At 41.0% G+C, this 72,089-nt stretch overlaps 1 protein-coding gene across 1 annotated transcript; it reads right to left on the bottom strand.

The window, feature by feature from the left end:
* Nucleotides 1-29,879: 29,879 nt before the first annotated feature.
* Nucleotides 29,880-55,558, bottom strand: LOC145415983 (inactive hydroxysteroid dehydrogenase-like protein 1). The gene is made up of 8 exons (XM_080285086.1): nt 55,455-55,558; nt 53,803-54,062; nt 48,993-49,112; nt 48,043-48,144; nt 47,203-47,402; nt 40,418-40,547; nt 36,645-36,751; nt 29,880-30,240 (listed from the first exon to the last, which is right to left on the bottom strand). Exons 2-8 carry the CDS (start codon nt 54,008-54,010, stop codon nt 30,118-30,120), a joined length of 990 nt encoding a protein of 329 aa, XP_080141212.1. The 5' UTR covers nt 54,011-54,062; nt 55,455-55,558; the 3' UTR covers nt 29,880-30,117.
* Nucleotides 55,559-72,089: the final 16,531 nt, after the last annotated feature.

The raw sequence follows: 72,089 nt of genomic DNA, 5'->3' as shown, positions 1-72,089 counted from the left end.
TAATACCAAGGATATCAAATGACATACTAAACTTAGAGGAATACAATATATGGAGAAGAGACAGATATTTAAAAAAAGGAGGAGGAATTATAATATTAACTAAGAAAAATATAAAAGTCAAGGAAATAAATCTAGATATACCATCACAAGTAGAACTGATTGCAGTAGAGATCGACACATCTGAAGGTAAAGTAATTGTAGCCAATTTATACATGCCACCCAGATCAAACACATGGGAAAGAGACAAATATGAGGACCTGGCAGAGAGTAGGGGTTTCTGGGTCGTGTACGGCCACGACCCAGAAACCCCTGCACTGTCATCCCATCGGAAGTATGTGTAAGATCATTGCTACATAAAATGGAAGAGAAATCGGAAAGAATTATGCTAACTGGGGACTTCAATACAAATATAAATTGGAATACTCTAGATATAAATAGCCAAGAAAGCTGTTGGGACCAAAAGCTCCTGGATCTCGTACAAGAGTTTTTCTTAACGCAACATGTGAGGGAAACCACCAGAAAAAGAGGACTTGATGTACCTTCAGTGCTAGATTTAATATTTACAAGGCAAGAAAATGATATTGACAGTTTAATATATCACCCTCCACTCGGTAAAAGAGATCATGCAGTACTAAACTATAACTTCAGGATAGCATATGACATAGTAAACAGCAATGATAGTTACAAAAAGAGCCTAAACTATAAAAAGGGAAATTATCAAGACCTAAAGAAGTATTTCTTAGAAGTTGATTGGGAAAATGAGCTTAGAGGACAAGATTTAAATGCTGTATATAAAAAATTGTGAATTTTATGAAATAGGAGTCCAGAAGTACATCCCACAGCACAAAGAAGCAGATAAGAAAATACAGAAATGGTTCAATACAGAATGTAAAAAATCAAAAGAAAGAAGAGATTTGTTGTGGAATAGATACAGAAGACACAATAGTGAAAGGGCGTACAATAATTACAAACAGGCAAGAAACGACTATACAAGAATAAGGAGGGAAGCCCAAAAACAGTTTGAGGAGGATATAATAAATAAAAGTAGTGATCAACCAAAGCTGTTTTACAGCTATATCAGAAGCAAAACCAAAGTAAAAGATATAATACAATCCATCACGGACGAGGGAATCACTTATACACAAGAGAAAGATATTTGTGAAGCACTAAATAAGAATTTCCAATTAGTTTTTACAGAAGAAAAAAATTTTGAGAGGGAGTATGTGGAACACGCATGTCCACACATACTACCAGATATACAAATAGCAGAAAAAGTAATACAGGAGGAGTTAAGTAGATTAGACAGAGGAAAAGCAAGTGGTCCTGATGAAATTTCATGTTGGGTATTACGAGAATGTGCAAAGGAGTTAAGTAAACCATTATTTTTAATTTTCAAGAAATCCTTGAGTCAAGGTAAACTACCAGATATTTGGAAAAAAGCAAATATTGTCCCCTTATTCAAGAAAGGAAATAGACAAAATCCACTCAACAACCGACCAGTATCACTGACCAGTGTTGTAAGCATGGTATTAGAAAAACTTATAAGAAAAGCTTGAGTAAATCATCTAGAAGAACACAGTATGATAACAGAAAGACAGTTTGGTTTCAGAAAAGGAAAATCATGTGTTACTAATCTGTTGAGCTACTATGACAGAGTAACAAACACAATACAGGAAAGGGAAGGATGGGTGGACAGTATCTATTTAGATTTCAAGAAAGCTTTTGACACAGTACCACATCAAAGACTTTTATGGAAACTGTACCATCAAGGAGGAATTCGAGGCAAACTGTTTTGTTGGATGCAAGACTTTCTCATAAAAAGAGAAATGAGGACAGTACTAAGAGGAAACTACTCGTCATGGAAAGAAGTGACTAGTGGAGTACCACAGGGTTCAGTGCTGGCACCAATCATGTTTTTAGTGTATATAAATGATATAAACAGTAACACTGGAAATGAGAGCTATCTGAATATGTTTGCAGATGATGCAAAAATACAAAGGAGAATTACTAACACACACTCTTGTAAAGAGCTACAAGAAGAATTAAATAAACTTCATGAATGGAGTAGTACATGGCAAATGGAATTCAATGTGGACAAGTGTCATGTAATCAAGTTTGGTAAAAGTGGAAAAAGACCTGATTGGGATTATAAGTTAGGAAACAAAACCCTATATACATCAGAAAGAGAGAAAGACCTAGGTGTGATTATCAATAACAGACTATCTCCGGCTGACCACATCAGCGAGAGGGTACGGAACATGTATACACTGCTTGCAAATATGAGAATAGCATTCACATACATAAATGAAGACATGCTAAGAAGGATAATAACATCATTCATTAGACCAACCCTGGAATATGCATCAGTAGTCTGGAGTCCTCATCTCAAAAAGCACATAGACAAGATTGAAAAAGTTCAAAGGGCCGCTACAAGATGGATACCAAGCTTAAGGGACCTAAGCTACGAAGAAAGACTAAATAAACTGAATCTACCAACACTACAGGAGAGAAGGAAAAGAGGTGACATGATAATGCTATATAAGTGCATATCAGGAAAGGAGAAAATAGACATAAATGATTACTTAACATATGGAGAAGCATCAGCAAGAGGACACTGCAAAAAACTGCATAAGAAGAGAGGTGATAAAGACGTAAGGAAATTCAGTTTCCCAAACAGAGCAATTGATCAATGGAATGCACTACCGAATGAAATAGTGTGTGCCAAAACAATTCACAAATTTAAGGATATGTACGATAAATATGGTTTAAGACACGGGACAGTACGAGCTTGACTCATTCCTGTAAAGATACAATTAGGTAAGAACAATTAGGTAAGAACACACACACACACACACACACACACACACACACACACACACACACACACACACACACACACAATTTCTCTCTCTCTGTGACAGTTGACCGGTATACACACACACACACACACACACACACACACACACACACACACACAATCTCTCTCTCTCTCTCTCTCTCTCTCTCAGGTGCCGCAGCCCTCACCCGTCCACCACCTCATCAGTCATTGTTTCACCTTAATTGACCTCTATTGTTCTCCTGACCCGGGTCGGCGCCGGGGCGGGGCCACAGACACTTCAAACCCCGCCTTAGAATGACCTTGGTTTGGTCAGAGAAAAGTGTGTTTGCTTTCCCGTACCAGTGAATGTATTGTACCGAGAATTTGTTCTAGTGCATATCCTTCTGTCTGTCTAGCTGTCCAACTATTTATATATTTGTTTTTGTCATATCCTTCTATATCTGTCTATCCAGCTATTTATATATTTGTTCCTTTGTCATGTCATTCTATATCTGTCTGTCTGTCTATCTGTCTAACTGTTTATATATTTGTTCCTTTGTCATGTCATTCTATATCTGTCTGTCTGTCTATCTGTCTAACTGTTTATATATTTGTTCCTTTGTCATGTCATTCTATATCTGTCTGTCTGTCTATCTGTCTAACTGTTTATATATTTGTTCCTTTGTCATGTCATTCTATATCTGTCTGTCTGTCTATCTGTCTAACTGTTTATATATTTGTTCCTTTGTCATGTCATTCTATATCTGTCTGTCTGTCTATCTGTCTAACTGTTTATATATTTGCTCCTTCGTCATGTCATTCTATATCTGTCTGTCTATATATCTGTCTAACATTTTATATATTTGTTTTTGTCACATCATTCTATATCTGTCTATCTAACTGTTTATATATTTGTTTCTTTGTCATATCCTTCTATATCTGTCTGTCTATCTATCTGTCTAACTGTTTATATATTTGTTCCTGTCATATCTCTCTATATCTGTCTGTCTATCTGTCTGTCTAATTGTTTATATATTGGTTCCTATGTCATATCTATCTATATCTGTCTGTCAATCTGTTTAACTGTTTATATATTCGTTCCTTTGTCATATCTATCTATATCTGTCTATCTATTTATCTATCTGTTTGTATTTATATATGTATGCGTGTTCTTGCCTAATTGTTCTTACCTAATTGTATCTTTACAGGAATGAGTCAAGCTCGTACTGTCTCGTGTTTTAAACCATTTTCATCGTACATGTCCTTAAATTTGTGAGTAGTTTTGACACACTACTTCATTCGGTAGTGCATTTTGCTGATCAATTGCTCTGTTTGGGAAACTGAATTTCCTTACGTCTTTATTGCCTCTCTTTATGTAGTTTTTTTTTGCAGTGTCCTCTTGCTGATGCTTCCCCATAGGTTATATATTCATTTATGTCTATTTTCTCTTTCCCTGAGATGCATTTATATAGCGTAATCATGTCTCCTCGTTTCCTTCTCTCTTGTAATGTTCGTAGGTTCAGTTTTTCCAGTCTTTCTTCATAGTTTTGATCCTTGAAGCTTGGTACCCTGATTGTAGCTGCCCTTTGTACTTTTTCAGTCTTATCTATGTGTTTTTTGAGATGAGGATTCCACACCACCGATGCATGTTCCAGAGTTGGTCTGATGAATGATGTTATCTTTCCCAACATGTCTTCACTTATGTATGTGCGTATATATATATGTATGTATGTATGTATGCAATTTCCCACTAAACTGGGTCTGCGTATGGCATAAAAAAAATTAGTTGCCCTCCTTTACGGGTAAATGTAGAGTACTTAGCGGCGGTTTAGTGATATATTTACACACACACACACACACACACACACTACGCTTCACACCCAGCTTAGACGGGACCTACGTTTGCTGAGAAAAATTTGCTTCTAAGTAAATCTGTTTCTGTCTGTCTGTCTGTCTGTCTGTCTCTCTCCTCGTCCTTCTCTGCCCTACCCTTCTCTTAGAGGGTTGATTTGACTAATAACCAAGAAGACTCATTTCTACCTCATAACTACGTCTGATGACTTTCACGTCCTGAACCATATTTTTGTGCCTGGTAAGTTAGGTCTACGTAGAAGAGAGAGAGAGAAAAAACATAAGACGATAACTGCAGTGGGCCGGTTGGCCCATGCTAGCCAGCTCCTAGAAGAGTAACTGAACTACTAGAATGAGATTAGGATAACAAAGAAGAAGGCTCTCCCCCGCCCTCCAAACCCTCCAGCCGAAGCCGGCAGGAAAAAGTCAGAAAAAACACCACACAGTTTAGAAAAACTGGCGTGGACATTTTTATAGGGAAGTGTGAAAGGAGAAAAAGAGAGTATCATTGTGTAACCTGAAAAGGAGAAAGAATGAATTAGTATTGGTTATTAGATTTTATTATTTTTTTTCTATATCCATTCCTTATTTGTCATATGTTTATCTAGTCTATGCCTGAAACTCTCAATGGAAGAGGCAGCAACTACTTTTCTTGGTAGCTTATTCCATTCGTCTATTACTCTATTACCAAACCAATTTCTACTTATTTCCGTACCGAAACGGAATTTTTCTAGTTTGAAACCATTACTTCTAGTTCTATCCTGTATGTTCACTGTAAGTACCTTGCTAATATCTCTTTTATTTATACCCTTCATTCACGTAAACACCTCAATTAAGTCTCCTCTTACTCTACGCCTCCCTAGTAAGTGCAGACAGTCTTTTTTGTCTGTCTTCATGTGACAGGTTCCGAACATCATGTATCATTTTTGTCACTCTTTGCGCATTTTCTAACGAGTTAATATCCATTCTATAGTAAGGACACCAAAATTGTTCTGCGTAGTCTAAATGTGGCCTTACTAATGCTAGATGAAGTTGCAGTATTACTTTTGATGACCTGTTGCTGACGCTTCACGAAATAAATCCTTGGACCCTATTTGCTTATTTCTCGCATTAATGCACTGTTGCCTTGGTTTAAGGTCGTTACTAACCATAATTCCTAGAGCTCTCTCGCATTCCGATTTGCTAATTTCTTTGTTATCTAAGCTGTATTTAGTGTCTCCAATGGTCTTGCCTACGTTAAGTACTTTACATTTTTCAACGTTAAATTCCATTTGCCAAGTTTTAGACCAGTTGGACAATATATCAAGGTCCTTTTGTAAGTTACGTCAATCGTCAGTCGAATTATTATTGTCAATGGCAAATTTGCTAATACTGCTAGTGATTCCTAGGTCAAGATTATATATATATATATATATATATATATATATATATATATATATATATATATATATATATATATATATGTAGTCTGTCAACCAAGTGGAATCGGCCAGCGCAAGCCGACTGGGTGCACGCATACTTTACAAGTATGCGACACTGGTTCAACCACAGCACCCCTTGTGTCCGCAAATCCAGTACGTGTCTGGGTGAACACTCCCAAAGTTTATTACCCTGGCGGGGCGCGAACCCTGGTTCACCCGTGTACGAAACGCACACTTTACCACAGAGGCTCCATATATATATATATATATATATATATATATATATATATATATATATATATATATATATATATATATATTTAGGCAGAATGTTTTCTTTTATACAAAAATCATTAAAGACCAAGGCGTAGCCATTGTTCACTATTTTTCTGTTGATCTTTTCGAGTTTTCTTACACATTGTTTTACACTATGATTCAGGTTGTAGATAATATGTCCAAGATCCATGTCGTAACTATATTTTATTAATTATTTATTTTCATTTTTCGTAGGACGTTTCGTGTATCCTTACACATCATCAGCGACTGTAATATAGATACAATACACTATAAAACATGACATATACAACATAAACCTATACAATATATATACTGAAATGTACAACAACGACTAATAAAAGTGTAGAGTTACAAGAGTATGGATAAAAGAGACAAACCCTTTAGGTGAAGTCAAGTATGAGCTACAGTTAAAAGTGTACGGATAAAAGAGACAAACCTTATAGGTGTAGTCAGCTATGAGCTACGTGGTTGACTGCGAAGGTTGTATTGGTGAGTGGGTGTTTGTGGCTGTGTAGTGTTGCCAGTTGTGTTATTGTGTGTGTAATGTTCATTTGTAATTGTCGCTGCTTGTGGTCGGGCCTTTGTGTATTTAAACAGTTTGAGGGTACGATCTAGTCCGGTAGTTTGGTTGTTTATGGCCGGCGTGTTTTCACGTATGAGAAGTGCTTCTGCCAGTTGTAGTCTAATGTGGTCATGACATTTTTTTATTATATTAGTATTTTCTATTAGAACTTGTCTGTTTATTGATGTGTGATGTTGAGTCATATGATCTTTTATAGAACCTGATTGTAGGTGCATGGTTAAACGTCTGCTTAGTGTGGTTGTGGTCATACCAATATATTTCATGTGACGAAGTTTACAACCTTCGTGTGGGCAAGTGATTTCATAAACTACATTGGTATGTTGAAGTTTGTTGGTTTGTTGAGCTGTGTTGTTTTTCATAATCATGTTGCTAACTTTCCTGTTTTTATAGTAAATAATTAAACTGAGCTTGTCTGAGGGGATAACACATGATGTGTTACGTGTCACAATCTCTCTAAGTACACGTTCATCCGTTTTATAAGCAGGGGACATCTGATTACCATAATACACATTGTGGGTAACAGTATGGGGAAGCGGTTGGACATTTGTGGTTGAGACTTGTTTTGAAATAAATTGACATATTTCTCTGTCAACTATTTGATTGGAATAACCATTGTTAATTAAGAACTGCTTTAATTTAGTTACTTCTGAGTGGAAGAGTTCCCACGATGAGCAGTTCCTATGAGCACGACGTAAGTATGACCTGATAACTGACAATTGGTACCGCTGCGGACACTCACTCACAGCATTAAGGCATCTACCCAAGTCCGTAGCTTTACGATATACGGAGATATGAGATAAGTGCAAACAACAAAATCCCTTTTCTTGATGTATTAATAGAAGAGGAGAATGGTAACTATAAAACCTCCGTAGGCTATATCGTAAAGCTACGGACTTGGGTAGATGCCTTAATGCTGTGAGTGAGTGTCCGCAGCGGTACCAATTGTCAGTTATCAGGTCATACTTACGTCGTGCTCATATCAACTGCTCATCGTGGGAACTCTTCCACTCAGAAGTAACTAAATTAAAGCAGTTCTTAATTAACAATGGTTATTCCAATCAAATAGTTGACAGAGAAATATGTCAATTTATTTCAAAACAAGTCTCAACCACAAATGTCCAACCGCTTCCCCATACTGTTACCCACAATGTGTATTATGGTAATCAGATGTCCCCTGCTTATAAAACGGATGAACGTGTACTTAGAGAGATTGTGACACGTAACACATCATGTGTAATCCCCTCAGACAAGCTCAGTTTAATTATTTACTATAAAAACAGGAAAGTTAGCAACATGATTATGAAAAACAACACAGCTCAACAAACCAACAAACTTCAACATACCAATGTAGTTTATGAAATCACTTGCCCACACGAAGGTTGTAAACTTCGTCACATGAAATATATTGGTATGACCACAACCACACTAAGCAGACGTTTAACCATGCACCTACAATCAGGTTCTATAAAAGATCATATGACTCAACATCACACATCAATAAACAGACAAGTTCTAATAGAAAATACTAATATAATAAAAAAATGTCATGACCACATTAGACTACAACTGGCAGAAGCACTTCTCATACGTGAAAACACGCCGGCCATAAACAACCAAACTACCGGACTAGATCGTACCCTCAAACTGTTTAAATACACAAAGGCCCGACCACAAGCAGCGACAATTACAAATGAACATTACACACACAATAACACAACTGGCAACACTACACAGCCACAAACACCCACTCACCAATACAACCTTCGCAGTCAACCACGTAGCTCATAGCTGACTACACCTATAAGGTTTGTCTCTTTTATCCGTACACTTTTAACTGTAGCTCATACTTGACTTCACCTAAAGGGTTTGTCTCTTTTATCCATACTCTTGTAACTCTACACTTTTATTAGTCGTTGTTGTACATTTCAGTATATATATTGTATAGGTTTATGTTGTATATGTCATGTTTTATAGTGTATTGTATCTATATTACAGTCGCTGATGATGTGTAAGGATACACGAAACGTCCTACGAAAAATGAAAATAAATAATTAATAAAATATAGTTACGACATGGATCTTGGACATATTATCTACAACCTGAATCATAGTGTAAAACAATGTGTAAGAAAACTCGAAAAGATCAACAGAAAAATAGTGAACAATGGCTACGCCTTGGTCTTTAATGATTTTTGTATATATATATATATATATATATATATATATATATATATATATATATATATATATATATATATATATATATATATATATATATATAAGGGAACGAGTACTGAACCCAGTGGTACACCGCTAGTTACTAATCCCCAATCTGACAATGTTCCACTTATTAATACTCTCTGATTTCATCCTTTCAGCCAGGATTCTATCCATTTTAAGATATTGCCGTCTATACCATGTGTTCGAACCTTTCTAACTAACCTTTCGTGTGGGACCCTATCAAAAGCTCTACTAAAGCCCAGATAAATACTGTAATATCGTAAGCTTTATGGCTATCTACTGCCTCATAGACCTCCGAGAAGAATGACAACGAGTTTGTGAGGCAGGATCGTCCTTGCCTGAATCCGTGCTGACTTTCATTTACAAGATTAAATCTTTCTAAGTACTCTCTAATCTTATTTGCTACAATTGACTCTAACATTTTTCCTACTATTGACGTTAGACTTATCGGACGATAATTCGACGCAGCTGATTTATCACTCTTTTTAAAAATGGGCACTACGTTTGCGGTCTTCCAGGCCTCTGGAACTTCTGAAATTAAAGTCATTAAATAATGTTAAAAGTGGCTGACATAATTCCTGTTTGGTTTCTTTTATAATTTTTGCATATACTGTATATCGTCCGGACCTGGCGATTTTTGAGGTTGTAACCTATTAATTTCTTTCAATACGTCCTCCTTACTAATGGTTATTTTACTAAGAATATTTTCCGTATTATCATCATAAAGACTTGCTGCTTGAGGGACCAGGTCTAGATTTTCCTTGGTAAATACTGATGTGAAATAATTATTTAGGATAGAGCACATTTCTTCATCTTCACTGGTAATGTCACCTGATTCTGTTGGGAGTGGTCCTATCCTATCTTTATTTTTCGTACGGTACATTTGATAAAAACCCTTGGGGTTTTCTTTTGATTCACTAACTTGTCTTTGCTTTTCATATCTCCCTCTTTACTTCTTTATTCAGAATCGCGTATCGGTTACGTAAGTGTTCCTCTCCACATTTTATTTTTCCATATATTCCTTTCCTTTGGCCTATGAGAGATTTTAATCTGTTGTTTAACCATCTTGGTTCTGAATTATTCGTTCTAAATGGTTTTGAAGGGGTATATCTATCTTGGCCTCGTGTATTATATTTACTAACTCGTTATATTTCTCACTGCCCGAACGTCTGCTTGGTACTGGACCGGAGTTAATCCCCGTCACCTGATCTACCCTCTTACCTCTGACCTCATCTTCTCCAGACACCTGGCGCACATTCCCACCTGTTTCCTGCCACTCACCTGTGACCTGGGGTTCCCCACTGACCTGGCACTCCCTAAAATAGCTAGTCTCCCTATGGAAGAGAGAGAGAGAGAGAGAGAGAGAGAGAGAGAGAGAGAGAGAGAGAGAGAGAGAACATAAGAACATAAGAACATTAGAAGAGAGGATAACTGCAGTAGGCCGGTTGGCCCATGCTAGGCAGCTCCTAGAAGAGTAACTGAACTACTGGAATGAGATAAGGATAGCAAAGAAGAAGGCTCTCCCCCGCCCTCCAAACCCTCCAGCCGAGCCGGCAGGAAAAAGTCAGAAAGAACACCACGCAGTATAGAAAAACTGGCGTGGACATTTTATAGGAAAGTGTGAAAGGAGAATAGAGACTATCATAGTGTGACCTGAAAAGGAAAAATTATGAATTAGTATTGGTTATAAGATAAGAGAGAGAGAGAGAGAGAGAGAGAGAGAGAGAGAGAGAGAGAGAGAGAGAGAGTGAAACATACATTACATTCATTAACGAGATAAGGGCGGGTATTCTCGTCGGGTAAGGAAGCTCCCTAATATCTCTTCTTAAGCGATTTGTTTTGGTTATTACTCCTTATTATCCTGCCCTGCGTCATTTAAACCATCCCAGTACCACCATCTTCAGCCTAAATAAGATACAAATCAATATCCACCATCCAGTAAAAAAAAAAAAAAAAAAAAAAAAAATAGGGAAAGGTGTTAGGGAGAATATCGGCTAAGCGCGGAATCGCAAAGGAAAAGGTAACATTGAAATTCTGCCTCTCGCTTCACTTTACTCCATCTCTCCGTCTTGAATACTCAGCTGTTACAAGGGATTAACACTAAAATATGGTTCGAGTCACCAAGATGTGTTATGGAATGGATGCAGAACCATTGCCACTGTACTCCTGGAAATAAGCCGTAAGAAGACGAAAATGTATAGGGAAAAGTAAACGAACTGCAAGAATACGACTCGTTTCAAATACTAGCTTGGATGAGACCCGTGTGAGCAAGAAAGATAGATCATTTTAAGAAGAGATCTTTGTTTGCTGGAGTGAGTTTATGTGAGCTGAATATAACTGTCCATATTAAATAAAAAGAAAGAAACAAAGGAAAAGTGAACAGAGAAAGAAAGTAAACGAAATTTTGGTGATTTCGAAATCTCGATCCTGAGCATGGTAAAATAGCCTGACGATAGCCGAAAATAAAACGCAAAGTTATCCGCAGTTTAGTCGTTAAAACTCACTGTTTTAGTTTTCTGTTTTGTTTTTGTAACAGTTTACAGGCGTAATTATATATTTTTCCTAATTGCTGTACTTGTAAAGATTTCGCGGGAGCTTGTTGTGTCAGGAAACAAAATAACTTAGTTAGTTGTGATCCTGTTTTAAGCACACTTGGGGATCGGGGTGGCTCAGTGGTAACGCGTATGACTCGAGATCGCGAGGTCAAGAGTTTGCGCCGCGCCAGGGTAGCTTTCTTTGCTGGGAGGGGTAGCGCTCTCCTGTAATCCTAGCAGGGCTATATGATCTATCCAGGTCTACCTCGGGGGAATAATCCCTTAACCAGACTTGGTGAGTGGGTTGAGGGTCAGCCAGAAAGCTGTTTTTTTAGAACAGTAGGCCAAAGATCAAGGTTACATGCCAAGGTCAACTGAAACTGTTGATCCGAGTTAGATCGAACCTGTAGAAACTTGTGGTAAGGTAAGGAAGAAGTGTTTCGATTTTAAGAACAATCAAAGGTCAAAGCCATGTTTGACGCTATTACTCAATTTTCACCAAACGTGGTAGAGCAATAGGTCAAAGGTCACGGTCACGAGACAAGGGTCAGATCAATTTTACTTCGATCTGAACCAAATTGGGTGTAGGGTTTGAGTCAGTCAAGGATGAAGTAATTCATTTTGAAAACAATCGTTCAAAGATCAAGGTTATAGGACAGAGATGTTCGACCCATTGTAGGTTGCGAGTATTGCATCCCCAGTGCTCCTAGTTGTTTATTTTTGTAGCGTATCCAAAAGACAGTTAGATAGTTTAGATTCGTTCACCTGTGGTGAACAGCATGGACACGGGCAGAACAAAGCCCGTCAGGGTGGAATGAGAGCTGGGTTAGCCCCGGTCAGGAGGGGGGTGGGCGTGGCTATCGAGGGGGAGGATAAGTGGATACAGCATCAAGGAGGGCTGAGGTTGGGGATAAGGCGACAATCTCGGCGGCTGTATTCAAGGCGGGCATTCTTCTTATGAGTCTGCCTCGTAGGGCAGAGCTAAGGGCTGCTGTGGCGGGGCAGTCAAGCAAGTAGTGATGTAGAGGTCACTCCTCGAGTTGGTGGCAGTGGGGGCAGGGTTCGGGATTTAGGGAGAAGCAGGGATAACCCATCCTCAAGCGACATAGGAGCACGATGAGTGAGTTGAGTGTGCAATGTGGGGCGGAGAGGGACTCATGGTTGGTAGCTCTTGCGTACCAGGTTGCAGATCGTGAGCCCTCCAAAAGACTATCTGATTTCAGTTTTTGTTTTCCAGTGTATTTACAATGCTGGCTGATTTGTTTGTTTTCCTTAGACTACAAGCAGGTTTACACTTATCGTTTGTAATGTTTTGTTTGCCTTTCTTGCCTGTTTACAAATCTAGATAATTATTTTAATTAACATACCTAGCTTAGAAATATTTGCATGAAGTTTTAAAGGAAGATACTTTCGTTCCTAGTACGTGTAATAGTAGTGTCATATATTTCATGCCAACTGACGGCTGTAACGATCACAATCATACTGTGTTACGTGTGATTTCACTGCGTATGGGGGGGTGTTGTTATGTCTGTACTCCTTTCTTTGTATTATCCGTCACTCATTTATAAATTTGGCTAAGTTTCGGAGAGTGTATGGAATAAAATAAAGTGAGATTAGTGAGCCAGAGGACATTACAGCGGTTACAAAGCGGTCACTGTATGAAATAATTTTGAATTCTTGACGGTTCTTGGGTTCATAAGTTGTTTATGGTTCACGTGCTTTGATGATTTGTGTTTAATTTTGAATTCGTCCTTAATGGGTTTTATGCCTACTCGTGTATGTATATTGATATTTACCCACGAACACATAAATGTACGGGTAGCCTACACATGGTATTGTGCGAACACACACACACACACACACACACACACACACACCGCTCGCTGGTGCAGTTGTAACGTTCTCGCTTGCCAACTGGTGGACGGGAGTTCGCGCCTCGCTCAGGTTGCGAAAAGTTTCACTGACGAAGTGGGTGGTTACTGTCCCCCTTGAGCAAGGGGACGGGTGTGTGGGTGTGTGAAGGTCACAGCCTTGCCCTTAGATCGGACTATATGAGCTCTCAGCTCCCTTCCGGGAGGGTAAAAGCTGACGATCACGACCATCAAGTGATCCTGACCGACCCGGTGAATTACCGCTCGCTGGCTCAGTGGTAACGTTCTCGCTTGCCATCTGGTAGACGGGAGTTCGGGCCTTGCTCAGGTTGCGAAAAGTTTCACTGACGAAGTGGGTGGTTACTGTCCTCCTTGAGCAAGTGGATGAGTGTGTGCGTGTGTGAAGGTCACAGCCTTGCCCTTAGATCGAACTGTATGAGCTTTCAGCTTCGTTCCGGGAGGGTAACAGCTGACGATCACAACCATCAAGTGATCCTGACCGACCCAGTGAATTACACACACACACACACACACTGAGGAACTGGGAGGAATGGGACTCAGGAGGCAGCGAAGATTCATGGGGTACTACATTATTAAATATAATAATGAACAATGTGATGACGCAGTGGGTCAAAGAAGAGACACGGTTCCGAGGTAAGGACACACCAACAAGACTAAACTTACTGTTTACCAAAGAACCCGATGTAATAGAATCCTTGGAGTATCTGTGTCCTATTGGAAAAAGTGATCATGTGGTCATTGAGTTCCAGATGATAACAGGGAACGTGGAGCCAAGAGACAAGCTTTATAGGCAGGGAAGATACAACTCTGGGAAAGCAAACTTTACAGGATTGAGAAAATTTATCGAAAATGCAGATTGGAGGAAATTCAGAGAAACAAGAGAGATACAGAGGAAGTGGGATATTTTTCTAGCCTTCTATAATTCGGGAGTGGAAAAATTTGTGCCAAGAGTAAGGGAGAAAGAAAACAGAAAAAAAAGAGTGGTTTAATAGAAGGTGTATGATAGCAAAAAAAGAGAGAGACACGGCATGGAACAATTGGGGAAAGAGAGGTAACAACAGAACAAAGGAAGAATATAAAAGAACTAGAAATTATTATACAAGAATGCGTAGAGAGGAAGAAAGGAATTTTGAAAAAGGTATAATAGACAAATGTAAGGATGAACCCAAACTGTTTTATAGATTTGTCAATGGCAAACTGAAACAAAAGGAAGGAATCACCAAACTGAAAGTAGAAGGAGAGGTCTATAAAGATGCAGCAATGCAAGCAGAAATAATGAACAAACGTTTCCAGTTAGTTTTCACTAATGAAAGTGAGTTTGTGGAAGGGGAGGGAGTGACTAGAAATGTAGTGATAAAAGATATAAAAGTGGAAGTACAGGAAGTGTATAAATTACTGGAAACTCAAGATGTGAGGAAAGCCCCAATACCAGATGGAATCTCTAATTGGGTACTGAAGGAATGCAGAAAACAACTGGCGGTTAAGATTCACGGTTTAATTGTGTGTTCTCTGGAAGAGGGGAAATTGCCTCAAGAATGGAAGATGGCAATTGTGGTACCAATTTATAAGGGAGGGAACAGGGAAGAACCCCTGAATTATAGACCAGTGTCCCTAACCAGCATGGTCGCAAAATTGTGTGAGAGAATTCTGAAAGATAGATGGATAAAATATCTGGAAGAGATGAATATTTTGGCTGGAAGTCAGTTTGGATTTAGAAGTGTAAGGTCATGTGTTTCCAACTTACTGAGTTTTTACTCAACAGCGATTGGCGTGCTACAGGAGAGAGATGGTTGGGTGGATTGTGTGTATTTAGATTTGGAGAAGGCCTTTGACAAGGTACCGCATAAGAGACTAATGTGGAAACTAGAGCATATAGGAGGACTTAAGGGGAACCTCCTGGAATGGATGAGAGACTTTTTGAGAGACAGACAAATGAGGACAATAATAAAGGATAGGATGTCTGGATGGCGGGAAGTAACAAGTGGAGTCCCACAGGGCTCGGTGTTGGCGCCAGTAATGTTCCTGATTTATGTAAATGATATGGTAGATGGAGTGAACAGTTATGCAAGTCTGTTTGCTGATGATGCAAAGATCTTGAGGAAGGTAGAGGTTGAGGGGGATTGTAAAATACTGCAGGAGGATTTGGATAGGATGCACAATTGGAGCCGGATGTGGGAAATGAAATTTAATGCAAAGAAATGTAAAATATTGGAAATGGGTAAAAGTACCAAAAGGCCATCACTGAATTATTTGATGGGTAATGAACCAATTACAAAAGCGAGAGAAGAGAAAGATTTGGAAGTGCTGGTCCAGGACAGTTTGTCACCTGAAAAACACATTAACAAGGCAGTTAGAGACATATAAACTCCTGACTAATATAAGAGTAGTTTTTCATTATATGGATGAGGAGATGATGAAAAAATTGATAGTGGCCATGATTCGCCCCAAGTTAGAATATGCAGCGGTAGTGTGGTCCCCACACAAAAAGAAAGATATAAACAAGATTGAGAGAATACAAAGAACAGCAACCAAAATGGTCCCCAGTCTGACAGACCTGTCATACAGAGAGAGGCTGGAAAAGCTGGATTTGCCTTCCCTAGAAGAAAGGAGAAAGAAAGGAGACATGATTGCAGTGTTCAGGACCATGGTGGGAGTAGATAAAATTGACAAAGAAGATCTGTTTTTATGGGATAAGAGAGTAACAAGAGGACACGGAATGAAACTGAAGAAACCAAGTTGCTTGAAGGATATCAAGAAATATAGTTTTCCTTATAGATGCATAGACCTATGGAATAGCCTGGACAAAGAGATCTTCCAGTCTAAAAACTTAAACGAGTTTAAAGCTAAATTTGACTTATTGAGAAACAGAGACGGGACCCCACGAGCGTAGCTCATTTCCTGTATATCACAATTAGGTAAATACAATTAGGTAAATACACAGAGATGCATGCATGCGCACACATTACTATAGTCATCATCATCTCATCTCATCTAATCCTGTGTTGCACCATGAGGAGCGTAGAAGTCCAGGGGTAGGCAAGTCGGTCCTAATATAAGATGAGAATGACCAACCTCACTCATCCCTGAGTGGCATTACGTGAGCAGTAAACCCCATCCACCCCTTATATATAAACCCACACTGGCTCAGTCCGATTGGAGCGCCCTGATCATCCACTAATCCACCAGGCGCCATAAGTTGGTTATATGGTTACCACCCAGCGTAGTAAATGGTTTCTTGGTGTACATGAAACCATTTGACTTGTCACTCAGAGTAAAGTCGCCCGTAGAAAGAAGGAAAAGGAAAGAAAGACAGACGAGGAAGGAAAGAAAGAAGGAACGAAGAGAGGAAAGGGCAGTCACCCGAAAGCGGCACTACATCGAGTGAGTGGATGGTGAGCGCCCCCACCTACCATCCAAATCTAGTACAAACTTAAAATACTGGTGTATATATATATATATATATATATATATATATATATATATATATATATATATATATATATATATATATATATATATATATATATATATATATATATATATATATATATATATATATATATATATATATATATATATATATATATATATATATATATGTGTGTGTCTGTGTGTGTGTGTGTAATCACTTCAGCCCGATAACTTTTTTTCCATTTTCTTCTAGCTAAAATCAAACTATTTTATTCAGCGCAGTAGACCACATCGTCGTACCGGGATTAATGAAGGCGTTATCTCACTTGTCATGTAGAAAAGTTTGTCTTTAGCATAAATTAATCATATGTGGATAGCGAGAAGAAAATACAAAACGCCTCATTAAATGGAGAGACTTCATGGATATTGATTCTTTTATACCATGACTGAGAAATAATAATAATAATAATAATAATAATAAATGATAATAATGATAATAATAATGTGGGGGTAGGAATAATGAAATGAAAACAACTCACGTTCTGGAGAAGGAGAAGCAGACCAAGAATGAGATGGAGCACGGTTTAGAACTACGCTAGGCAATAAAATGTGGGTGGGTGGCTTGGGTTTGCATTAAGAAATGCTGTAGTGTATGGGAAAGGGCAAAGGAGCAGACCAAGGACGAGGTGGAGGGATAGAGCTTTTTTTTTTTTTCTTTTTTTTTTTGTGAGGAAGAAGGAACCAAAGGCAATGAGCCCGCAAAACTATTCCTTCCAAGAGAGAAACAAAATACAAGAGAGAGCCAAATTCAAGATCGGATCATTTTGAGATGCCTGGATGCACTGCGTTTGAAAGACTGGAGATCATAGGAAGCAGGAAATACAGATAGAGGGAGACAGTTCCAGAGTTGACCTGTTGCATAAATGAAGGACTGGGAGTAACGGTTAATTCTTGCATTAGAGAGTTGGACAGAAAAGGGATGAGAGTTTGCTGATAGACGGGTGCTACGTGCCCATTGTAGAGGTGGAGGAATACATGCAGACAGTTCAGAGGAGCAGTGACCATTGAAGTGGCAATAGAAATGAGATAAAGATGCAACAGTGCAGTGAAGAAACAGAGGTTGAAGGGAGTCAGTAAGAGGAGGAGAGTTAATGAGGCGAAAAGCCTTTGACTCCACCCTATTGAGAAGAGCTGTATGTGGAGAGCCCCCCCACACATGAGAGTTGTACTCCACACACGGGTGGATAAAACCCCTGTATAGAGTCAACAGTTGTGCAGGGGTAAAGAAAGAGCGGAGTCGGCTTAGCACACCCAATCTCTTGGAAGCAGATTTTACAAGAGATGTAATATGATCTTTCCAAGATAAGTCCCGAGTAAATGAAACCCCAAGCATGTTCAAGGATGATGCAGGATTAAGCTGAATATTATTAAACATTAGTGGGTAATAACTGTCGGGTTGATAGGTGCAAAAAACTGAGTCTTTGATGCATTAAAAACAACCAGATTATTTTTACCCCAGTTAGAGATACGAGCCAAGTCAGACATTGGGTGTGCCATAGCCTCATCCCTTGTTTGTTGAAGTAACTGCTGAGATGGACATTGCAGGAACCGAATGGAAAGGTGAAGGGTGGAGTCATCAGTGTATGAGTGGATAGGGTTAGATGTACAGTTTAGAAGGTCATTGATGAATAAAAGGAAGAGAGTTGGTGATAGGACAGAGCCCTGAGGAACACCACTGTTAATAGATCTAGGAGAAGAACAATGGCCGTCTACAACAGAGGCTATAGAATGACCAGAAAGGAAGCTAGAGATGAAGGCACAGATAGAATGATAGAAACCGTAAGAGAGCAGTTTGGAAATTAAAGATTTATGCCAGACTTGATCGAAAGCCTTTGAGATGTCAAGTGCAATGGCAAAGCTTTCGCCAAAGTCCCAAAAGGAGGATGACCAGGAGTCTGAAAGGTAGGAGAGAAGATCGCCTGTGGAGCGTCCCTGACGGAACCCATACTGATGAACAGAAAGAAGGTTATGAAAGGAAATATGCTTTAAAATTTTTCTGTTAAGAACAGACTCAGAAACTTTTGAGATACAGGATGTTAAAGCAATTGGACGATAGTTAGAGGGTTGGGAAAGGTCACCCTTCTTTGGGACTGGCTGAATGAGAGCAAACTTCCAGCAAGAAGGAAAGGTACAAGTTGATAGACAAAGGTGAAAGAGTTTGCCTAGGCAGGGTGTAAGCACAGAAGCACAGTTCTTGAGAACAACAGGAGGGACTCCATCAGGCCCATATGCCTTATTAGTATTGAGGCCTGTGCTGGCAGAAAATACATCAGCTGAAGACATTATGTCAGCAATGAGGAAGTCAGAGGGAGGAAGTGATGGAGGAACAGCACCGGAATCATCTAAGGTGGAATTGGAGGAGAAAGTCTGAACGAAGAGATCGCTTTATCAGTAGAAGAAATAGCTACAGTGCCATCTGGGTAGAAAAGGGGAGGGAAGGATGATGAGGTAAAGTTGTTGGAAAGGTTTTTGGCAAGGTGCCAGAAGGAGCGGGAAGAATTCGAGTTAGAGAGTTGAGAGCATTTAGTTTGGATGAAATTATTTTTAGCAGAGCGAAGAACAGACTTAGCACGATTCCGGGCAGAAACGTATAAAAGATGTGATTCAGGGGTGGGTTGGCTCCGGTACCTTTTATAGGCCCTCTCCTTGTTGCGGACAGCATTAGAACAAGCGTGATTAAACCAAGGCTTTCTTGCATTAGTCAAAGGATATGAGAAAGGAATGTATGCTTCCATGCCTGAGAGAATAACCTCCGTAATGTGCAAGGCACACCCAGATGGCTCCCTGCCATTGGTAGACGAAGGAGGGTGGTTTGGGATGGCATAAGAGTGTAATGGATGGGGTGGAGGGATAGAGAGAATCAGAGGGAGGATGCAGGGTGGTTTGAAGGAAAGGTGCAGTATATGGAAATTGGATTATGGTTGTTTTCATCCTTCCTTGCCCTATCATACTTTACCCTTCCCTGTCCTACCATAATTTGTAATATCCTATCCTTCCCTGCCCCACCATATTTTGCCCAGTCCTGTCCTTCCCTGCCCTACCACATTTATTTCCAGCCTGCCCTACCATAGTTTGTCCTGCCCTGCCAAACCATATTTTGTCCTACCCTGTCTTACTACATTTAATCAAAACTGAATGTGTGTGTCCATCGTTCAGCATTAATGAAGAACTGTATACAGTATTACAGTAATAATCTTCAGATGGATCCAAAGCCCAGGGCACAGGACGGCCTGAAGCTAAGCCACTGTAGCTGAAATCATTTAACCCTTTGTGGAGCTAATGTTAAACAGTTTTATTCAGCTGAAGGAGAACCCTGGTCAGTGAATAGTTAACCCTTTTATGTATTGTACTGTGTTAAAACCTCCATCTGCATCTTGGAGTGAAACAGTAGTACATTACATCAAACAGACTTCCCCAGTGTAGTACAGTATCTCTACTACCAGACCACGGGGTGTGTAGACAAAGCAATGAGGCATGAATATTATACAGCTACCCCAGTGGTAGTCTCTTGTAGTTCAGACACTCGCCTGTGATTTATTGTATGCATGAGGGGTCAGTCTTGAGTCCCTTGTTGTTTATCATGGTACTTGAAGCCCTTTCACGTGACTTTAGAAACGAACTCCCGTGGGAGTTGTTGTATGCTGATGATTTGGTGTTGATTGCAGAGAATGAAAGGGAGGCGGAGGAAAGGTTTAGGAAGTGGAGAGATGTTATGGGGCAAAAGGGTTTAAGGGTAAATGTAGATAAAACAAAAGTGATGATATCTAGGGTTGGTGGCGGTACTGTCAAAGACGAGGGAGAGTGGCCATGTGCAGTTTGCCACAAGGGCGTGGGAAGTAATTCCATCTTGTGCGGTGTGTGTGATAAATGGGTGCATAAGAGATGTAGTGGTATCAGAGGTAGACTGCGAGATAAATCTGATTTTATGTGTACGGCGTGCCGGGGTGAGCAGGTGGAGATCCTCAGACGTGAAAGGATTGAACTTGCTGGTGAGTCTCTTAAGTGTGTGGAAGAGTTTTGTTATTTGGAAGACATGTTGTGTGCTGGAGGTGGGACTGGAGCTAGCTCTGTGGCTAGGGTGAGAAGTGGTTGGAAGAAGTTCAGGGAGCTCTTGCCTCTCCTGACATTGAGAGGGCTCTCCCTACATGCTAAGGGGTCTTTGTATGCAGCATGTGTTAGGAGTGTAATGCTGTATGGCAGTGAGACCTGGGCAGTGAAGGAGGAAGACATTCGCCGGCTCAGACGTACGGAAATGACAATGATTAGGTGGATGTGCAGTGCGTCCCTGCGTCCAAGGCCTAGAGGGGCTGGGTTTACAATGGAAGAGTTGAGAGGTAGGATGGGACTGAAGTGTATTGGTGTTGTGATGAGGAGAGGTAGATTGAGGTGGTTTGGACATGTGGAGAGGATGGGGGATGATAATTGGGTGAGGAAGGTGAGAAGTGTTAATATTGGGGGTGGGGTTATGAGGGGTAGACCGAGAAAGACATGGGACGAGGTCATTAAGTGTGACCTTAGGGTTAAGGGACTGAACAGGGAGGCTGCAATGGATCGTGCAGCGTGGAGAGCCGCCATTAGGTGACCAAGGCCGACACATGCAAGCATGTTGGAGCCTTTAAAAACGAAACGAAACGAAACGAGTCAATCAAGAATGCATCGGGCATGAGGGGTCTGATGATATCTTAAATGATCAGTATAGCTCATGATGATACTGATTATAGTAATCTGTTATTAGCTGAATTACTGTATCATATTTTAATACTCTTGATTAGGATATGTCAATCAAGTGATAAACATATGGCACCATTAACAAACTGAGTTTATTGGTATCAAATCATCTGAGATTTTGCAAAAGCCATTGCTTGTATGTCAGACTGATCGCTTGTATGTCAGACTGTTTGATGTGAAGTGTCCACCGATACTTTTTTGATTGACTGTACACCATTTTAAATTATAAGCCTTTTGTATCATATGACCTCTGTATTCTGTGCAGTAAGTCCTCATTACATGTCAGTGTGTTTCAAAACATTACAACTTTTTTCATACATATGACATTGTAAATTAGAGGAAACTTGTACTGTACATTGGTTTTAGCTATATGTGGGAACTTGAACTGGCACTTTTTTTTCTTTTTACTTTGTTGGGATCTTAATTTAAAAAAGAACACTGAAAAATGCAACATATAACAGGACGTACTGCATTCGCTCGTGGCCACTTGCCATTCAACAATGCACAGTACTGTAATCAAAATCCTTTCATGCCCCACATTGAATTTTATTAAGTAAAGTGGCAGTTAAAGAGGATAACAGAAAATTTAAGTTGTAGCATGGAAAAAGACAGATAATAATTCTAACTCTATTACCCACCACAGTTTAACCATTTTAATCCAGATTTTATTTTGTGATGATGCATCATTGTATTAAACCCCTGAAAGTTCACTGGTAACATATTTTCACTCTATTAATCCAGTGACATGTGTTTTTAAAATCTATTCATGCTCTCACCACAGTACTTTATTCAGTTCAGGACAAACCTTTTTAGTTGATCTGTTTTCACTTGAATATTCCTAAACCATTTCAGCTGGGCTGATGGCCAAGTGTAGGATGAAGTTGCCTTGGCCTGTATGAGGGATGTAATGTACAAATCCACTAAAATCACCATATAAACAGTGATGCAAACAAAACCTGCAGCCGTGGCAGTGTTATATGAGTGCCGATCAGCTAACCATGCAGCGTGTCTACTTCCTGCAAGTTTTCTCTTGGTGGGGGCAAGGTCTTTGCTTCCCCTCCCCCCGATGTAATTTTTTGTCAATACAGTATATTAATATTCCTCGTCTTCAAAGTACTGTACTGTACTCTGTATCACGGTGGTGAATACCAATGATAAAACTCAAGAAAAATGAGTATAAAAGTTGTTGCATTGGTTATAATGTAGTGATGTAATTTACTTCCTACTCCACATGAGTCATGATCCATACAGTTCACCCATATCCAGTACATGACACTGACAATTTGAGTTCACGATTTTCTTTTAGTCATAAGAAGGTCCAAGGTTACATAGCTAATATTTAAATATAGGTAATATAGTGCTCTAAAACACCAGAATAATATGTACAGACAAAAGGAAGAAATCATGTGATTTGATACTGAACCTGAAAGAAAAAAAACTGGAAATGTATGTTGCATACATTAAATTTAAAGCAGCCGTAGTTTAAAGAGGGGCAATCACAACACTAGTTTCACTGATAGGTGGTATTTTTATTTCTAGTATTCTTCTGATTTTATAATGAATATTTTTCCACTATAACAGTAGTACAATCCAAGGCAACTCCATCCTCGTCAATTAGAGGGTTGATTTTATTAGTAACCAAAGACTCATTCCTACCTCATTAACTTAAGCTTATCAAAGTTTGTGCAACTATGACAAACAAAGCACCACAAAAGTAGGGAAACTACCAGCATATGGCCAGTGAAATGGGCCATATGTAAAGCTGCCTTCATAAAAACATTAGTTAGCCTCTTGCCCCAGTGGACCTATGGCACCTATGCAGCTGCATTTGTCAGCAATGACATTATACATTAAAGCTGGACCTATTTGTCCTGACAGACCAGGGAAGAACAATGATATAGAAGTATTGTATACTGATGTTAGTCACAGTGGTTAATAAAATGGTGAAAATGCTTTTTCTCCTTGTTACAGGACCAACAGCGTGAGCAGGATGGGGAATAATTCTTATGAAGGCAAATGTGCATTCACATATCATGCAGGCCTTCAAAATTCTAGGCTTCACCTCATGGACAAACACCTGCAGTAAGTGCTTCATTTGATTATACTGCTCTTGTATCACTCAAGGGTCACAACCATCATCATCAGCATCATCAATGAAACCCAACTTTGCATTATAATATAAATGGAGTGGGAAGGATCCAGGAAGAGGAATAGGAAAGTGTAAAGGTAAGAGAACTATTAACAGAGTGCCCAGTGAAACGAGCCATACATCCATTCATTCATTAATAATTTGTATATATGGTATATTGTTTAAATAGGAGACAAAGTTAGCAAATGTGAGTCAAAATGCAAGTACTGTACTGTAAATGCTGCCCTAATACCTATAAACATTAACTGGTTCAGTTTCTGAAGTACAGTACAACCTCCCAAATTCGAACATCTGATTTCCAAAAACCTCCATTTCCCATATTTTTTTATGCAATTAGAGGATGTTGTCATAATTATGCCCCCATACAATCAATACATCTCTGACAACAAAGTTTATTTGTGGACAAGTATAAGAACTGTTGATACATTACTAATGCAAGTTACTTCATTGCATTTACTGCTCAAAAGTGTTGACAGCATTGTAAACTAATTTTTTTTTTACATGATTTTCTCAGTTATCATTATGAATCTACTTTCTGTAAAGCCTTTGAAATCAAGCATTTCGGATGTGAGAGTTTACACTGTATCTGTATAATCAGAATTTACCAAACAGGTAGTTTATCCCTTCACTTTGGAGACATCTTTTGCTGGTTTATTCTTACAGTCTCCAGGCAATTTTACTCATGGTAGGAGAGCTGCCAAGTACAAACGGGGCTAATAAATGCCATATCAAACCATTTCCTTTCTAAAAGTCTCTCTTAATATAAAATTGTCTTAAAAAAAAAAAAAAAATCAAAGTGACTGGGTTATACTTACACAAGACTGCAAGTGATAATATTTACACTTTCCACAACATTACATTATGTGAATTTTCCACCCATCATCAAACACAACTGATATAGTCATTCCTACATATATGACAGGCTTAACATGAACAATTTTCTTACAACAATATTTCTTCTGTCAAGTAACAACCACTGGCCTCAGTGAAAACATTAACACATCATCATTTAACCTCATTTCCCACCAATCAATGAGGCATATAGGATCTAGAAACTGGCAATGGGTAGCACAAAAATAGTAGAATTAGCAAAAGTGCCCAGTGAAATGGATATACATTATCTTTTCACTCATCATCCAGTGCTGAAGACAAATGCCTTAACAAAATGGCACCAATATAACTGGGTGGCTCCACTACCTGGTTATGAAAATGTCCCTCAGCTCCCTCCCTGTCCCCCAAAGGAAGAAGGTGAGTTGCAGGAGACAGATAGCTTCTGCTTACAATCCACTAGGTTCATATCCAGATACGCTAAGAGCCACATCACTATCATTACCATCCTCATGTAAACCTTCAAAATGTTATATTACAAACTGCCCTAAAACATGTTACAAGATATGTCTAGCAGGCACAGTACGTTGTCTATAGTTTATCCACTTTAACCTGGCAGAGATTTTTGTTTTTCTGTACAGTAGTTTATTTCATGTAGTACAATGGCAAAATTAGACAATGCTGCTACTTTACATCTGCCACAGCGCTTCTTCATGACTAGCACCATATTCTATTGGTCATCTCATGCACCATTTCAGCACTGAAGATGGAGTGGTAACAATTTTTGGCCAAGCTAAAGTGGATATAATTTAGTACCACCTGGCAGTTTCAGCACATATGAGTATATGACCTACAAGACAGTATTACAAATCTTACGTGAGACTAACTTTGGTACAAAAACACTGTTAGGTAATAAATGGAATGCTTCAATTATTCTAAGGAATTTTAAGGCATATTCTTATGCTTTGGAATCACTGGTTGCCTAAGAATAACAAAATATTCTATATCAACACAAACTCATTAAAAACAGACATGGTAACATGGGATAATAGTGAACTTTGGGTTATTACAGAAATATGTTAACTGTGCTACCAAAACAGTGATTTTTTTTTTTTTTTTTTTTTTTTTTTTTTTTTTTACACAGGGAAAAGGTGTCATATTATTAGTGTAAGTGTACTAAAAATGAAACTTTATGTATACAGTACTGTAATGTTTTCAGTGATATTTGGTATTTCCCTAGTGTTAAATATTAATCTATGTTACCATAAATGTTTTCCTGAAAATGTATGAGGCCCTTGGAGTTGGAAGGGTAAATTAACAAACCTCTAACATAACTACTTCAGTAACATGGCCTTACTTCAAAAGCAGTTGACAAACCTACTGTATATATAACTCCTCTAGTAAAAAAATCTAACTACCTAAGCTGAATAAATCAAATGAATATAGCAATAATAATAATAATAATAATAATATAAAAAGAAAATAATAATACAGTAATAATAACTAGAACACCTTAAAAGTGTCCAAGGACAGTTTTGAAAAAGAAAAACTTTCCAAGGTTACTGCCTACCAGACGCCATGGTATTAAGGGACCTTGAGGTCAAGGTCACTGATCTTGTGCATGTCACCTTAGGTCATCACAGTCTATGTCCACCAAGTTTCGTGGCTGTAGCTTTAATCCTTCACGGCAAATTACATAACATCCAGAATATCTGGAAAAGTCCCAGTTTTTGACCCCATGCGATCTCAGAGAATAAACAACCATGGAACCATACTCCTTTCGACACTGTGTCTGCCTTAAGGCTATATTGTTGTAAAATTTCAGCTTCCTAACCTTAGCAGTTCTTGAGATCATGTGGCTGACTCACTTATTTGTGTTTCAGATAATATCTGGAGATTTGGCTGATGGTTTGCCACCATATTTGGCCAAAAGAAGTGGACAGCTGTCCAACTATGCTGACCAAATCTGAAGGGTCTAGGCCAAATAACCTTTGAAATATCACAATTTTAACATAAGTACTACTAATACTACAGGACTAATAATATTAATCATCATCATCATCTTGTCCTGTGTTGCCTCATGAGGTGTGTAGGAGCCCAGGGCTAGGCAGATTGGTCCTGACATTTAAGTTGAGAGTGACCAGCCTCACTCATCCCTGAGTGGCATTACGTAAGCAATAAACCCCAACCATCCCATGGATATAAACCTGCACCAGGTTAATCCGATTGGTGCGCCTTAATTTCCCACTAAACCACCAGGCGCCATAATTTGGTTATATGGGTGGTAGGTGGGGGCGCTCACCATTCACTCACTCAATGTAGTGCTGCTTTGGGTGGCTGCCCTTTCCTCCCTTCCTTCCTCTTCTGTCTTTCTTTCTTTCTTTCATTCTTTCCTCTTCCTTCTGCCTATGAGTGACTTTACACTCCCTCTTCTGTCTTTCTTTCCTTCATTCTTTCCTCTTCCTTCTGCCTGTGGGTGACTCTACACTGAGTGACAAGCCAAATGGTTTCCTGTACACCAGGAAACCATTTACTACGCTGGGTGGTAAGCATGTAACCTAATTATGGCGCCTGGTGGTTTAATGGGTAATTAAGGAGCTCCAGTCGGATTGAGCTGGTGAAGGTTTATATCCAAGGGATGGTTGGGGTTTACTGCTCACATAATGCCACTCAGGGATGAGAGAGGTTGGTCACTCTCATCTTAAATGTCAGGACCAACTTGCTCAGCCCTGGGCTCCTATGTTCCTCATGGGGCAACACAGGATTGGATGATGGATGGATGGTTACCACCCAGTGCAGTGAATGGTTTCCTGGTGTAACAGGAAACCATTTGGCTTGTCACTCAGTGCAGAGTCACCTGTAGACAGAAGGAAGAGAGGAATGGGTAGGCACCCGAGAGCAGCACTACACTGAGTGAGTGGATGGTGAGTGGCCCCATATTCAAAATAATATAATTATAATAATAATAATAATAATAATAATAGCAACAACAACAACAACAATAATAATAATAATAATAATAATAATAATAATAATAATAATAATATTGACTCTGATATGTTTATGTGATGCTACAGAATGTGGTGAAAGGTTTTGGCATATCATATAGAGCCAGGATTCTGGGGGCTTGAATGATGAGTGAATTGAAGCGTGGCCCATTGGAGTGGGCAAACATTGCTACTCTTCACCCTTCCCTAGGATGGGAAAGGAGGTCCAGATGATGATGAATGATAATGATAATCATCATCATCATCATCCAGACCTCCTTTCCCACACAAGGGCAGGGTGAGGAGTGGCAATGTCCAGACAGCACAAACTTGCCCAGTCCAATTAGGCCACACTTCCATTCACTCATCATTCAAGCCCCTGGAATCCTGGCTCTACCGGATACACCAAAAACATTCACCACATTCTGCAGCTTCACACAAAACGTATCCGAGAGTCAATCGGGATGCTGCCATGCTCACAAAGGGTGCCAAAATCGCTGATCATGCACTTCTCCTCACAATATTCATTCAGCCAGCTTGATCTCTTGTCAGTTCCCTAGCCTCACCGACTTCCAAACCTCTCTTCCTCAAACACTCATCCACCATATCTGTCCACCTTCTCCTTGGCCTACCTTGCCTCCTCCCTTCTTCAAATTTGCTCAGGTATACCTTTTTCACCACTCTATTGTTATCCATTCTTTCCACATGACCATACCATCTCAGGACAATAATAATAATAATAATAATAATAATAATAATATTATTATTATTTACATAAGCAAGAATACTTCCCACAGGGATGTGGGAAGTTTTACGGTTATTAAAAAAGGTTAGGGGAATGAAAGGGATAAGATTATATGTTGCAATAAGCTTGCCAGATGATATAATGCATGTATCTGAAAAAAGAATTTCCTTACTTTTAAAAATAAGTACTGTACATTAAAAAAATCTTAGTTGTTTAAAGGTATATATTGTATATTAAATCATGAGCATAACTTAGCCTTAATTATCTCATCAGACTACTCAGTTTTGGCTGATTTGCCCTTCAGACTCACAAACCTCCACTGTGGCCTTCATCTGCAACACTGCCCCTCACACCACAACACATGCATCTCTTTCTCACAACACACACTGCCCTCATTGCATCTTCACATCACAACACACTCATTTTGTGCATCTCACACACCCCTGCACACCACAACAGACTTACTCACCTCATGTAGGTCACTCTCATAACACATTTTATCCTCACTGTTACACTGTCTCTCATACCACAACACAATTATATACATGATGTGCTGACAGAGAGCCTATATGTGATGCCAGCATGCTCCCCAGTTGGAGCTAAGCAGCTGTTGGATCCAACTGGGAGCCAAACCTTCTCATATTTTCTTGCACCTCACTGTGAGGCTGGACCCTGGTTTGACTCTGGCAAGGCACTGCCCAGCACAGGATGTTTCCAGTCCCCTGCATGGTGTATGAGTATGTACTGTACTGTACCTGTAGGATGGCCCTATAGAAGCAGTTTCTTACCCTGGCCAACAGGTCTGCATGACCTGACAGATTGCAGTTATGCAACAGCAACATCACTCTGACCTGTTTAAGAACCATGTACAATTCACTCTCATGACATTCAAGTCATGACTCTTGCTCTTACAACAAAATATGCCTTCACTCTAATAATGTCCCTCACACCATAACATACTTACTCACCTAATATGCAGCTTACTCTACTCATACTGCAATACCAGCACCCACACCACAAAACATATACTCATCTCATGCACCTCACTCAACACACACTTCCCTTACTGTAATGCCAGCCCTCACACTATAACACATATCCATCCCATGCACCTCATTCACTCTCAGGGGAGCGCGGAAGCTCGGTGGTAGGGTGTCGGGCTCATAATCGTGAGGTTGCGAGTTGCGCCCCGCCCGGTGGCTGCTGTGCTGGGAGGGGTAGTGCTCTCCTGTAACCCTAGCAGGGCTATATGATCTGATGAGGTCTAGCTCGGGGATTAATCCCTTTGTTTTTCATTCACTCTCAACACTTTCTGTCCTGCTTGTACTGAGTCCCTTACATCACAACACACTTAGGGTACTCACCTCAAGCATGTCATTCTCACAATGCACAAACCTTTAACTCAGCTTCAGTAGCCAATCTCTGGGAGCATCCACCTGAAGTGACCAGATTTCCATAGTTTGTCTGGTTCATGCTGAATTGAACTCAGGGCGACAAAAACAACTCGAAGGGTCTCATATGGTCTCCAGTACCACATTCAAGATCAGCTTCTCATCACTTGGTGTGGGAAGAGCTAAATTGGAGAGAGGGAAACTCGTAAAAGTCGTAGCCACAGGTGTTTATTTCCCAGGATTTTTAGGAAGATGAAATACCCACTGATTGCTGTCCATCCAGGTACTTGTTCCATCACCCAGTTCTGAAAAAAAATAAATAAATAAATACATAAATAGGAGAAAATAAAATAAAAATGAATAAATAAAGGTACATTTTTGCTTATCATTATACAAACCTTACTTTCACAACATTATAAGGAGTGAAGGTGGGGAGGCTGTGATCCAGAAACAGGAAAGGTAAAACATATACCATAAGTAACAGAACTACCAAAACTGTGCAGTGAAATGGGCCAAAAACCCTTTTGGTCATCATTCACCATCAACATCATCTAAACCCTATTTTCACAAATTTATGGGTATGTAGGATCTAAAAATATGAAAAGGAAAAAAAAAAAAGTATAAGAACAATAAGAAATGTCCAGTGAAATGGGCTGACGATTTATTCAACATCGTCATCTTTATCATCATCTTCATCCAAATCCATTTCTACTGCTGTAATTTATGGGTACATGGCAGGCAGGATCAAGAAACAGGAAAAGAAATAAAAGTAAGTTAACCAATCAACAGAGTATCCAATAAATCATCGTTGTTTCGTATCGTTTATAAAGGCTTCAGCATGCTCGCAATCACTGGCCATTGTCATCTAATGGCAGCTCTCCATTCTCTTCGATCTCTGGCGGCTGCCCAAGGTCACACACTATGACTTCACCCCAGGTCTCTTTCGGTCTGCCTCTAGCAACCCTACCCCCGACATTCACACTTCTCACCTTCCGCACCCAATTGTTATCTCGCACTCAACATGTCCAAACCATCTCAATCTACTCCTCCTCATCACAACACCAATGCATTCCAGTCCCATCCTTCCTCTCAGCTCTTCATTTGTAATCCTAGCCCCCCCCCCCAACCTTGTATTCAAGGATGCATTACACATCCATCCAACCATTGTCATTTCTGTATGTTTGAGCCTATGAATAACCTCTTCCTTTGCTGCCCAGGTCTCACTACCATACAGCATTACACTTCTAACACATGCTGAATATAATGATCCCTTAGCATAGAGAGATTTACTCACCACTCTTCATGATAATTATCATCTTAATCCTATTCCCCACTAATGTAACTGGGTGGTTTGGCTCCAGGAGCAGGGAAGAATAAATGTGGACTTATCAACAGACATCTCAATAAAATAGGCCTTTAAATTTTCAGGGTCACTTTAATGGCAAACCATCCATATTTCTTTTTCTTTTTATACCAATGTACTTTGCATGTTGATTCAAAATCCTTGGCTCTACTCCACAGGCACAGGCCTATATCACCCAATTAAGAGCTGCAAGTTTTATATGGAATGTACTTCAGCCCCTGTTGATATGATGACCTTGATATGCATGTAGGTTTGATCCCAAAGAGGTGACTGAAGATCTTTCAGTCATGTAATGCCATCAAAGGTAGTAGGTTGGTTATACGTACCCTTAAATGTACTGGACTACAGTAAGCTAGTTCAGGCCCCTGTATCTCAAAGGCAGTGACATGGGATTAAGTGTTCATGTTAACCCGTACCATCCCAGGCATTTTTGCAATTTTATACCCACTCAAACCCAGACACTTTTTTTTGCAACATCCTGATGCTATGACAGACAGTGGCCAACTGATGTTACCCACCTACCCAGAACCAAACTCAGTGCTACAAGTGCTTGGGCACAGTGTTGCCAATACATTACGGTACTCCTTAGCAAAAAAATTGGCTAGACTGAAGCAATCTGAGATGCTACAGGGCTCGAATTTAGCTGTCGGCACCATCACGTCGGTGGAATTGAGACTTTTTTTTTTTACCATCAGCACCATGCCGACGGTGGGATTGTATGGGTTAAAGTTAATATAGCATCCTTTTAGTGTACTGAGGCAAACATGACCACAACAGACACTGCATGTACTGTACTAACTTACTTTAGCATGTCTGATAATCGCAGATGATCCATCATATCAAATATCGAGGCTCCAGCATACTTGCATACATCAGCCTTAGTCACCTAATTGCAACTCTCCACACTACTTGATCTCTGGCAGCCTCCCTTTTCAGTCCCTAAAGCTCCTGTCAAACATACACGACTCAAGGGCCAACCGCGGCACAACTCAAGGTTGTGTCCTAGTTGGCTCCCACGCTGCCCGACTGGCCCCAAGTCTGTTCTGCTCATGACTGCCTAATGACTGCGTCAGGACTGCCTCATGACCGGTCGTGACGTCCTCAAGAATGCAACAAGATTGCAAGGTGACTGTGAGGCGACAGAGTTATGAGTCTTCAAATTAAAAATTTAATGGATTTTTGTCAGCCACGACCGTGACACAATCGTCCATGAATGCAACACGACTGCGTGACGCATTTGGGGAATGCACCCTAACCCCCCCCACGACCCCCCCATGGGGCGGGGCGTCACACCTGGACCACAAAATGACACCCAGTGTGGGGCGGGGCATCACACCCGGACCACCAATGACACCCAGTGTGGGATGGGGCATCACACCTGGACCACCAGTGACACCCAGTGTGGGGCGGGGCATCACACCCGGACCACCAGTGACACCCAGTGTGGGATGGGGCATCACACCTGGACCACCAATGACACCCAGTGTGGGGCAGGGCATCACACCTGGACCACCAGTGACACCCAGTGTGGGGCGGGGCATCACACCCGGACCACCAGTGACACCCAGTGTGGGGCAGGGCATCACACCTGGACCACCAGTGACACCCAGTGTGGGGCGGGGCATCACACCCGGACCACCAATGACACCCAGTGTGGCAGGGCATCACACCTGGACCACCAGTGACACCCAGTGTGAGGCAGGGCATCACACCTGGACCACCAATGACACCCAGTGTGGGGCAGGGCATCACACCTGGACCACCAATGACACCCAGTGTGGGGCAGGGCATCACACCTGGACCACCAATGACACCCAGTGTGGGGCAGGGCATCACACCTGGACCACCAATGACACCCAGTGTGGGGCAGGGCATCACACCTGGACCACCAGCGACACCCAACCTGACCTTATATAACCATCCCAACCCCACAATATCCACACCAACTCCACATCAAATAGTTAACAGGTATAATGACAGAGGAAACTGATGTATGGTAATAAGTTTCCATATTTTATTAACCCCTTAACTGCGGGGCATCACTTTCGTGACGCTTGGGAGCAAGGGATCATACCTTGGGGTGTCACTTTTGTGATTCTGTGTTATTTTGAATTTGTCCGGGCTTTCAAGTGGGGGCTTGTATCATCTATCAGTACTGCCAATGTCCAACACTAGTCAGCACTCCTAATCTCATCTGTACTCCCATCCATTATTGACAATTTAGCCATTTCTTCCTGTTCTTGACTCCCCTCCCTACCTCCCCTCCATTACCCTCTCCTCTCGCCTGCCCGGCCGCGCTGTGGTAAGTAAATCTTCCCTGGAATTTTCCACTGATTTCATCCATTGAAATAAGCCCTATGCCCTATTCTTATACCAAATAATATATACAAAAAAGAAATAAGGTAAGTGATAGTGCCATACACCTGGAATTGGCTAATTATCACATGACAACACCTCACGTGCACTCGTTCACTAACTTTCCCTGTTTATTTCCCCTTGAAATATGCCATATAATCTGTTTTCGTAATAAACATATACATAAGAAAGGAAGGGAGAAGCCTAAGTGATATTTACATTCATCTGGAACTGCCTAATTTATTATGTATTGTCTAGATTTCCTGCCAATCATTTCATAACGTATATATTAGCAGCTGTCACCACGCTGACATTGGCAGCGTTGTTCTCCCCCTAGGCCACCACAGCACTCAGTTTACTGTTGTCTTTCAGGGTGAAACCATGTCGGATTCATGCCTGTCCAATTCCGCCGCTTTTTAGCCCCATGCAAAGGGCCCTGTGACCTCTACCCCTACTAAACCTCGTGTGGAAAGAGGTAAAGGGCAAAGGGACTGCTGTGGAACATGAACTGGCTAATTTTTCAATGAAAATGATGGACAGTGATTACGATCTTTCCGGTGACTAAAACAGTGCAAGTGGAAATGTAAATAATGTGTGAATAATGTGTAAACAGCAAGTGAAAGCAATGAATGTAAATATAAGTGAACAGTGGAAAATAGTTTTATAAGTTACTGCAAGTGACAGTGCATAACACAGTGTAAATAAAATAGGAATGTAAATAATGTAAATAAAATAAAGAATGTAAATAGTAATGTAAATGACTGGTATTATAAGAATATGAGTTTATACAGTATACTAGGAGTAATGAAGGTGAAAGTTTCATTCTAGCATGTATGAATACTATGAGTTATGAGAGTGAAAGTGAAAGTGACAGATTCGCTCTCAACGCGAGTATACAGGACGAGAAAGTGAATGCTACGTATTTTACTGAAAGAGAAATTGAATGCCTACAGTGACAATAAACTACTATTACTGAAGGAAACTTATGGATAAAGACTGCAGATATATATAAGTGTTATATAGAAATATAAATATAAAGTGTGAGTGTTTTTATGAATAATAAATGACAGAGTACCAGCGGCGAACGAATGCAAGTGGGAAGCTGGTATGCGCTTGTAATTTTCATTGCTTTCACAGTGTTTTTTTTTTGGAGTATGGATTCCAAACTATTTGAAAATCATAGAATAGTGTTTCTAGTGATAATATCAGGCTGTGGTAATCATACTACGGGTTGTCGGGAAGTGTAAAGTGGAGACTTTGTTACCCAACTTCAGAAGTCTCCACAAGTCCTACGGTACTCGATGAAGGCTCAACAAACACCCCAGGAGAAAGCTAAAGGTATGTGCCATATGCATATGTAATTATAATATTCTAGGACTAATAACTGATTTTTGGCAAATATTTTTACAAAGTCTGTTGGAGCACAAATATCACTGCGGGACACGCAAGGAGCGCCTAAACAACCCCGCGGTTTAGGGGTTAAACAAAAGTAAGTTTTATTTTGAGTTTGCTTCATCAGTAGGGTTGTTAGCGATCAGGAAGGCTCTGGTGGGTCAGTGGGTGGTTGGGTGGTAGGTACGTGATAGATGGGTGGTAGGTGGGTGGTTGGGTGGTAGGTGGGTGGTGAGTGGTAGGTGGATAATTGGTAGGTGTGTAAGTGGAAGGTGAGTAAGATGGTGGCAGGCAGGTAAGTGGGTGGTGGGTGGAGGCAGGTGGCAAGTTGGTGGAGGCAGGTGGGAGGTGGCAGGTGGCTGATCGGTGGTGGCAGGTGGCTGGTCAGTGGTGGCAGATGGCAGGTGGGTGGTGGCAGGAGAATGGAGACAGGTGGGTGGAAGGTAGGTGGGTGGAGACAGGTGTATGGAGGCAGGTGTGTGGAGGCAGGTGGGTGGTGGCAGGTGGGTGGTTTTTTTGTCGGCGACAGCATCACGACACGCAACGACTGCATCAAGACACATCTGACTGAGCTAATACTGCTTCATGACCAACATACAACACTCCTGACTGCGACGCAACTGTAACATGACTTTTGGCAAGTCGTGAGGCGGCCACGATTTTTTAACATGCGCATTAAAAAATCGTGAGGCGCGACGAGTCGTCCCAGCAGCTCACGAGCGCCCTAAAGAGTCCAGGCTTTGTCAGCAAATCAAGGGATGATCGATGAAAAAATGAGTTATGACCTTGAGTTGTGCCGCGGTCAGCCCTTCAGTTGCATATGTGTGACAGGGGCTTTATTCCTAAGGTCACACTCTATGACTTTGTCACAGGTCTTTTTCAGTCTGGCTCTTGCAACCTCACCCTCAACATTCACACTTCTCACCTTCCACACCTACCTGTCATCTTCCATCCTCTCAACATGCCCAACCTATCTCAATTTACCCTCCTCATCACAGTATTAATAAACTTCAGTCCCATCCTTCCTCTCAGCTCTTCAATAAACAGTCTGATGGAGAGACAGATAGACTGATGGGTAGCAAACAGAAAGACAGAAACTGGTGGATAAGTAGGTTTAATAATAGTAGACAGATACAGACAGACAGAATTGGTAGAGAGACAACCAAGAAGAAACAGATCATGGTTTATGGACTGCAAACAGATAGCAGGTACCAGTACTTGTACCTGCTGACAAATAGATAGATGAATAAAAGGAAGAGGTAGGGGCACATAAAGAGATATGGCTATTATGAAGACTGGCAGCACTGCAGCTGACAAGGTGATGGGAGAGCTATCTAATGATGTAACAGACAATAAGGTTGAAAAAGTTTTATTACCAGAAAGGTTGTTCAGTACGTCCTAATCATATGTTATTGATGTGTTCCAATCACAACTTTTCCATATATATGGTACTGTAAATTTGGGAAAACTGGCAAATGACCTTTAGGATTGAAATGATACTTCACAGGGTATTTTTCAAATTTCTGTGGTAGTAATAGCAAAAACTGAATGTAAAAAAGGCAACATAGGCTATAATGAAGACACTCTATTTAATATTACCAATATGGCATGTGTCCAGTGGCCGGAGGTGCAGTGGGTGTGGCCGAGAGTGGTCAGGGCAGCTGCTGCAAACTGGCTTGGGGTTGGGCCCAGTCGTGCTCTCACACCTGACACAAACATAATAGGGATCGTCATTACAGCATAGTCCAAATGAGAATTACACTAAGCCATGACTCTGACACTTCCACACCTGCCTACACTCACTCAAACTCCATCATCAGTCATATTTGGTACAGCCCATTACAAATCAGAATTACTGTACATAGTCATACTCCCTCACTCTAACTCACCCATGACAAAAATATTATGGGAGTCATCATAACTCTTTGACTGCTGGGATTTATCTCAACATAACCACCTGGTGTTACCCTAAACTGAATTCCTAGGTGTAACAACAGCAGAGAAAGGGTTAGTCCAGAAAGTTTTTAACCTCTTGAATCTGTGGATCAAATATATGCATTGAGACAGATAGTGGAGAAGATGTGTAAGAAAGACAATACGGTGTTTATGGCATTTATGGATCCAGAAAAAGCATGCGACACAGTAGACAGAGAAGTTCTTTGGGAGGTTCTGTGCATGTACGGTGTAGATGGTAAACTGCTAGGTGCGGTCAAGAGTTTTTATTATGGTAGGGAGGCATGTGTAAGGGTAAATGGGCATATACAGCTACTGCAAATTGACTTAGGACCTCCCCCACAAGATATTAAAAAACAAAAAATCATAGTATATCACAATGTTTGTTCATGAAATGCCATTCATTAATATGAAATCATGTTTCCCTTGTTTTTCAGGACAAGTTGGATGCATGTTGGGATGGAATTACTTAGATCTCTAAAGTAATCTAAGGACATTTCTTTGCACCAAACATTTGTCAGTTTAGTCTTAAGGTTGTCCAGATTGGATGTCTTCTTCTCTGCCATTATTTTCTTCATCTTTGCCCAGCAGTTTTCTACTGGATTTAGATCCGGACTGTTGCCAGGCTAGTCGAGGATCTCAATCCGATTGTCCTGAAACCATTTTGTCACCTTTCTTGACTTGTGACATGGAGTTGAATCGTGCATGAAAAAGCCGCACCAATGAATAGTAAAAAAGTTTAACAAATGATCTTTCAGAACTTGAATGTACTGGCCACCATTCATCATCAAGTTCTTAGGAAGAAAGTAGAGGCCTCCCCTTCCCATTTCACCTGAGAAACACCCCCATACCATTACTGATTGTGGGGGCTTAACAGTCAGCACCATGTAAGCAGGGTCATATTGACTATGGAAGGCAGGGCGATGAACCTTGGCAGAACGCGCCTGGAACACTTGAAATGTGCTTTTGTCAGAAAACATAACTTTTCTCCACTCATCTGATGTCCGGTGTGCATACTTCTTGGCAAACTGAACGCGCTGCTTCCTCATGTGGTCAGTGAGAAGCGGTTTCTTGGCTGTGGTGCGGCTTGGCAAACCCAGCTCCTTCTGCAGGCGGTGTTGGATAATTCAAATTGAGACGTCTTGTGACAGCTGGGGATGCATTCTCTTCAATATTGCTGCTGTCAGTCAAGGATTCTTGATCACTTCCCACTTCAGGAGCATATCTGTACCTCTGGAAGTCATCCTCTTCTTTCCACCACCTTGCTTGTGCTCTGGTACGACATCAGGTGGCAGGCTGTATGCTGCAGCAAGAATCTTCATGACCGTCGACTTTGCGCGTCCAGTACGTTCACAAATCATGGTGATAGGGACATTATCCTGCCTCCATGCAATGATATGGACCCTCTCATCCCTTGAGCAGTACTTTCCAGGCATGACATCTCAACTCTAGGAAAATAACAGGGCAAACAGTAATGCATACGAAAAAAGAGGGAGGCGCAAGCTCAGAGCAATGGGAACATATACTTCCACTCTTGCTTCTGGGCAAGCACTGGCATGCTGAGTGTTTCACCACCTCCTGCCAAAACCAGAGGAGTTGCCAGTTACTTCTCGCCCAAAAAATTCACTTGGTAGAGCTGGAAACACAAAGCAAAGACAGACAACTCTCCCACAGCAATTCTGTGTGTAGGTTAAGTCAATTTGTGGTGGGTGTAAGTGAATGGTTCACGATCAATGTAGGCGTGTGACAAGATTGCATGATGTCCCCATGGTTGTTCAGTACTGTATATACTGTATATATATGGATGGGATAATGAGTGAAGTAAAAACATGTGTAATGGAGAGAAGAATGGCGTTGGTAATGAATGGTGATGGATGGAATATCTCAAATTCATTGTATGCTGATGAAGCAGTGCTCCTTGCAAATACAGTACTGGTGTCGTATGCATGGAGTGACTTATACTAGAAGTTACCGTACTGTTCCCTTCTCAATTTAGCCTAAATTAACCTAACCTAACCAAACCTAAACTAAACCTAACCTAACCTAACCTTATCCTAAATCACCCTAACCTAAACTAACCTTAATTCATGAAATGAATTTTACTATCTGCCTGTAACATATATACTGTATATATATATATATATATATCATCCTATAGTTACCTACAGGTTGATATGACATCCATCTATCTTCCTGACACATGTATTTCATTCAATGTTGTTGATAAATGGCACAATACTTGAGATAACATGCAGATATTTTCAGCACAGCAGCTAGAAGGGCATAGTGCATGCGCACTGTGTGGAATGGCAACTTCCAGTATAAGGCATTCCGTGCACACGACACCGGACAAGAGGTTGGTAGACTAGTGCAGGGTTTTGTAGATGTCTGTGAGCGCCGTGCCTTGAAAAGTATTGTACTGTATCAAATCATTTATATAGGCTCCAACATGCTTGGATGTGTCGGCCTTGGTTACCTAATGGCAGCTCTCCACGCTGCTCAATCTCTGGCAGCCTCCCTCTTCCGTCCCTTATCCCTGATGTCACACTCTAAGACCTCATCCCAGGTCTTTTTTGGTTTGCCTCTCGCACCCCAACCCCCAAAGTTCACATTTCTCATGCACCCAACTGTCATCCTCCATCCTTTCAACATACCGTAGCCATACCACCTCAATCTACCCCTCCTTATCACAACACCAATACATTCAAGTCTCATACTTCCTCTCAACTCATCAATCGCAATACCAGTCCCCCCCAGGCTGCGTACTGAAGGATGCACTACACATCCATCTAATCACTGTCACTGTTGTTTGATTTTTTTAAAACACCCTTTTCCAGTTAATGATGCCCAGTTCTTATTTAATAATGGCCAGGAGTAGCAATGTACCAAAAAGGTAAACCCCTATAATTCAATGCTGTACTTTCTAATCCATCCCTGTTGCCTCCTGTTGAATTTAGTCATCTTATGAAAGACTTTCAAATTGGAGGGCCAAGAAACAGCCATCATAAACTCCTTCACTACTACAAATCATGTCAAAGTTTAATAAATATTTTCTGGTGCTACTCTCAATATAATGAAAAATACTTAATCTGAGTTAAGGAGTCAATAGAAAAAATTATAAAAGCTAATGGAGAATGTATCATGGTACTGAAAGTATTAAATAATTGTGAACCAGTGTCTTGGGCCTGTATCTCATCAGTTAAGTAGGCTCTCCAGCACTTCTTCCTAACTAATTTATTGATATTTATGGCATGTTAATATTTTCTGTTCTGTTATTCTTGCAATCTATGTTGATGATGAAATACCAGAAATAAAACACAAGAAGGTATTAAGATGTAGTCACAAAAATAAGTCGCTAAAGGAGAAGTGCTGGGAGCCTACTTAACTGATGAGAACATATACATAGGCTGACAACTCACGGTTAAGAAGTCTGGTTCCACAAACTTTGGTCAGCAGGCAGGGTGGGACGAAAGGCGTGACAGCTTGAACGGTGATGCCGGCTGAGTTACAATCCTCCTCCAGTGCCCTTGAGTACTCCTTCACAAAACTCTGATGTTGATACAGGGAGATTAGCACATAAATTATACAACACCCTTCAGTCCAGTGACATAAATAACACAACTCCCTTCAGTCTGGTTAAGACAAACTTTTAGAAGTAAGGGAGTTAATGAAGGCTACATCTAACGACTCCATTTGGAAGAGTCTCTTCAAAGCTCAATAAAATAATCTGCTGCCTGCAGTGGTGGAATAACTATAAAGTATGCTATGGTACTGGAGTAAAGAGGTTAAGAATGTGCATGTTAGGCATAAATTTTGGTTTCTACTGCATCTGTTTCTCTATCAATCCTAGAAATGCTTTTTAACATGTAAATCTACCTATCTATTCATTAATGAATGTTAATATCTAGATGTGCCTGAGTTTACAACACCACCAATAACAACACCTCTCACTGATATGAAAACAATTAATACTCCATCTGTCTATCATCTTTCTGTGATATGGTCACTTTATTTTATCTATGTGTTAGTGCCATGGGCAATTTTATGGTGATAATGATAATGATACAGACATTCTGAAAGGAAATGAACCATGGTCATGTAAGGCAGACTCATTCACATGATGGCTGCCTTCCCAGCTGCATGGTCTCCCACATCATTCAAAGTCCCCAAACTCTGTTGTCCCTTCTTGGTACATCATCCCACAGTTTCCCTGGGACTGTTCCATCCACACTGAGATTTGTACAGCATATCACCCACTTAATTTCACATTCTCTCCACATGTTCAAACCCTCTCAGGCTACCCATACACATCCCCTCACTAACAGTCAATGCCAAAATGTCCTCTTCAGTCCACACATGTTGTTTTGTCCCACATTCTTAAAACATACAGCCATCTGCCCATTGTCACTTCAGTCGATTCTGTTGACATGTTCATCATTTGATGGAAAGATTTTTGTGTTAGGTAGTGACAACCATCATCCACTTACTTGATGAAGTAGTGTCTACTTCTTCCCACTTCTTTTCCTATTTATCCCATCCTTCCTGTCACTTTACTACCATCAAGAGTGAGATCACTGGAGATGGGACTGCTGAGGAATGTATGTGGAGTAAAGAGAGTGGATAGGATACAAAATAATGTGATTCGTGAAAGATGTGGAGTGAGATCTCTGTGGACACCAGAATCGAAGAGAGTGTATTGAGATGGTATGGTCATGTGGAGAGAATGGATAACAATAGAGTAGTGACAAAGGTATATCTGAGCAAATTTGTAGGAGGGAGGAGGCGAGGTAGGCCAAGGAGAAGATGGAGGGATAAGGTGGATGAGTGTGTGAGGAGGAGAGGTTTGGAAGTTGGTAAGGCTAGGGGACTGACAAGAGATCATGTTGGCTGGATGAATATTGTGAGGAGAACTGCATGATCAGGGATCTGGCACCCTTTTTTAATGTGACAGCATCCAGATTTACTCTATCGGATACGTTTATGTGAAACTACAACGTGGTGAATATTTTTGGTGTATCAGATACAGCCAGGATTCTGGGGGCTTGAATGGTGAGCAAATGGAAGCATGGCCCATTGGACTGGGCAAATTTGGGCTGCTGGACAATGCTACTCCTCCCCCTGCCCTAAGGTGGGAAAGGAGGTCCAGATGATGATGATGATGTTTGCACTTCAGGTAGCTCTACACTGAGTGACACGTTAAATGGTTTCCTGTATCCCACAAAACCATTTACATCATTAGGTGGTAACCACATATGCAAATAATGGAGTGATGTTGAGCCTACTATGGCATCCCTAAGTGGATAGAGAGAAGCAAAATGCAGAATCCATCCAGAAACCAAACCTCCACACTCTTCCCTGTGCTTTGTCAGTTCACTGCATGGGATGGCCATGCAGGGGCAGTTGCTTGCCTGCAGTTGGTGGGTCTACTCAGCCAGAGAGTCTGAGGTTACTCAACAGCAACAGTAACTGGAAACTTTTCATAGCCACTAGGCACTGCTTTTCACACATGAAACACATAATTAGCCTTTCATACACAGAGTTTCTTCAGTGTCATCATGGGAAACATATCTCTCGACTTCTTGCAATCACTTCTGTGACTAAGCCAACTTTTCTTACTGAGCCATCTTTTTCATCACCTACATGCACAAGTCATATCCCCAATTATACACTGTTCACTTTAATTTGGCATAAAAATGCCATCTCTCCACCTTGTGACTGAACTTGCTTCTTTACCATCTTCCTGCATTAGCCATATCCCTCAATATGCTCTGTTCACTTGAACTAAACATAAAACTGCCACCCCCTCCATGCTGAATACTGAGCTATAACAAGAGATTAACACTAGAAAGTGGTGCTAGTCATGAAAAACAGTGCCGTGAAAAGGATGCTGGGTCACAGTACTGTATTGTCCTTTTCTGTCACTGAGTTACATGAATATGCTCCGAACAAAACGCAGGACCAAGTTGGGGTGAAAATAAAGTTGCAAACTCACCAGCACACTCAAGAGCCACATCCCCTACAGTGATCTACAGTCTCAGCAAAACCACACAATCTCCCTTACATATGGCACACCTGTAACTGCTTATGCCTTACAGTCTACCTTTTCATCAGCATCATCATCATCCAGACTTCCTTTGCCATCCCCAGATAAGGTGGTCCAGAGTGCCAAAAAATATATATATATATATATGACTTTGTGGTAGGTGGGGACGCTCACCATCCATTCACTCGATGTAGTGCTGCTCTCGGGTGTCTGCCCTTTCCTCTCCATCCGTCTTTCCTTCCATTCTCTCTGTCTTTCTTTCCTTCATTCTTTCCTTGTCCTTCTGCCTACGGGTGACTTTACACTCTCTCTTCAGTCTTTCTTTCCTTCATTCTTTCCACTTCCTTCAGCCTGAGGGTGACTCTACACTGAGTGACAAGCCAAATGGTTTCCTGTGCACCAGGAAACCATTTACTACGCTGGGTGGTAACCATATAACCAAATTTTGGCGCCTGGTGGTTTAGTGGGTAATTATTGCACTCCAGTCGGATTGAGCTGGTGAAGGTTTATATCCAAGGGGTGGTTGGGGTTGATTGCTCATGTAATGCCACTCAGGGATGAGTGAGGTTGGTCACTCTCATCTTAAATGTCGGGACCAACTGCCTAGCCCCGGGCTCCTACGCTCCTCATGGGGCAACGTAGGATTGGATGATGGATGGATGGATGGATATATATGACTGAGATACAAATCAAAGTCTGCCCAACTGAGTGAGCCACACTCCCATTCACTCACCATTCAAGCTCTTGGAATCCTAGCTCCCCCTCCACAAACACCGCACATGATTGTGCTACTATACTGCTAACTCCATTACTGCATATGGCACAAAAAGTCCTATTCTCACTGGTCAAGGAAGTTTCCTAGTACCTCTTCCTCAGTGATTTATTTTGTACATTACATCTAATTTTTCTGTTCTCAGTTACAGTATTTATCTCTCTTTAATAATGACATACTGTAAACATAACTTGCAAGGATATATTAATCGCTTCAGTGAAGTGATGCATTTTTCACTTTATTTTTGCTACTTACAATTATATTTCACTCATGGGAGTTTTAGAACTGAAGGAATTTGATATATAGGTGGGGTGCTCACCATCAACTCACTCAATATAGCACCACTGTCGGGTGGCTGCCCTTTCCTCTCTTCCTTCCTTCCTCTTATGTCCTTTCCATTCTTTCTTTCCTCTTCCTTCTGTCTATGGGTGACTCTGCACTGTGTGACATGCCAAATGGCTTCCTAACCAAATAACCAAACTATGGTGCTTGGAGATTTAGTGGGTAATTAAGGTGCTCCAACCGGATGGAGCCTGTGTCGGTTTATATCCAAGGGATGGTTGGGGTTTATTGCTCACGTAATGCCATTCAGGGAAAAGTGAGGCTGGTCACTCTCATCTTAAATGTCAGTACCAACTTGCCTAGCCCTGGGCTCCTATGTTCCTCATGGGGCAACACAGGATTAGATGATGTATGAATGTAGGATTATGTTATTAACTCTTCACTACTAGAGGTCTACCCTAAAAGGTAAATACAATTGTCTGGTGGCAGCAAGAAAAAAATACAATCTTATATTATTAGACTGAAGGAGTTAAACTACCAGATACAGACTTTCATGCTAAACAAGTGCTAGAAAATCTAAACTTACCACATTACAAGTCAACATCTCTTGAGTGTGTGGAAGAGTTTTGTTACTTGGGAGTTTAGATAGGAAAGGTATGTGGAAGGTATTAAGAATATATGGAGTGGAGGGGAAATTGTTGAGTGCTGTGAAGAGTATGTACGAGGGAGCTAGGGCTACGGTGCGAGTGGATGGTGAGCTGAGTGAGTTCTTTGATCTCAATGTGGGACTGAAACAGGGGTGTGTAATGTCTCCATGGCTGTTTAATATATATATGGATGGGGTCGTAAAGGAGGTACAAGGTAGGGCAGTGGATGTGGGGGTGGCCCTAATGAATGAGGGTGAGATTTGGAAGCTCCCGGTGTTGCTGTTTGCTGATGATACAGTATTGTTGAGTGAAGATGAATGGGAGTTGCAAGGTTTGGTGAATGAATTTGGGACAGTGTGTAGGAGGAGGAAGCTGAAAGTTAATGTAAACAAAAGTAAAGTTATGGTGTTTGAGAGGAATGAAGTCACAGAGTGTGAAGTGAGGTTGGATGGTGAGGATATGGAGAATGTGAGTGCATTCAAGTACTTGGGTAGTGTGATGAGTAAGGATGGAACTTTGGGGGATGAAGTACGTGAAAGGGTACAGCAGGGAAGGAAGGTTGTTGGCACACTGAAAGCAGTGATGAGAAATAGGGAGGTGAGTATGGAAGTTAAGAAGTCACTGCATGATGGTATTGTGATCCCTACCCTGACGTATGGAAGCGAGGCGTGGACCTTGCAAGAGGGGAACAAGTCAAGAGTGAGAGCAGTGGAAATGAGTTACTTGAGAGGAGCATGTGGAGTGACATGGAGGGACAGGTTGACGAATGAAGAAGTGAAGGAACGTTGTGGGGTAGATGTGGATGTGGTTGAAAAGATTAGGAGAAATACACTGAGGTGGTTTGGACATGTGGAGAGGATGGAGAATGAAAGACTGACTAAGAGGGTGTATGTAGGTGAGGTGGAGGGAGGGAGAGGGAGGGGTAGACCGAGGATGAGGTGGAGGGATGGAGTTGAGAGGTATATGAGGGAGGGGGGGGGTGAGTTGGGGGGAGGGGAGTCAAATGGTGGGTGACAGAGTGACTTGGAGGCGTTTTGTCTGCGGCCACCCTTTGCGGGATTAGGGCGTCGGGCTATAGATAGATAGATAGATAGAGACATGTTATGTGCTGGAGGTGGGGCAGGAGCTAGCTCTGTGGCTAGAGTGAGGAGTGGTTGGAAGAAGTTCAGGGAGCTGTTGCCTCTTCTGACACTGAGAGGGCTCGCCCTCCGTGCTAAGGAATCTTTGTATGTGGCATGTGTTAGAAGCGTAAAGCTGTATGGTCGTGAGACCAGGGCAGTAAAGGAAGATGATATTCACAGGCTCAAATGTATAAAAATAGCAATGATTAGGTGGATGTGCAGTGCGTCCCTGAGGGCGAGTCCTGGGGGAGCTAGGTTTTCATTGGAAGAGTTGAGAGATATGATGGGATTGAAGTGTACTGGTGTTGTGATGAGATGGTTTGGGCATATGGAGGCGATGGGGAATGACAATTGGGGGCAGAAAGTGAGGAGTGTCAATGTTAGGGGTAGGGTAGCATGAGGCAGACCGAAAAAGACCTGGGACGAGGTCATTGAATGTGATCTCAGGGATATGGGACTAAACGGGGAAGCTGCCAGAGATCAAGCAGCATGGAGAGCTGCCATTAGGTGACCAAGGCTGACACATGCAAGCATGTTGAAGCCTTCAAAAACGAAACGAAATGAGTCACTGACCACTCACCATCAACAAGCCCATGTCAACCCCAATGACAATACTCTGTCATCTCCACATTCAGTCCAAAACCCCAACACTGCATAACATTACCATCCTTTCATTTTCTAAATTTTCCTACATTACAGTCCTTGGTATCTGCATACAGCAACCAATATGTTACTGGGTAAGATGATAAAGATGATGATGATGATAATGATGATGATGATGATGACAGGGATTATAATGGTAGAGGAATTAATACTAATAAAAATCATGATCAAAATAAACCACTTAACCAACTAGTCACCTAGTGGTCTAGTGGGTTAAGGTACTTGAGGTGACAGTGATCCTTGTACGTAAGTGTGGTTGGAGATTATTGCTCATATTACTAAGGGACTGATTACTGGTGCCTTTGTTTCAAATGTCTGGACTGGACTGACCATCCTCACCCTGGGCTTCCATGTTCCTGGTGGGGCAACACAGGATTGGATGATGGATGAATGGAATGAAAAAAATAACATAAATTCTGACAATACTGTAATGACTGCAGCATAGGGATGGATAGCTTGTGTACTGCAGTGGTGGAGGGGTTGTGATAAGGGTGATGATGATGCTGGAGGTGATGATAATGAATGGTGATAATGATGATGACAACAATGATTATGATGCTGGAAATGATGATGATAATAGCAGGGATGATGATGATGATGATGATGAAAGACATACTGACAATGAAAATCTTAAAGCAGTATTTATAAAGATTTTAATGGCAATACTTTGCCTTACCAGCACAGCAGTGTAGAGGTGAATGGCTTGGGGAGTACGAAGGTGTAGCGGCTGTGTTGGTGTGATGATGATGATGATGGCGCCCCCTTGGCCCTGCCTCACCATGCCAGGCAGCAGTTGACGCACCACAGCCCCCAGCATCACCAGACACCCTATGGCTCCTTCCTCCCATACTCTCCCTCCTATGCCAGCACTCACCACTACAGCAAGAAAGTAAGCCTGAATTAACCTTTTTTCGAGTAGTAATCTTGCAGGAAGGGAAGAATTCAGCTGGAACTAACTATTATGCATTTAACTTTTTGAGGTGCTAAGTTTGCAGAAGGGAAGAAAACAGGTATGGATTAAACTTCTTGAGGTGCTAAGATCACAAGATGGGAAGAAAGTATGTCTGGATGAAACTTTTAGCATGATGGCAAGATGTAGGTCTGAATTTAAAATTTTGCTGGAAGACAGCATGTCTGATTAAATTTTTGGAAGCTTTAAAGAATGACATGAAATTTCAGTCATAGTACCAGATGAGTCTAATGCTTCACCATTTTTCAGTTAACTATCATTTACCTGACCCAGACATGCTTTATCAAGAGTACTGGCCATACTGGTTCAGACAGCATTAACAAGAATAAAATACGAAAAATGTCGCTATTGTAGTCTTTCCTGGTTCAGACACTCCTTCATGTGTTAATTCATTGATAACTTGATACAGAACCAGTAATGAACAACTGCAAAACAACTTGAAATAAGGAGTATCTACAACTTCTTAAGATAATGAGAATTGGATCCACTATGGCATTACAGTATATCACAGTCACTCTTGGTCAGCTCTGGGCTTAGGTGTCTTACCCACAACCCCAACATCTTTGTCTTGGAGGTGCCGCTTGAGAACTTCAGCTCCATCCTCAAAGTTTGTTTGCACGGTTTCAGTCACCACACCATATGCATCACCTGCACAAAATGGGAAAAGAAAGTTATGATGCTAAAACAAAGTGACAGTGTGATGAATACACTGAGATAATAAAAAACTTGTTCAGTGAATGCACACAGATAGAGTGCCAGAGGAAGTCAGTGAAAGTATGATTAAGCACACTGATAAAATAGCTGCAGAAAGTCTTTGACTATGGGACTGAGCAAACAGACAGAGTGCAGTGAAAGTATATGAAAATGACACTGAGGGTACCGTTAGATGAGGAAGAAAATAATGGAACTGTATAGTGGAGAGAGTGATGAATGAAGAAACAGAGAGTATGGGAAGCATGTATAAAAAAAGAAGTCTTCAGAAGTTTTGTCACAGCCAGAAAGTCTTTTTTAATGGGGGAGAAGATTTTAAACCATGTATTTTCTGCATATCATAAAACTACACTAAAAGTGGTTGAGTGGTGGGATGGATGGAATCAATCAGTCAATCAATCTCTGTCTCTGTCTGTCTGTCTGTCTCTGTCTGTCTGTCTGTCTCTCTCTCTCTCTCTCTCTCTCTCCAGTGTAGGTACAGTATGTGGTGACCCCATCAAGTAGTCATGTAATAACTATGAAACAGTACATGGCAGAATATACATGGGGCTACTTTTCTGACTGGTGTCTGCAGAGAGATAAAAGAACTGTCTTAAGAGTCTGAATGGGTTACTATAATATTATATGGATGTATGGTAGTTGATAAAGATGCAAAGTATCAAATATCTATTTTGTTTGCAACCATGGCCTTGGTATATAAGTCCTCAAGATAACCACAAATGAGTTTTTCAAATAAGAATTCAAATAAATTCTGCAACAAGGTGAAAAAACAGCACTGTACTCACCAATCCCTTGTGCCACATTCCCTCCTGCCAGTCTGTCTGAGAGCAGGAGGACATTGATGCCTTTCTTTGCCAATGCCTCAACATATCCTTGGCACGTCCACTCATTGCCACCGGCCACAACTGCAACACAATAGAGCACAGCCAGGCCTTGTTTTAAATCAGGGATGTCTACCAAAATATCAAAACTTTTCCCATACTACTGGTACTGTAAAGATAGAAACTGGCATATCAGCTTTACGGGTAGAAGAGGAAATGTTAGGGAATTCTTCTGTAACATCAAAAAAGGTATTTCTTTTGTAATGCCAGTATACCGGTAGTCAACTATATTGCTTATACTTTAACTTGGCCTAAAACTGCCATCTCCTCATCTTAAGTGCTGAGTTGTAATACTAGATTAATACTAATATATGCTAGTCATGAAGAAGTGTAATGGAAAGAATGTAGAGCCATGTCATTCTCTTTTTCTGAGCTACAAAAAGAAAAAAAATCTGGGCCTGGTTAGCATAAAACATACCTACAGTGACATGGATTTACTGTACTGTTCACTATTCATGTAAGGAAAGACCCGTCAAAGTACAGTTACCCTAAGAAAAGATTTCAGAGTATCTACTAGTTTTCAGTCAGTGATACTGTACATGCTTTTCCCTATATCTTTACAAGGTGAAACTTTCATTGTGAATTTGTAATAGGAAACAATTATTAAAAGCCAAAATACACGTGCATTTCATTTTTGTATGAAGAAATTAGTTAAGATACAGTATTACAAAAATCCTTGAACAGAACTACTTGATATTTCACAGCTTTTTTTTTTTTTAATGTGAGGAAGAAGGAACCAAAGGCAATGAGCCCGCAAAACTGTTCCTTCCAAGAGAAAAACAAAATACTCTGTACAAGAAAGAGCCAAATTCAAGATCCATTCATTGTTCGGGGAGAGCCAGCAATAAGTTGCCTTTTTTTTTTTTTAATGTTTCCGACTCTGGACATAGGCTTCACAGCCTGCTATGAAGGCCCAGTAGTCCTCCTACATTCCATTCACCTCCTCATGTCACCACTAACACCCACTGTCCATATGAAATACATGCTAGGGCTGTTTCATACAGAACTGGTGTAGTGGTATTAGCGGGGGTATTTTTACGACATGTCGACGGGTCTTCTGGTAGATCAGTAGAGTCTGATTTAGTGAAAATCAAATCCTTAAACTGTTCCCTATCCCAGCGGGGATTTGAACCTGGGTCCGGGAGGACTGCAGGCCACCTCTCTCCTGACTAAGCCACCGCCTCCCCCCAACAAACAATCATTCTTTAACAATGTTAGACTGGAAAGGGCATAACTTCAGCAACCAAACCAAATCAGTCATTAATACCATTAAAATGCCTTTATCGGTGAGGTATGAGTGGGGCCATTTAAATCCGAAAACATCGAAATGTTGCCTTACACCCTGAGGATGCCTAGAGTATATTGATGGTTATCTACCTACTAAGCTTCATGCCTTTATGACAAACTGTCTGACCAGTGGCCCTCATTTAAGATTTTGACATGCTGCATGCTGCACTTGGTGCCACATGCACTGCCTGGATGTGATGAAACCTGTCAAAAACAAATCTTAAAGAATTGGGCTATCATATGGTGCAAACCATGCAGTGATCAGCCCTGTGGTTGCTGAGATATAAGCTTCTCAAAAACGTTACGGTCAGGCCGGGCCAAGTTGGGGCACTCATCTGTGAGAAAATGCCACTACTTGATCAATAAATTCCTCTCTACTAAATATTAGTGAATAATTGAAATCCATATACAGTATTTCTGTTTCTACTGTCTCCATGGACAATGGCAGAAAGCAGGAATGCAGTGCATGTTAATAGGCTATTTAAAATGGCCCATGAGCAAGTATGAATGGAGATAACTGATGTTCATTAACAAGCTATTATTACATTGCATTTGGCCAGTTTTCCAGTGAGAAATATCTCTAGAAGTTTTGTTGTATGCCAGATGATTACACATCAGTGAATAAAATATTATGAAGAGAGAGCTTGCGGTAGGTGGGGGCGCTCACCATCCACTCGCTCGATGTAGTGGTGCTCTCCAGGTGTCTGCCCTTTCCTCTCCTCCATCCTTCTTTCCTTTTATTATCTTCTGTTTTTCTTTCCTTCATTCTTTCCTCGTCTTTCTGCCTCCGGGTGACTTTACGTTCCCTCTTCTGTCTTTCTTTCCATCATTCTTTCCTCTTCCTTCTGCCTGTGGGTGACTCTACACTGGGTGACAAGCCTAATGGTTTCCTGTGCACCAGAAAACCATTTACTACACTGGGTGGTAACCGTATAACCAAATTTTGGCGCCTGGTGGTTTAGTGGGTAATTACTGTGCTCCAGTCGGATTGAGCCGGTGAAGGTTTATATCCAAGGGATGGTTGGGGTTGATTGCTCACTTAATGCCACTCAGGGATGAGTGAGGCTGGTCACTCTCATCTTAAATGTCAGGACCAACTTGCTTAGCCCTGGGCTCCTACACTCCTCTGGGGCAGTGTAGGACTGGACGATGGATGGATGGATGGAAGAGAGAGCTTCCTAAACATGATGCAAGTCGGAGTTCCTTGGAATGCCAAACTTGTCATAGCCAGTAGCTTCAGTGCCTAAACTATTAGCATGAGTGACAGAATGTAAAAGTTCAATCAGAAACTACCAAGTTCAAAACTTTCAGATTAGTATTTTCAGTTAAGCAGGACATAACTACAGTAAAACCTCTACAAGTCAGCATAATACATGTGCAAGCCTTGCCGAGTTAGCCTATTTGCTGAGTTGTAGGGATGAACTTTAAGTTTCCCCCAGCACACACACACACACAAAAGGAAAAAATGGAAAAAATGAAAAAAAAAATTAAAAGTTTTTACAATAAACAGTAAAAGCTGCTTTACCATGATTCCATGTAGTTGTAGGGTGTATTCCAGGCATGGAGGAGGACTTTAGGTAGTTCTTGGAGGTGTTAGAGGGGCTTAAGATCACTTTTGGGCACACAGTTACTGTACTGTACTTGACACTACAGTATGTAAAGCACAATTAAGACTATAAAGACCATTACTGTAATGTATTTATGACTTGTACTATACTGGGGAACTAAACACTTAAACATTACTGTTCAACTTGGCATCTTACCGAGTTGGTGGGATTTTTGCCGACTTTCTTCCTCTCATGTGTGCATTTTTGGGAATTTTTGAATTTTGATTTTATAAATGAGTATTTTGGAGACTTCCCGAGTTGTAGAGGTTTCTGACTTGAAGGATGCCGAATTGTAGAGGTTTTACTGTAGTTTAATCATCATCATCATCCCGACCTCCTTTCCCACCCTAGTGCAGAGTGAGGAGTAGCAATGTCCAGACAGCACAAGTTTGCCTAATCCAATGGGCCACACTTCCATTCACTCATCATTCAAGCCCCTTGAATCCTGGCTCTATCTGATAAGCCAAGAACTTTCACCACATTCTGTAGCTTTACATAAACGTATCTAACAGAGTCAATCTGAGTGCTGTCACATTAGAAAGGGGTGCCAAATCCCTGATCATGAGCTGCTTCTCACATCATTCATCCAGCCAGCTCGATTTCTTGTCAGTCCCCTAGCCTCACCGACTTCCATACCTCACTCCCTCACACACTCATCCACCATAGCCTTCCACCATCTCCTTGGCCTACCTCATCTCCTCCCTCCTTCAAATTCACTCAGAGATATCATTTTCACCACTCTATTGTTATCCATTCTCTCCACATAACCATACCATCTCAGTACACTCTCTTCGATTCTGGTGTCCACAGACTTCTCTCTCCGTATCTTTCACAAATCACATTACAGTATTTCGTATCCTAACCAATCTCTGTACTCCGCATACATTCCTCAGGAGTCCCATCTCCACCGCTCTCACTCTCAACTTTTCATTTTCATGCCACACCAGTTTCACATCCATATGTTAAAGTTAGCACTAACACTCTTTCTTTGAGAAAAAAAAAAATAATAATAATAACAGCCAATCCCATACTACCTTCTATGAGGTGTAGGGGTCTGAGGCTATGCTACCATAGCCCGGTAGCTACATTTAAGGCTGCTTCCCTTGGTGGCCTTTAAAAGATTAAAAATCATCCAGTCAAGTTACCTCTTGGAGATGAAACTTATGCAAGACTGTCACAGCAAATGGGGCATTCTAACCAGCAGATCACTCTCTCGCTAAACATGGAGCAAGAGGTTTCCGAAATAGAAAAAGAGTAGCATGAGAGTAGCAGTGAAAGATCAGTGAAATATCCATACATCTAGCCATTCATTCAAGGCTTCATTAAATACAGATGATCAAGTTCACCTAGCTAGGCTTGGAGCAAGACATCACCCAACCCTCCCCAGCCACTGGCTTAGATTTAGGTTGTGTAGAAATACAAATGACACGTGCCCAGCTTGTAAAATATGCCACACAATATAACCTACTGTATCTAATGTACAAAGTGCACAGCAAATACCATACTTAGATGCAGACACAATATCAACAGTGTAAGGAATCTATGGGACAGCCCCACAAGGGCAGTTGCCTACCTGCAATCGATGGGCTCTGCTTGATCAGACTGACAAGGGTCGAAAAAACAACACATAACTGCTACTGTAAACTGGGGGATCTGGCAAATCAACTTCATAGTTAGCAATGAAACTTTATTAGATAATTTCCTTATGGCACTTTACTGAGGTCTGAGTTGCAATAAAGAATGTAAAGTGGGCAGCTTATGAACATCTATTTATCTATCTATTGACTTACTGTAAAACAGGAATAAATAGTTTCCCATACCTGCCCACTTGCCGTACTGTGTCACACATTTTGGGCTCAGTTTGGACCAGACATGGATTCGCAGACCTGACACAGCATCACAGACAGCCGTTATTGTCACTTTGCCCACATAGAATAATCCTATGAAAGACAGCACCTCGTCGATCCTCCAGAGATTCTTTATGATGTCTTTGATTAGCCAGCGGGCAGAATCGACAGCAACCCCCATGATGTGTGTGTGTTACTGAAGTGTTTGAGATGACTGTATTGTTATACACAGCCTGGAAAAAAAAAAAAACTGGATGAGAGAGAGAATTTACAACAAATTTCTGAATATTAGTTTTTTTAAAATATATGAATAGTGGGTATTTTTGCTGAAAACTCTAACTACTATCAGGTTAACTACAGAACGGTTTTAAATTATGATGACAGTCACGTGGCATTTCCAAATTTCCTATTGGAATGAAATGTTAACAGGATCCTTCGTTATTTTTCATAGATCAGCATATATAGTGGGGTTTTTGAAAGTGTTTGTTTTTAAAAATGTTCATAAACAGAGGAGTATCTGTTGTAGTTCATACTGTGTATATCTTAGCTTTTACAGGATACGGTGCTATAATTTATATAACTGATGAGTGTTATTTTGCCAAACTGTATCATATATTAATGAATGTCTCCTGTATGATATATATGAAGATTTTGTTTATGATCACACCTACCATTGCCATTGCATGGTCATGTAATCATTACCAAGTGCCCCGTGATTACCGAATGCTTGTAACGCATGATACTGTTTTGGTGCATGTTTGATGTAATGCACATTTTAGTTTGCATGCTGTGAGATACAGCAGCTTATAATTATTGTGCAGTCTGGGGGGCAAAGCCCCCCAGGTAGATTTCAGTGCCTCTCCAGTTAGGCTTTCATTGCTATTTATGGTTTCCAATTGTGTACATTTGAGTTTGCTTAGTACTGTATACCATACTGACATTGTGTCCAGTCGCCGCGATCGATGGCAAACATGCTGCGAGGGACATTTTTTAATATCGCACAGTAGGTATGGTTTGTTTGTTCCATTCAATATTTTTTGTTCAGAAATCAAATGTTACCAGTAATAACCTGAATATGTATCTAATACTGTACCAAAATTATTTTCCTTAAGAAAGTGGATTTTTAAGAAAACAGCTTTAATCTCTGCCTAACTGTTTTGTTTTACCAACTAATTTGGCAAGGTAACTACAGTCGTTAGTTGGTGAAGCAGAGCATATTACTGGCAAAAGCACCTAGCCTTAACTTCCATATTTCCACAAGCTACCTAATTTTATGCATGTAATTACTGGATTTGGTAATAATGTGGACTGTTCTTCCACTTTATCACTTAAAATGCCTTTCTGATCTTTGAGTTACTCATACACGTACAATTTTGTCCAATACTTAGATTTGTTGGGGTGGGGCTTTTCACCTTTCTTAATTCTCACATACAGAGTCTTTTTGACTACCACTATTAAAGTAATGGTGGGTAGTACATGCAGAGCTTACAGTACTGATGAAAATGTCAATAAAAGTTAGTATATATCACCACTAGTGAAATCAATGCAGCGTACTGGCCTGGCTACTTTATTGTTGATTACGTTAAAGGTGTACTGGGATGTTACATATAGTATATGGTACTCACTGTAATGTACTTTCTCCTGAAAATTTCATGCTACTCTTCCTTCTCTCTAAATATCAAATTCCCCACCAGTTAGAAGAAAAATTATGTCCAGCGCTGAATTAAATCCCTCCGCCAGGATCAGCTCATTAATGTAAACAAAACTTGGGTTGTACTTGTCTTCGGTACTGTATTTTTTATTGATTGGTTGAAATATTTTTAATGTTGTAAAAGTATCCAACAATAACAAAAGAAGGTGATGGGTCTTGCCACACACCTTCTTTATTTAATTTTTGTATCTCATCTTCCATTATTTATACAGCTTCTGCAGTATTCTCTATCTATCTATATATAGCCCGACGCCCTAATCCCGCAAAGGGTGGCCGCAGACAAAACGCCTCCAAGTCGCTCTGTCACCCATCATTTGACTAGCCTCCCCCAGCTCACTCCCCCCTCCCTCATATACCTCTCAACTCCTCCATCCCTCCACCTCATCCTCGGTCTACCCCTCCCTCTCCCTCCCTCCTCCTCACCTACAGTACATACACCCTCTTAGTCTTTTATTCTCCATTCTCTCCACACGTCCAAACCACCTCAGTGTATTTCTCTTCTCAACCACATCCACATCCACCCCACAACGTTCCTTCACTTCATCATTCGTCAACCTGTCCCTCCATGTCATTCCACATGCTCCTCTCAAGTAACTCATTTCCACTGCTCTCACTGTTGACTTGTTCCCCTCTTGCAAGGTCCACGCCTCACTTCCATACGTCAAGGTAGGGATCACAATACTATCATGCAGTGACTTCTTAACTTCCATACTCACCTCCCTATTTCTCATCACTGCTTTCTGTGAACCAACAACCTTCCTTCCCTGCTGTACCCTTTCACTCACTTCATCCCCCAGAGTTCCATCCTTACTCATCACACTACCCAAGTACTTGAATGCACTCATATTCTCCATATCCTCACCATCCAACCGCACTGTACATTCTGTGACTTCATTCCTATCAAACACCATAACTTTACTCTTGTTTACATTAACTTTCAGATTCCTCTTCCTACACACTGTCCCAAATTCATTCACCAAACCTTGCAACTCCCCTTCATCTTCACCCAACAATACTGTATCATCAGCAAACAGCAACACCTGAATCTTCCAAATCTCACCCTCATTTATTAGAACCACCCCCACATCCACTGCCCTACCCTGCACCTCCTTTACAACCCCATCCATATATATATTAAACAGCTATGGAGACATCACACAACCCTGTTTCAGTCCCACATTGAGATCAAAGAACTCACTCAGCTCACCATCCACTCGCACCGTAGCCCTAGCTCCTTCGTACATACTCTTCACAGAACTCAACAATTTCCCCTCCACTCCATATATTCGTAATATCTTCCACATACCTTGCCTATCTATTCTGTCATAAGCTTTCTCCAAATCCATGAAGGCAGCATACACTTTCTTTCCCTTTTCTAGATACTTCTCCACTAAACATCTTGGAACAAATATCTGATCTACACACCCTTTTCCCTTCCTAAATTCCCCTTGTTCTTCTCCAACTAGCTCCTCTGTCATATGCCTAACCCTATCAATGAGTATTCTACCATATATTTTTCCAGTCACACTAAGAAGGCAAATACCCCTATGGTTACCACATACTTCTCTCTCCCCTTTTCCTGTGTATAAAGGAACAATTATACCTGATTTCCAGTCCTCTGGAACTCTTCCTTCTTCCCAAGCCAATCTACACAACTTGCATATCCACTCCACAACAATCTCACCCCCATACCTCAGCATTTCACCACACACTCCATCAATTCCTGGGACCTTTCCCATCTTGATCTTCATTGCTTCCACTACTTCCGCCCTACTGATCTCTTCCCTCTCCACTCATCTCTTCTTCTCCCAGCCATTCCCCAACCACTTATACTTGCATTGCTTTCATTCTCTACATTCAACAAATCCTCAAAGTGCTCCTTCCATCTCCTCAATTTCTCTGTCTTCTCCACCAACAATCTATTATTCCTATCTTTCACTCCCCTACTATTTCCCCTTTCACACTGCCTTACTTTCTTTACTTCCTTCCAAAACAATTTCTTACTCTCCCTCCATTTCACACTCAGATTCCTCCCAAATTCTTCATCCACTTCTTACTCTCCTTCACCAGTCTCTTCACCTCCCTTCTCCTGCTCACATATACCTCTCTCTTCTCTCTCTCTCATCTCCCCTACCTCAGCCAGTTAAAATCGGTGTGTTAATGCAAGGAACTTAAACCCATTGAATACGGCAACGTATTTTTTTCTTCATTTTAATTAGGCTACCTCTAAGAAAGACTACTCGAGCTTGTGGGGTTGAATTCTAATATACTTCATTTATCCCTTCAGCATTGTGGCGCTCTCCAAACGTGAAGAGAATCTTCTGGATTTTGGAAACAGAGAAAATACCTCACCGCACAGAAGGGGTTAAATCACTGGTTTAGCCCACGCGAGTGCTGGTATAGTATTATGGTGAGTGTACGATAAGAAACTTCCCTTGTCGTAACAACTTATACAAGGATAGAAATTATAAGAATTTATAGTGCATGGAATTTTCCCTCATAAGTTAGGGTGTGTCACGGAACAATGTAACCTCGTTAACCATTCTTGTGCTGCACCAGCACATGTAGCGTTGTACTTTACTGACAGGATTCATAAACAAAATAAATAAATAAATAAAAATGCGAGCTTCTGTCGTACTTATGTGCAACACGTGTCACAGAGAACAGACTATTTTTTTTTTTTTTTTTTTTTTTAGTCACTGCTCCAGATCTATCCCAGGGGCAGTGCTAGTACAGTACAATAATTAATTTGCCATAACACCTAGTGCGGTAAGGTGTTCACTGGACTTGGGCCGTGACTCAGGAGACAGTATTTGTCACCAGCAACCTAGCACTGGTGATTGTTAAGAATTCATGTCAAAAGTATGATTACTGTCTTCTCCACAGCATCTCTGTCAACTCCGGATATAGAAGAGCTACATACAACCCCGCTCATTACACAGTTAACATTTCAGTGCACATGTACCCAGTTTTACCCTCTTCCCGGTTTTCACACAGTGCTCTTGGTGGTAGGCGGTGGCGACCATCATACACGATATATTTGCTGCCTACTTATTATTTTTTTCTCCTTCTATTGCCCTCCTTTCTTCCTACAGTACTTCTCACTTTTCCTCCTGTCACATTTTATTACTCTACTTTAGTTTGCTCTACACTGAGTGGCAAGCCTAATGGTTTCCTGTAGCCCAGGAAACCATTTACAACGCAGGGTAGTAATCATATAACCAATTTACTGGGTGAAGTGGATTTGGATAGTGCTCCACTTAACTGGGTGAAGGCTCAATATGCGGCCTCCATCCAGGAACCAAACCTCCACAACATTTCCTGCGCCTCGCTATGGTGAGGTGCTTTCAGCTGCTAGGGAACAGCGGTTCCCTGCACAGGACAGGACAATTAGCTTGCCTGCAGTTGATGGGTACGCTCACCCAAACAAATTGGGGTTGATCAACAACATAGTGCTCTCGATCCGATTCCTTCATCGCACGGAGGCTGTAGCCTAGAGATGTGCCAATACTAAGATGTTGACCGATAACGATACCGATGCCGATACCCACTTTTCAGCTGATACCAATACCGATACTCGGATACTAACAAATGGCCGATACTTTGCCAATACCGATACCGATACTTTTTTATTTTGATTTTATTTTGATTTACAGTATTTGATGCCGGTAACGTGAGTGTTGTTAATGCAGGAGGAATATAGTAATCGATATATATGATAATGTTACATCATACATGTAATTATAATGTAATAAAATATATCATAACCATATGTTTATCAGTGTCATGAAACACGAGTGTCTTAAATCACATAATAAACCAGAAGAGTATCGGAGTATCGGCCATATTTTTACCTTGCCGATACCGATACCGATACTAAAAAAAAGGTCGATACTGCCGCTACCGATACTATCGGCACATCCCTACTGTAGCCAAGAGCACCCGCAGATATCTACATTTACACCCTTAGAGGCTTAGAATGTTTCCATGGGGGTTCAGTGTGGTTAATTTCATCCTGACATCCATTTAGTAGGAAATCACTTGTTTCTGAGATGCCGGTATGATGATCCTTTCCCTACCCATGAGAAATTTGGGGGACAAGCGGGAAAGCGGATTCTACATGATAATCTCCAAAAACGTGGATTTTAATTTGAAGAATGAATAATAGATGTGGAAAATTTCCCACGTCACTCTCTGTTAACCTTTCTAGAGGGAAAAAAAAAAAAACGATTCTCCAAGTAACTTTTTTTTTTTTTTTTTTAAGAGAGAGAGAGAGAGAGAGAGAGAGAGAGAGAGAGAGAGAGAGGGATTCTGGCTGCCCTCAGAATGTGACGATAGATAAATGTGTACATGTATTTTCAAAAACACCAAATAACGGGTGATGTGGAGCCTGATATGGTGCCCCTGTTAGCTAGGTGGAGAGACATACGGCGTCCATCCAGAAACCAAAGTTCCACTCCTCCCCACGTCTCACTGTGGTGAGTCGCAGTCCAACGCGAGGGAACATGGATTCTTTTCACGGGACGGTCATGCAAGAACGGTTGCGTGCTTGTGGTTGGTGAGTCTGCTTGAACAAACAGACCGGGGATACTCTATTACCACTACTACTACCACAGGATTTTATTCATCGCAGGATAGTCTTTTTGAACTCTACGGGTTACTTATTGCTTTCATATAACCCCGTCTATACAGGCGGTCCTTCCTTAAGTTCAACTCACATTTTCCTGCCAGTTATGGTGAGCCAGTGAGAGCTTTCTTCGCCATCCTTGTCTTTTTCTAGTAGTTTGGTCCCATATGTAGGAGATGCCTAGCATGGGTCAACTGACTTACTGCAGTTTTCCTCTATTTATGTTCTTGAGTTAGGAAGAATTCGTCATTTGGCTGAAAGATTTAAAATGTGTATTCATTGCGGGAACCTTGGACGTCTAATAATGCCTGGTGATGTGTGTGTGTGTGTGTGTGTGTGTGTGTGTGTTCTTACCTAATTGTATCTTTACAGGAATGAGTCAAGCTCGTACTGTCCCGTGTCTTAAACCATATTTATCGTACATATCCTTAAAATTGTGAATTGTTTTGGCACACACTATTTCATTCGGTAGTGCATTCCACTGATCAATTGCTCTATTTGGGAAACTGAATTTCCTTACGTCTTTATCACCTCTCTTCTTATGCAGTTTTTTGCAGTGTCCTCTTGCTGATGCTTCTCCATAGGTCAAGTAATCATTTATGTCTATTTTCTCCTTCCCTGATATGCATTTATATAGCTTAATCATGTCACCTCTTTTCCTTCTCTCCTGTAGTGTTGGTAGAGTCAGTTTATTTAGTCTTTCTTCTTAGCTTAGATCCCTTAAGCTTGGTATCCATCTTGTAGCGGCCCTTTGAACTTTTTCAGTCTTGTCTATGTGTTTTTTGAGTTGAGGACTCCAGACTACTGATCCATATTCCAGGATTGGTCTAATGAATGATGTTATTATCCTTCTTAGCAAGTCTTCATTATGTATGTGAATGCTATTCTTATATTTGCAAGCAGTGTATACATGTTCCATACCTTCTCACTGGTGTGGTCTGCCGGAGATAGTCTGTTATTGATAATCACACCTAGGTCCTTCTCTCTTTCTGATGTGTGTAGGGTTTTATTTCCTAACGTATAATCCCAATCAGGTCTTTTTCCACTTGATTACATGACACTTGTCCACATTGAATTCCATTTGCCATGTATTACTCCATTCATGAAGTTTATTTAATTCTTCTTGTAGCTCTTTACAAGAGTCTATGTTAGTAATTCTCCTTTGTATTTTTGCATCATCTGCAAACATATTTAAATAGCTTTCATTTCCAGTGTTATTGTCTATATCATTTATATACACTAAAAACATGATTGGTGCCAGCACTGAGCCCTGTGGTACTCCACTAGTCACTTCTTTCCATGACGAGTAATTTCCCCTTAGTACTGTTCTCATTTCTCTTCTTATGAGAAAATCTTGCATCCAACAATACAGTTTGCCTCGAATTCCTCCTTGATGGTACAGTTTCCATAAAAGTCTTTGGTGTGGTACTGTGTGTGTGTGTGTGTGTGTGTGTGTGTGTGGTCGTCACCCCAGGCTCATCTAGACGTGAACTCGGTGAACTGTTGGCTGAAGTTGCCGTTTTGCTGCAGTCCACCACCATCCGCCTTTTAGCGTATAGAGAAGGATTTGAAGTATGTTTGTATAACCGGGCAGCTCTACCGCCCAGCCATATCGGTGCCATCCATGAAGGCGTCCCTCTCCAGCACCAATGAAGGAGCTAGGATATAAATTTATGCATGGAGCGTGACAGTAATAAAGGCGGCTGTTTGTGGATTAAATCAATGGGTACTTTATTATTTTTTTTTATCGTGATGGTGAAGTATAAACACATCAGCACTTCCAGTTTGTTTGTTTACTTCTTCAGTACGAGGATGCACTTTTATCGCTCATTTTTTTCTTTACCAACCACTTCATTTCCTTCCCAAAGTTTGTTAACTCTTTTTAATGAGGAATAAAATCGTTTGGAGATGGCAATAGAATGAAAAATACATCACGGGACTGACTGGATTAATAATGGCGGTACAAATCAGTCAGTATATAATAATTTCCCCTGATGCTGTCATGGTAGGTGGTTCGGGGTAGTGAAGTATTGGTACAGAGGGAAATAACTGTTTGCCCTGTTCCGTCTGAAGAATATTTACAACACGAAATACAGCGAAAGTGCAGTCTCTGCTAGTGTGTGTTTCAGATGGTTCAATTTTTCCGCTGTACATTGGTCAAGCTTTGGGACGCTTTCTCTCTCTCTCGTACTTTTTTATTTTATTTTTTTTTAACTTATGGTAGGTTAGGGGCGGACCAACAACTCGATCATGCAACGTTACCTTCAGACACGTGACTCTACATTGAGTGATAGGTCAGAAGGTTCCTTGTAGCTCAGGGAACCACCCACTGTTTTGGACTGTATATATAGCCAAATGGACGCTGTCAGGTCTGTAGTTGAGTCACTTTAAAATGGCGGAGACTCTTATCCTATTGCTGCCTATTTTTCGTATCTGCATATGAAGGCGGTGGTCAAGTCGGTAAAGAGGTGGCGTGCAGTGTCAGTAGACCCAGGTTCGAATCCCGTTTGGGGTAAGGAACAGTTGAAAGGATATTAATTCGTCAGAGCAAACTTCACTGATGTACTGCAAGACCCGCCGACGTGTCGCAAAAATACCTCTGCTGATACCTTTACACCAGTCCTGTATGAGACACTCTAGGATGTATTCGATATGGACGGTGTGTGTTAGCGCAAAAGTGGACCTGTGTGGTACGTAAGAAGACTGCTGGACCTCAGGGAACAGACTGTGAAGCCCATATTCAGAGTCGGACACATCATTACAAACGGCTAAGACAGCAGTATGATTCTATATCCTTTCTATAGCACTTCTTTGTGACAGGCACTATTTTCCAGTGTCATTCTAGTGCTACAGCTCAACATATAGGGACGGTAATTTTACACCAAATTAGAATTAACGGAGTATAATGAGGCGAGGCACTATGGCCGGATGTAGTTCCAATGGTAGATATTTGTACTTTATTGTTCACATAATGTCACTCACGGAACGGGTAGACTAGGCTAGATGGCTAGAGGATAGACAGACAATACACTGCTTAATAATAAATGGGAGGAAGGGGAAGGGGATTGGAAGAGTATTTCCGAGGGTAATGGAGCTTATTGGCATTGATCTGAGAACAAGAAAAGTAAGAAATAGCACTGACAAATTCTGGCCTCAGTCAGAATGCTCCAGTGTTCTATTAATTTTTCTTTGCGAGCTAATTTGAATTTTTGCTCATGTAGTTCGTTTTTCCCAGTCTGTTTCTAATTCAGACCTCCCATTGGAAGTTATTATTCTGTTGCAGGATTGACTAGATGGGTGACACATTTTCAGGTTTGCTCAGTGCTTGCTATTGGATCATTTCCGCTATACTTTACAATATTTTGTTATTTATCTCGTGTATTAATTTTGCCATTTCTGCTATTTTACTTACTTTGACATGCTATTACTATTATTTCCAATATCCTATTTTCATTCACTAACCTTAACTAGACAACACGATCACAAAAACAGCCACACATGTATATATAAGTATCTTTACTATCCTTCATGTGTGCAGCAGGTCAGCTCTGAAACTGTTTTCCTCTGTCTGTATTTCCTACTGCCTACGACCTCCAGTCTTTCAAACGCAGTGTGTCCAGGCATCTCGAAATGAACGGATCTTGACATTGGCTCTCTATTATCCTGTTTTTGTTTTTTCTTGAAGGGAAGAATCTTGCGGGCTTCTGGCCTTTGGTTCCTTCTTCCTTGCATGAAAAACTAAATCCATATACATATACAAATAAATCTTCACTTGGACACATGTACGTGCAAACTTTACACCTGTACACTCACGATGAAAACACACACACACACACACACACACACACACACACACACACACATTTGGTCTAAATACATTCACCCGTTTTTAGTCTTGTGGGATAATTCGAATTAAACATTCCAAACACCCAAAGCACTAATCCAGCAGTCATTTCCACAGGGTAAACATTACTGCCCCAGCCATACCGTCCACCAAGCTCCCAGCCTGTCATACACGTGCTTTTGTTCACCAAACCCATGTCTAAACCCCTTTGACGATTTCAAGGTGCGACGCAGGTCAGGCGATCGACGAATGTAGTTGCTATAGTGTCAGAAGAAACAAGAAGTGCTTTACATTCATCTTTTTCTTAGCAGGCCACCATCATCCACTCACTGGATGTTGTGCAGCCAACTTCCTCCTTCACCGTTATGTCTGCCCTCCTCTCTTCCTGTTTGTCCCTTTCCCTCCTGTCACTTTTCATTAATCTTTTCACTTCATGTGGTCCTACACTGTGTGACAAACCGAATGGCTTCTTGTAACGCAGGTATTCATTTGCAACGCAGAGTGGTAACCATGTAACCAGTAACGGGGTGATGTGGAGCGTGCTATGATGCTCCTGCTAACTGGATGGAGCTGCGCAAATGCGGTGTCCATCCAGGAACCAAACCAAACCTTTTCTGGCGCCTCGCAACTGCAAGGCACTGTCAGCCGTAGAGAAACATCGGTTCACTTCACGGGACGGCCCTGCGGGGGCGGTTGCTTTCAGGTGGTTGGTGGGTCTGCTCAGCCAGATAGACCGGGGCTGATGAGCACCAATAATAACAATCTTACCACCTTCAACAAAGATTTTTTTTTTTTTTTTGAGGGACAATGAATGGAGGAAGGAAAAACAAAGGAAAAAAAAAAAGTAAATCGTGTGGCATATAATGGATTTCCTCTTCCAAATGGCAGTATTGTGGCGCCAATGTACAACCCCACTTCACCCTCCTCAAATACAAGCACACTTTACTGGCAGGCTTTCACGACCTCCAGGAAGAATACTCATAATGTCAGAATTATTTTACTACCATTACCTGCTTAATTATTTGGCCCACCATGCTATGCCGTATATTTACACACACACACACACACACACACACACACACACACACACACACACAGAAAGAAAGAGAGAGAGAGCGAGAGAGAGAGAGAGAATTCTGTACAGCACACCTTCTTCAAGTTAATTACCACATATGTTTTCAGAACAGACGTGGGGTAGGTTAACATAGGATAGGTTTCGAAGCCGTAGTGTATATATCTAAGCCTCATTATAGTCAGTTTTTATTTTCATCTGTGACCTGAATTCTAAGCTATGGTGGCATGAAATACGATGAGGCTTAGTTATGAGGTAGCATTGAGTCTCCTTGGTTACTAGTCAAATCAACCCTCCAGTAAGGAATCCAAGAGACAAGTGATTCTTTATATATTTATTTTATTTTTTATGGCGATGGGAAAGGAAAGTTTTAGAAGGAGGGAGAGAGGAGAGTAAAATGAGGTAGGACAGGAGGGGTAGAGAGAGCAGGGATAGGCAGTAAGAGGGAGGCAGGGTGGAGTGAGACAGGGTGAGGTGGTAAAGTAAGGCAGGGTGAAGTGAGGCATGGATGGGGTGAAACAGAGTAGATTGAAGCAGGGTGTGGTGAGGCATGGATGAGGTGAGGCAGGTCAGAGCAAGGCAGACAGTCGGTGTGATGGTGGTGGTGGTGGTGGTGGTGCTACTGGGTGTGGTTCTACCTGTCGCATCGTTGATTAGTGAGTTGCTTAGTGCTAATCTACCCTACCCTACCCTACCCTAACCCACCCTAACCTAACCTACCCTACCCTAACCTAACCTAACCTAACCTAACCTAACCTAACCTACCCTACCCTACCCTACCCTAACCCACCCTAACCTAACCTAACCTACCCTACCCTAACCTACCCTACCCTACCCTACCCTAACCTACCCTACCCTACCCTACCCTACCCTACCCTACCCTACCCTAACCCACCCTACCCTACCCCACCCTACCCTACCCTACCCTAACCTAACCTACCCTACCCTACCCTACCCTACCCTACCCTACCCTAACCTAGCCTACCCTAACCTACCCCAACCTACCCTAATCAACCCTAACCTACCCAACCCTAACCTAACCTAACCTAACTAAATCTAACCTAACCAAATCTAACCTACCCAACCCTAACCTAACCTAACCTAACTAAATCTAACCTAACCAAATCTAACCTAAACTTCCCTAACGTAATCTGACAAAATATGCTACTGAAAATTAACAGCCTAACAATTTAACCTACCGCGCCCTAATCTAACCCAGCCTAAACTAACCCAGCCCAGCATAACCCAGTCTAGCTGAACCTAACCTGTGCCGTCCCAACCCACCCCAGCCCAACCAACAACCCAGCCCAGCCCAGCCCACCCCAACTCAGCCCAACCCAACCCAACCCAACCCAATCCAGTTCAGCCCAACCCAACCTGACGCTAACCAAAATTATAAGATCAGCATAATATGACATAGCTTACCATATTTTGTTTATTGGCACGGTGTAAATATCGTGTAAATACGGTGCAAACAGTAGTAGATAGAAAAGATAATGTGGTATGATCAGGGGCAGGTTGGTAGGCCCGGACCGAAAAAAATAAAAAATAAAATAAATAAAAAAGTTGTAAATGTGATCTGTTTGCTGTTGGAGAGACAAGGGGAGTGTACACTTCCCCCATGTCTTTTGTTACCAGCAGCGATAGCAAAGCTGGTATTGTTTTCAGTTTGTCTGTCTGTCTGTCTGTGTCTTAGTACGATAACTTCGCAACCACTCAAGATATCATCACAAAATTTTACAGGTGTGTAGTAGGGATTAAAATCTACGAGTTCGAAATTGGTGAAAGTAGGTCAAGGTCAAGGTCATATTCCGAGCCGCGCCATATATATATCGGCTCGCAGCTGGTGTGATTCCCCGCTTGGGGGAACTCTAGTTGTTTCTGTGAATACATAGATCTTCGCTACGAGGGAAGGCTTGTCATGAATTTGTTTATAACTATTAGTGGATGTGATAAAAAGCGTTAGGAGAAATACATTGAGGTGGTTTGGCCATGTGGAGAGGATGGAGAGGAGAGACTAACGAGGAGAGTGTGTGTGAGTGAGGTGGTGGGGGGAGAAGGAGGAAGAAGCCAAGGATGAGATGGAGGGATGGAGTGGAGAGGTATATGAGAGAGGGGTGTGTGAGCTGGGACAGGGCAATGAAATGGTGGGGGATCGGGCGACATGGAAGCGATTTGTTTGTGACCATCCCTTACGGGATTAAGGCGTCTGGCAATAGAGATAGGTTAGTATTATTAGTATGACATTATTATTATTATTATTATTATTATTATTATTATTATTATTATTATTATTATTGTTGTTATTTGGGCTAAAGCCAGACGATTTTAGTCAGCTTTTTAATACAGTCTAACATAAAATACGTCAGCTAAACATGTATTCACAACCCATCTCACCTTAAACATAGCCCAGCCCAAGCCTAGCCTAACTTAATTTGACCTAATCGAATTCAACCCTACCTACACCTAGCCCAGTCTAACCTAACTTAACGTAACCTAACCTAACCAAACCTAACTTGGTTCATCTCACCCCAACCTTGTTCATCACATCCCATATTATTACATAGCCCAAATCGCAGTATACGATTGCCTAACATAACTAGAAGCATCAGAAAGCGCATACCTCCAGGAACGATATATTAGCCAAACACCATCCAGCATCGTTGACAATTAATTCTACGGTTTCATCCTGCCCTGTTATACAGTCTCAGAGAGGGCATACCTCCGTGGACACCAATAAAATCCACATGAAAATCTAACCAACTTCCTTAACCCACTGTCCACATTTTTACCGGATTTCAACAACGTTTTGAGATATTTTGAACACTGAGAGACAGACGCGGGTGAGTACTTAACAAACTGAACCAAATTAAACAGAACAATAAACGACGCAGCACGACACAATACGACACATCACACAACACACCATAACACATTCATAAACTAACATGTATCCCTCACCTCTCACCCCCTCCCAACCTCCACCCCCGACCCCCTCCGCCACCCCCACCCCACCCCATCCACGAGCATTCCATCAACCTCTTACACACTCCTCATTCACTTGTAAAATATTCATTATGTTCGCATAATTATTGACATTAACTACCACCAAGAGCTTGTGAATGATGGATGGATAATCTGTGTGTGTGTGTGTGTGTGTGTGTGTGTGTGTGTGTGTGTGTGTGTGTGTGTGTGACATCTTTTACACATTGTTCCTGCCACCACAGACGAATTTATAATCATCCTGTTTACCCTTACCATCATTGACTTTCTCCGTTTCATTCATCCCCACACAACTATACTCTTTTCATCTCAACTTGGCCCAAATTTTCATCCTTTTGCAGCTTCTTTCACGTAGCTCAGTGGCAGAAAAAGGCAGTACTACGGCCCTACAACCTTCCCATAGCACTTCTTCGTGACTAGCATCATATTCTCTCACTCACCCTTACACAACTATACTCTTTTCACCTTAACTTGACCCACATTTTCATTCTTTTGCAGCTTATTTCACGTAGTTCAGTGGCAGAAAAAGACAATACTACGGCCCTACATCCTTCCCATAGCACTTCTTCGTGACTACCATCATATTCTAGTGTTAATTTATTGCTATTAGGGCCATATTGTAAGGCTCATTGTAGGCTTCTCAGTTCCTTTTTGCGATTTATTATGTATGTACCTTCAGCGTTCTGTTCCATGTTACTTGTATCGTTTAATTATCGACATAGGTTGCATCACTAACACACAAGAGGATACTGGAATGACTGTTTATCTATTTATCTAGAGCCCGAAGCCCTAATCCCGCAAAGGGTGACCACAGACAAAACGCCTCCAAGTCGCTCTGTCACCCACCATTTGACTGCCCCCTCCCCCCCGCAAGCTCACTCCCCCCTCCCTCATATACCTCTCAACTCCATCCCTCCACCTCATCCTCGGTCTCCCCCTCCCTCTCCCTCCCTCCACATCACTTACATACACCCTCTTAGTCAGTCTTTCATTCCCCATCCTCTCCACATGTCCAAACCACCGCAGTATATTTCTCCTAATTTTCTCAACCACATCCACATCCACCCCACAACGTTCAGTAAGGAAAAGGTGTAAAGAAGTCTCAAAAAGCCACCTGAATTACTTCCTCACACCTATTCCTAAGCGATTTATTTGGCTCATTGCAGCTTACAGTCCTTTTCTGCGTTATATAAATCCTTCTAATGTCGCCATACTATTCGTAAATAACATCCAATGGATATTAACCAAGCAAATCCAAAAAGGAATCGCTAAGAAAGAGGTGCTGGGGAGTTTCCTTAACCGACTGTACTTTTCTGCGTTATTTAAATCCTTCCAATATCGCCATACTCTGCATAAATAACGTCTAAAGGATATTAATCAACCAAATCCAAAAATAAATTGCTCAGGAAGAGGTGTTAGGGAGCTTCCTTATCATAAATCCTTCTAATATCGCCATACTCTGCATAAGTAACGTCTAAAAGGATATTAACCAAACAAATCCAAAAATAAATCGCTAAGGAAGAGGTGTTAGGGAGCTTCCTTAACCGATGAGAATACGGGTCTTGGAAATAAGGCAAGTATAACAAAAAGAATGTACTCGTTGTGAAGGGGTTTAAAAAAAAACGAGCAGGTTGAAAATATGCATCGAATTATCAAGAAAAAAAGATAATAATAATAATAATAATAATAATAATAATAACGTAAAAGTAATTAACAATAAAAAAAAGAAAGTAACGTGATAAAAACGAGGAAAATGAACCGAATGAGAATGTAAACAATGACTAAGAACAGAGAGAGAGAGAGAGAGAGAGAGAGAGAGAGAGAGAGAGAGAGAGAGAGAGAGAGAGAGAGAGAGACAAAATGATCGTGGTAAACAGATCATCAACAACACAAAGGTCAACAGATAACAAGAAAATGAAAATGGAAGGTAGACTATTATGGCGTTCAAATTAAAGGCATGACTGAACGATTTTACGAAGTGCTCGCGTCCATTAGAGAGTTGTGGTGTGGTATGTGTGGCAGAGTGGTGTGGTAGGCGTGGTATGTGTGGCAGAGTGGTGTGGTAGGCGTGGTATGTGTGGCAGAGTGGTGTCGTAGAGTGGTATATGAGAGGTGTAATGGTGTGGTGTGTTGGTGGTGGTTGTATTGTGTCAGTGTTGTGTTTATGGTGTTGGTGTGTAATGTGTATGGTGGCAATAATGTAACAAAATAAAGTAGATATTTGACAGCTACACCCACTCCTAGTCTTGTGGGCTTCGGTTCCTTCTTCCTTGAAAAAAAAAATAAAAAAATCCATCACTCACATACACACCCCTCAAACACACACACACACACACACACACACACACACACACACACACACTAGCGCGTTCTCACAAAAGTCCACGGTTTCATCCAGCCATATTTCACCCCTCAAAACGGTACAGTGACACGGACGCACTGGATTTGGCTACCCCCTGTGTGTACGGCAAGAAGTGTGATGTGCTGTGGAAGGGGTAATACTATACTGTGGTGATGTGGTGTGTTGTGGTACTGTGGTGTCGTGAAGTGTAATGAGGCATTATATGAGAGAGCGGTGTGGTAGTAATATTGTGTGATGTTGCATGGTGATGGTAGTGTGGTGTAGTGTAGTGTAGTGAGCTGGTATGTGGTAGAGTTGTGGAGTGAGGTGTGGTGTGGTGTGGTGTGGTAAAAGTGTAGTGGGTGTACCGGAAATAGTGTTGTGGTAGGAAAGTAACACAGTAGGCCTACATCATAGTACTAAATACCAGAGTACCACATAAAATACAGTACATTTGTAACACCAATCATTCGTCTCATATTATTGTTTAACTAACTTTGCTCACCATCACTGATATATAGAATAGCATGTGTACTCTCTCTCTCTCTCTCTCTCTTACAACTCGTACATCACAAATCATTTTCATTTTATACTGCCTTTAACCTGGCCTAAAACTGCCATCTCCCCACCTTCACTGCTCATTTTGCAGCAGCAGATTAACAACTATGATGCTAATCACGAAGAAGTGCAGTGGAAAGGCTGTAGAGTCGTAGTATTGTCTTTTTACGTCCACGGAGCTACGTGAAATAGGCTGCAAAAGGGGTGAAATACAGGACTAGCTTAAAGTGAGTGAACCATAACATACAAAGCCCCGTTTTTAGCTCAGTTAATGGCCAGGTGTAGTCAGATTAAGTGATAAACATATATAAACATTAGGGGATAAATCTGAGTTGTAACCAAGGAGACTCATTCCATTCTCATCGAATTTCGCGTAACCACTGTTTAGTATTGAAGATGTGCGCTTGATCTAGTTCCCTTAGATGAAAACACAACCTTAGCTGTGTTTATTATATGCTGTTTATTGTTTTTGTTATGCTGTGTTTATTATGCAGTTTATTATTTTTATTATGCTGTGTTTATTAAGCTCTTTATTACATTTATTATAATATATTTATTATGCTGTTTATTATATTTATTATGCTGTGTTTATTATGCTATGTTTATTATGCTGTGTTTATTATGCTGTGTTTATTATGCTGTGTTTTATTATGCTGTGTTTTATTATGCTGTGTTTATTATGCTGTGTTTATTATGACGTGTTTATTATGCTGTGTTTATTATGACGTGTTTATTATGCTATGTTTAATATGCTGTGTTTATTATGCTATGTTTATTATGCTGTGTTTATTATGCTATGTTTAATATGCTGTGTTTATTATGCTATGTTTATTATGCTGTGTTTATTATGCTATGTTTATTATGCTGTGTTTATTATGCTATGTTTATTATGCTGTGTTTATTATGCTATGTTTATTATACTGTGTTTATTATGCTATGTTTATTATGCTGTGTTTATTATGCTGTGTTTATTATGCTGTGTTTATTATGCTGTGTTTATTATGCTATGTTTATTATGCTATGTTTATTATGCTATGTTTATTATGCTGTGTTTATTATGCTGTGTTTATTATGCTATGTTTATTATGCTGTGTTTATTATGCT

Source organism: Coenobita brevimanus, chromosome 104 (genome assembly GCF_032717465.1).
Source record: "Coenobita brevimanus isolate Jiangsu-jjx chromosome 104, ASM3271746v2, whole genome shotgun sequence".
Classification (NCBI taxonomy): domain Eukaryota; kingdom Metazoa; phylum Arthropoda; class Malacostraca; order Decapoda; family Coenobitidae; genus Coenobita; species Coenobita brevimanus.
Note: the sequence above shows the minus strand (reverse complement) of the source record. Positions and strands in the feature narration are given on the sequence as shown.

What these genes read in the sequence shown, in the direction of transcription:
- LOC145415983 (XM_080285086.1), bottom strand. Translation starts at nt 54,010, where the DNA reads ATGGGGGTTGCTGTCGATTCTGCCCGCTGGCTAATCAAAGACATCATA. An exon ending in CAAAGATGTTGGGGTTGTGG is followed by an intron (nt 47,403 to 48,042) that starts GTAAGACACCTA and finishes TTCTTGCTGTAG; the next exon opens with TGGTGAGTGCTGGCATAGGA. An exon ending in ACCTCTACACTGCTGTGCTG is followed by an intron (nt 40,548 to 47,202) that starts GTAAGGCAAAGT and finishes TATCAACATCAG; the next exon opens with AGTTTTGTGAAGGAGTACTC.